We start from the raw sequence: 72,089 nt of genomic DNA, 5'->3' as shown, positions 1-72,089 counted from the left end.
CATAGTGAAAATTCCATGGGGATGTAATTTGTTCTCATGGCATTTCTGCGGAAATGTCCGCATTGTAGCGAGTTCCTGATAACCTGAAAAAAAGCCATTCCCAGCACTCAACAAAGCCCAACGGTATTCTTATTACTATTATTTAGAACAATTTCACGTAATGACAGGGAGATAAACTTAAACACATTTTGCAGATGCCTTTATTAAAGATGTCACGTTAAGGAATACAAAGAATGAGCCAACCGGATATAGTCCTTAACGTATTTGATATTTCTGCAGATGAAATGAATTGACAAACCGCAATGCATGTCTCTCGAATGTTTGTTTTCACTTCCGTCCTCCGTCAAGACGTAGGTTTATCATGTACCGTATTCCTGTGGGAATGAAGATTAAGCTGTAAAGAGCATAATAAACAGCTTCCGGCTGATTGATCAAACGTAGCCATTATAAAATCTTATTTTAACCAAGTGATAAGAAAATAATAGAGAACGAAATCTGGAAAATGACATCTAACGCAAACAATTTGAAGCAGGTAAATTTTGCATACACTCCATTTGATCGAGCTAAGGCAAAGTTAGTCTTTTTTTCAAAGACCCCGTTTCTTACTTGTGAAAATATTTGATATCTTATGAGGAAGCCAAGGAGGCGTTTCAGTCTGGGCTGCAATATCCACTGGCAGTTTAACTCATTATAATCATATATAGCTTACCACTTCATGAACCACTGTCATGCCGTTCAAAGTGGAGCAACTGCCATTATCCTTCCATTGTTTTTATGTTGAGGGTATTAATTGATTGGACTCTTGAATAGAGGCTAACCCCTTCCCCCTCCCAGAGCAAATTACACTCAAGCACGTGTTTTATAAGCCTCATTTCCTGTTGTCGCGCTCTGAAGAAAGCTCTACCCCCCGTGAACATTTCCCTCTTCTGCTCTTAAAAAAGCTGATGTTATCTAATCCTTTCCTGATCTTATATGTTTTCCTTACAAGTAGATTTCTCACATCCGTTTTCTTCTTCAACCTCAACCTCTCTCTCTCTCTCTCTCTCTCTGTTGCTGACTTTCTTGTATCTGTTTGTTTCATTTTGCCATCTGAGAAGATGGTTGGATTGCCCATATTCAGCTATGCTAAGCTGGCCTTCCATGGGGTCCAGTTGGATGTGAGGTGGGACCACTTCACCGGGTTAAACGCCCAGCTCTCCACGATGAATGAATGAAGCGGGATCTTTTACGCGCATGGGTTGCGACTCTCTCACACACTGGGCCTTCATTTTATGTTTTACCCAAGGAAAAGAGTGCTTTGCCTCTTACTAGAGGGGACGGTATGATTACACACAACAGTGTTCAGTTAGACTTAGGAATCAATCCGGAGGCATGACGTACTACCGACTGAGCCAAATAATAACCCCTGTGTCATATATATACTCATGAAAACAGCCAAAACTAAACAAGGCATGTCATGGTTAGCGCATGTCTCATTGATTTTGACTCCTACACCACAGACTTTCAAATAACATGGACGTATGTTGTAATCAAGAATTCATTGTTGAAGCATGGCATCTTGTATTAAATCAATGTTGATAAAATACATGGCGAGATTTTGCTAAACAGTGTTGATGAATGACTTACACCTGTGCGTTCTAATTTAGTCTGAAACACATACATTGAACTGACATAATTCAGATTCTCATAGTTGCCCGAGGATTCTTGTCGTTTTAAAGTCAGTGGCAAATACACGGACATTCTCACATGACCTTTGTTTTGCACATGCGCAAATCACAACCGTGAACTTCCTTATTGCTTACTCTGTCACTCTTTTCACCATTGTCCGTTGATAATCGGTATCAGTCGCTTATTCGTCACCACTTTCTATGATTGACCCGCAATATGAAAACGTCTATATCATGTTTAATCAAGAAAGAAAGGACGCCTTCAAGCAAACAGGGAAACAATTTCAAACCAACAACCAAGTAAATCGTGATAAGAGTTCTAAAAAGGCAGACACTACAAATTCATACACACTGACTTGGAGATAGACTACGAAACCGGTCTCTGTGTTATGGCTACGGTTCGCGTATGGATGTCAGATTAAGATCTCAAAACTGTGATTTTATGATACTACAATAAGATTTGGAAAGAAACAAATTATAAGGATTCTCTCCACGCATTAGACATTGGAAATGACATCGCAAATAACATCACCAAACATCAGCTACAGAGGTTTTGTGTGTTTGTTTGTTTTTTGTTACGTAATATACTGTACTTCCACTTACAATCGGGTATGTTTTAGTGGGGTAGAGAATATTGAGTCCTTGAAAATTTATGCAAAGAAAAGAATGCACAGGGCTGCCATTATATCGACAGTCCTCCATGAACGGCACGACTAAAGGTAAGGAAACTCTATAGTCATACTTCTAAAGTCCATTGCGGTTTGGATTTCATGATGTGATCACGTTTTTACCTGAGGCTTGGAAATAAAAGTTATTTAGGTATAAACATAAATCTATCTTCTTGACATCTTGTGTTAAAGGGGAATAAAACTTTAATAAACATTTGGATTGAGTGACTAGAGCAATATTAGCACAGCACAACAGTGAAGTTTGAGGAAAATCGACAATCCATCATAACGTTTTGAAATGTCAAATTTTCGGTGCAGCCATTGCTGAATGAGAAGAGTACTACAGTTAATGACATCACAGATTACAAAAAGTATAGAAATATACTCAGTAATTTGATTCGTATTTCTCGTAAAATGTATTATTCCGATAAGTTTGATAATCAAAAGGATAACGTAAATGGTTTATGGGAAACTATATATGAAATAACAGGTAAAAATAATAAGGAAACATCGTCCGTTTTTTATAATGACAACAAAGAACTCATAAACCCTGATGAAATATCTGATGCTTTTAACTCATACTTCGTAAATATTGGCCCCCAATTAGCTTCAAAAATAAAAAACAAACATGTTCATTCAAACTTTACTGAATTTCTTCCACCAAACTGCGACAAATCCCTTTTCTTTACCCCAACAGATGAGGAAGAAATACTGGAGATTGTTAACAGATTAAAGCCAAGTAGATCTAGTGGCCATGATGAAATAAGTGTTTATATACTGAAGAAAATCATCAAACAAATAACCACACCTTTATCTTACATTTTCAATCTTTCACTGTCTTCTGGAATATGCCCGAACTCATTAAAAATTGCGAAAGTAGTTCCAATTTTCAAAAGAAAAGACGACCCTTCTCTTTTAACAAATTATAGACCAATATCGTTACTACCTAGTATTTCTAAAATTCTGGAAAAAATTATTCATAAACGCCTGTACATTTTTCTTCATGTAAATGACCTACTTATACTTAATAAGTTTGGATTTAGAAAGGGCCATTCCACCGATTTAGCTATAATTCAATTGTTAGATAAGATTACTGAATCTTTTGCAAATAAAAAACATTTTATAGGAATTTTCATGGATTTATCAAAGGCTTTTGATACCATAGATCATGATATATTAATTTACAAATTAAAAAGATATGGTATTCGTGGTTTAGCACTTTCTTGGATTATTGATTATTTATCCAACAGAAAGCAATATGTACTATTTAAGTCATCTAAATCTCCGAATTCTAATATTGTATGTGGTGTTCCCCAGGGATCAATTCTTGGCCCCCTACTGTTCCTTGTATATATTAATGATATAATAAATACATCAAAAACTCTTAAATTTATACTTTTTGCGGATGATACTAATATTTTTTACTCCCATGAGAACCTCGAAACACTGTTTAAAACTCTGAACACGGAAATAGACAAAGTCTCCCGATGGTTTATATGTAATAAATTATCCCTTAATGTCTCTAAAACAAATTTTATACGTTTCAAACCTACTGCTTCACAGAACATTAACAGCAGTTATAATATCAATATTGATGGATTATCTTTAACTGAAGTAAGATCTACTAAATTTTTAGGAATCACAATTGACTCGAGTTTAACTTGGAACGATCATATTCATAATATCCACACGTCTGTCTCAAGAACTGTAGGAATTTTATATCGACTGAAAAACTTCATTTCTCAAAATTCCCTGACTATTCTATACAATGCATTGATCTTACCACATATCACATACTGCAATATCGTTTGGGGAAACTGTGGCCCAACTAAAATTAATCCAATTCTTACTCTCCAAAAACGTGCTGTACGTTTGATTACCAATTCCCGTTACTTATCCCCATCCAATCCCCTATTTCATCAACTAAAAACATTGAAAATTGAGGATCTTCACACCTTTCAAACTGCTGTTTTTATGTATAAATATACATTTAATTGTCTTCCAAAAATTTTTGATGGCTTCTTCACTCCAAATTTCACCGTTCATTCATATCCAACACGTCAGTCGTCCGATTACCATCTCGAAAACCCCAGAATCATTTTAGCTCAAAAATCTTTAAAGCACAATGGACCAGATATTTGGAATTCTTTACCCCCTAATTTAAAACAACGCACGTCGTTGAACATTTTTAAACGAGAACTAAAAAACGCCCTCATAATCCAGTATACTTCTGACACATAAAAATATTCATACCACCTGGTCAACAAACACCCTAAACAATGAGTTCACGGCCATAACTGAAGTAATATTCACCTCATCACACTGATACACAAAATAACACTCAACGTACAAACCAAGATTCATCCCAACACAATGCACACCGCACTGCACCGGACGCCCTTCGCACAATTACTTCCCAGTCAGTGAGTGGCAAGATTTTCTTTATGTATCTCTTCGTTGTGCCCTTTGCACAATTACCCCCACTCAGTGAGTGGCAAGATTTTCTTTATGTATCTCTTTACCTGGGGCCATCTTCCTCGTCAAGCTTAGCTTATGATGATGGTCCCCTGCATTTCATTTTTATCATTTCCTATTGCTTCCTTTCATATATGATATTCGTTCTTGAAAAAAAAAAATGTATGTAAGATCCAAACGTTACGAATATTAGCTGTGTAAATGACTATGTAAGTATTTTGTTGATTTGTGGATTTGTATTGATTTTGAAATGCAGAAATAAAAACTGAACTGAACTGAACTGAACTTATGTGCGTATATGCAACAAACACGAATGAATAGAATTCCGCAGTCATACATATATATATTTTTTTAAATGCCATATTTTCTACTCGTTACTGCCAAAATGACAAGGGTAATATCATTGGGATCATACCACGAGACCGGTACTCACGAGTAAGACGACACACGAGCTCGATATTGCAAATTTGCCTGTTGTTAGACTTACGGGCCTTGTTTGCTTAGTGTCGGACTCATGGACCTTATTTGGTAGGTGTCGAACTCGTGGGCTGTATGACTCGAGGGCTGTATGACTCGTGGGTTGTATGACTCGAGGGCTGTATGACTCGTGGGCTGTATGACTCATGGCCTATGGGTGTCGGACTCGTGACGTGTACCTATATTATTCCCCTTCCTTTATGAAAGAGGTAAGTTAAATGCCATTTCATTTGTGATAGAAAAAGGGAAAATATGGTAAATTTTCTTTATTTTTATATTGTTTTCCATATAGGCCTATGACGTCACAAGGTGTTGTAGTCTCTTCATCTAGCGATGGCTGCACCAAAATATAAATTATTGAAAGGATTATCGGTGTTTTCCTCCAATTTTGCTGATGTGCTCTGCTAATATTGCTGCATCCCTCGATTTACAAATATACATATACATATACATATTTACATACGTATATATCATACGGGTATGTACAAAGTATCTAATATTGTACTTTAAAGTACGAGTTTTTATATGTGTGTTTTGAGCTACTTGTGCAAAAAAAAAAAAGAATAACAATGAATAGGATGTTTTTACACCGAGTGACAGCTTCCTTCAGGCATAGTCGTGGTTAATACGTGCAATATCTAAACTGGCATGTGTTAAAAGGAGGGAGTTTACATCTACGTAAGATCATTTGCGCATTCGCCAACATAAGCGATAAGAATAGTTACTTGTTGCACTTTGATTTCAGCTCGTCGCGAAAAGATAATAAATCTAGACCCTCATCAAGTGGTTCGAGGCTTGGCAAACTTCTGCGATTATTTATCACATGCTAAACCAACCAACCAACCAACCAACAAAGAAACAAACACACACGGACGCACATATCCTACATGAGCACACACACACACACACACACATACACACACACACATTCACACGGAAACTACGTTTCTGCGAAGCAGAGATGACATGTGAGCATTTGATATCATCAACTTTCATCTCTCTGCTGATTATGAGCTTGTGTATTCCTCTTTTCCTCGTCTTTTTGGGTTTGATACAAAGACGAAACATCGTCTCAAAAAATGAGAATTGACAATGCATCGCCCCCAAGGAGCTAATGCTTGAAAATGAACAGTATAAAGTTCACTATACGACCAATATGATTGAAAGAAACCGGCAAGGTAGCAATGTGTCAAAGACTGAGGGAAATACGGATATTCTATTATATCATCATTCTATTTAGTTATTCCTGCGCTCGGGGCATTAAAGCTAATTACTAAGGGATTTCTTTAGTGGGTATTAATGCCTATCAAACATCTGTGGGGAGGAGCTGACAGCAGAAAGAAAAAGAAGAAAAAGAAAAAAAAAAAGAAAGAAAAATGCCTGAGTAAGAGAAATTCTTGCGAATGATTATCAAATATGGGTACAGTGTTACGAGCAACATTCGTTAGTCCAATATGACCCAGTCTCACCGTCAACTCCAAAAGAAACAAAAGGCAAAACATAGAAGATATCAAGCTCGAATTCCCGAAGGTAGGATCCAATCACGAAATGATCCACCTGATCGAGATCCCTGGTGGCATTTGATATTCCTCTTATTATAGATATCTTTCGTCTAATTAGCTCCATGTCGTTAACGGCCATTGATATCAATGGTGAACTTTACCAGAAGCGTCAGGCAGCCGAAAACAGGATGCTTGCAGAATAATATGGAAGCAATGAGATTACCTACCTCCCCCCACCCCTTTCAGTGGACTGACAAAGTTGGGTAATAAATCATGTGTGAGGGTGGGGGAGGGGAAAACGAAAGAAGTCTTTCCTCCACGATTTGCGATTTCATCTTAAAAAGAAATACATTGAAAGAGGAAGAGACAAAAAGGATGGTTAGTAGATAGATGGATAGATGTATCTAGGTCACGAGATGCATAATATATCTGGGGATTAAAATAAAGAGAAGATATATTCATAAACAAAGATAGGCATAGCCTCACTAGGGCAGATAAGATAAGCGAACAGAGAGATAAAAAAATGGAAAGTAAAGTGAGATTGGGCAAAAAGATGGAAAATCATTCAAAGAATCATTCTTTGATCAAAATAGTAAATATCAAATTGCCCTTTAAATAACTCAATTTGTCAAAAAAAAAAAAATCAAACTCTTCCCCTTCCGAAATCAGTGCTTTCAATAATGAGATTTATTATTAAATACTCTCCCTCTTCAAAAAAAGAGAAAGTGAAAAGATTCAATCACGAAAGAGTGAATTTTAGAAAGGAGTGAATTTAGAGTGGAAATAACATATTTCACTTACTTTGGAGTGACCTCAGGGATCACTCAAAAACATTGGAGTGATCACTGAGGTCACTCCAATATTAGTGAAAATAAAGATTTTCACTCAAAATTCACTCCACTTTCACTCTAAGCTCATACTTTCTTTTATTTACTCCTTCAAGAGTGAACGTTTTCACGCGGTTGTTTAAGAGAGTAAACAAAAAAATAATAAGAATTCAAATGTGAGATTGCCAAAAGACAGAATTGTAAGCAAGATTACACAAGACGTGGAAGAAAGGAGGAAGTTTGAATATTAGATTCTAAAAACGAAAGTAAGCGACATGATTTGAATGCATCGATTCCAATCAAGGTAAAGGTAGTTCGACAAGCTTTGGTAGGCCAGATAAAAGAGATAAGCAGATATATAGAAACATACATACACAGATAGATAGATGCAATGTATATCTATACGATAGATAGATAGATAGATAGATAGATAGATAGATAGATAGATAGATAGATAGGTAGATAGATAGATAGATAGATAGATAGATAGATAGATGCATACATAAAGAGAGAGAGAGGGGGGAGGGGGCGATAAAGCTTGCTAGCATAGTGATTGCAGCTAGGAGGAAGAACAGAACAGAAAACACAAAGTTTGTACCTGCCAATGCCATCTTAAATTCTTGAGTTAAAGAGAAAAGCACAAAGACTCACAGGCTGCATGGACAATCCGTACACACACACACACACACTCACACTCACACACACACACACACACACGCACACACGCACACACACACACACACACACACACACACACAATGAAAAGCAGTCCGTAGACGTATCGATAAAGTATCGTTCTCTGATCAAGTTAATCGATCACGTATATCTAAAGATAATTTAGCTTACCATATTCTCTGTATACCGGAGTTGATAAAATTTGAATTGAATTAAGTGCGAGCGGGAGTGGTTTCAGTGCATTTTAACACTAGATGTAGAAATCTATTGAAACATGTGAATTGTGACGTATGTGTCTGTCAGTTGTTGGTGATTCTTAAGGCCTATATGTAAAAAAATATTAGGTGTATGCGCGTGAATGAACTTATTGAAATTAATTCGATTTTATCGCCCACTTTTGGAAATTTCTCTTGTTTGCAGGCATACACATTACATCGGCACATACATACAATGCAAACATACACAGCTCACGTGTCACACAAATATTATGGACATGATAGACATAAAAGAAATATACAGCAATACAATAACAACATCAATAAATGTCTGAAATACTTATGCTTAACATTTTCGTTTGTTATGTAATTCAAAGAGATAATCATATTTCTTTGTCATAAGAGCGCATGTGAACAGCTATACTATGAAACAATGACAGGGACCATACAAACGATATTTTGAATTATTAGAGTAAACCGACATGAAGTATATCTTTTACCATATTTGGCATCAAATCAATTTTAATGCTTTAATCATTTCTTATAATATCACTTGTTTAAAACATTTAAACTGAAACGCTTTACATGAAGAAATTAAGTTCCATTTCCTTGTAGTTTTAAAGGAATAAATCAAGATGCCCTGATTGGAGGATAAATCCATAGACTAGCTCCACGATGTCTGACTGATTAACGTGCTAAATCATTTCAGGTTTTGTTACGTGGGAAATTTTGAGGGTTTCTCGTTGGAGTGAACTGGGTTGTTCAAAACGAATAAAAGACGTTAGGAAATGGTTGTTGCAGTATTTAAACACAAACTTTGCCACCTGCAAAGTATTCATAACAGAATGTTGTAGAGATATTGTATATAAAATCTAATAGAGACATATATTAGCACGATAAGACACTGGTTGTGAAGAAGAGTTTCACACTATTATAAGTAATAAAACAGCAATATATTGTTTTGACGAACTTATCCTGTCTTCTTTTTCTTTCAAGCAAACGAGCTGTGTTTTGATTGAGCCTTGTTATAACAGGAGAACAAAGAAATTACTCGGGAAACTTATCACGCTGTGCACCAACAGGTTATCTAAATATGTGATATACATATGAAAAACATATACACACACTGGAACATCCAGCCTTATTTCAACTGCTGAGAAGACCTTAAGATAAATAAATGCTTTTAAAAAAAGGACTGCTATTATCATCCCATCTTGCGATGCATCTGTGAGACCCCTTGGTGCGGTACGGTGAATTAAACCAGTAAATGAGGAACACTTCGAGTCTAATGGTGCAGCTAATAACAATCCACGTCCCACGAGACGATTTGGGCGTACTTCTGCAGCGAGAAGGCTACTGCTGGAAGAGCCGGTATAATAATTACCATTCTGCAATGACTGTGAGTGTAAGAAATAAGTTGTGTAAAACTCATTTATTTTACTCTCTCTCTCCTTTTGATGATCAAAAATATACTCCAGTGAGAGGAAAAATCAGAGACAAAATGAAAGGGAGTAAGCCAAGTGGACCCGATGAACTAGTTATCACAGAAATGATAAGAGCTCTGGATTACTTTGGCCTCGCAAGTATATCGTCAACGAAGTAAAAGATGACAGCGGCTCAATTCCTGGAGACCTTAGCAAATCTTTATTCATTGCTTTAGCAAAGAAGCCTGAGGCAGTGGAGTGTGAGCTTCTTCATCATACAATCAGTCCGATGAGCCCCAGCATGAAGATTATACACAGCAAGATCACCTTAGCAAGATTAAGCCCCGAGACAGGTGCAGAAGAAGTTGGCTTTGTAGAAGGAGTTGGCACACAAAATGCTATTCCCATGGCTAGGTCATAGTTTAATATGCAGGCATATACAGGATGAAGACAAAACTATTTAGGACTGTTACAGTTGTTGAAAATTGAAAGAGGGAACGCCTGCATACCTCAAATTTAGATATGCTACATAGTGAAACATTCATACAGCCGCTACCTTTTGCACTATAAAGAAAGAGCACAATCTGACATCTAAATAATTGATTCAGAATGTAGCAGGGATCCGCTTTCCGTTATGTCTACACAAAGACGACATGATAAATGGGACTCGGTTGATGCACTAGACGAGAACAAAACTCCGTCATGGAAAGAGTGTTGAAATCCGACATTTCATGGCATCGATGCAATATGGCATGATATCACCTCACTATAATGAGTGGAAATCGCCAGTCCATGAACTCTGTTTACTTACGTCATCAATAGTGGATGAATTGTCCTTTCCCACGTGCTGTGCTGTGAGGTGAGTGTGTGTAGACCTTGGCTTTCATCTAACAATATAGTTCTTTCGGACACAGGCTTTACTCATATCATGCTGACGTCATCAATAGCGGGAATTGTAGCAGTGCTAGACGTAAGCTGGCAGCCGAAAGAAATGTGGCGTTCAGAAAGACAAAACAAAGGACGGTGTCGTGCATGATGGAAAAGAGAGGGAACTACTGTAGTGTCATCAAAAGAGGGAAAAGGTATAAGATAAGAATAAGGGGGATATAATGATGAGTTTAGCTTTGATGTCGATTGTGATCATATTGTTATTATCAAAACAGTAGACAGATGATCATTTTGATTATGCTGATGATGATCATAATTGAGAGGGCAATAGTATCGATTGTGATTACTATGGTTGTAATAAATACTATTGATCACCTTCGATGACGTTGACAGGCATTATCATCTTGTTAGTGATGAAGATGGTGTCAATGAAAATGATATTAATCATAATTGGTCGGGGATTAATGGTTTCCATGTTTTGCCACATTACAAATTCATTCATTTTCACTTTCGCCTTAATTTTATAATTTTCTCTAATTTTCTTTCTTTTAGTTATCAAGCTATTTTCTTTCTGTATATGAATTGTAAAACAGCGCAATGCAAGATTTTTACCAGTGTTCTTATAACATCAATTCAGGATAGTTTATGGAAAGCTATACAACAATATAATTATGATGTTCCATTAAATATAAATACAATTCGACATTTATTATTTTCACCTTTTTTGCTTACTGAAAGAACCTTTGGACATTTGGCTGTGGGGTGGTTGTAATCCCCATAATATGTCAGTAACACGTCCAGGATATGTGTACTTTCATTTAACAAAACTAAAAGAAATGAAAGTTTCATTATATTTTCTTTATGCTGACGTACTATGATGACGTCACTGATTACCATGATTACTGTATCCTTCTTGTCTAGGGACGTGGATTTAACCAGAACTTTAAATATATTCGTAACCTTCTAACGGATTTTTCAAATATCCTCAATTTCACTGACGTGTTTAACTAATATTTCTACATTCACTTAATTGCATACATGTTTGGGGGCAGATTCCCCCTTTTATTGGAAGTATTAAACAACGCTGAGGCTAAGAAAAAGAAGATTCTCACCTCTCATAGCCATACACAAAACAACAAAACAAAATCATCAGAAATAAAGTGGTTGTGAGTGAGAACAGCAAGTGAAGTGTTTGATTGGTGCATGGCTAGTGTCGTATCAATTCGAATTACCGCTCGAAATGCCTCGGAATTTACAATTCATTTAGCCCAACCTAATGTTTGGGGCATTGCCCGGGGTGGAACCAGTGATGCGATCTTCCCTATACGTCAGCCGGCAGCGCTGCCGAGACACTGCGAGAAGTGACGTTCAGTCCTGAGAGAGGGGAGATGTTCCTTGCGTGGTCCGGGTTTTCTTGTTTCCGTTAGCTATTTTTCTCCCTCCTTCCCTCCACATTCTCCTCCCCCTCCATCTCAGTCTCCCTTCCTCTCCTTCCCCTCTCCCATTCTCTCTCTTTTACTCATTCTCTCTCGCTCTGTCTTCCCCTCTATTACCTCTTTTTATCTCTTTCTCTTTCCGTAGAGTCTGTTCAGGTAAATGCGCCTTATCGCGGAGTAGAAGATTGGGTAGCCGCGGCCAGCTTTGAAAAAGAAAAAGAAAATGACGCTCCTCTTCATCTTGTTCGTTCACCGATGTTTACGACTTCTTTTACATTTCGCCCGAGATAATACCATTAGATACAATAAAACAACAAAGCGATGTCAATCAACACCTCAATGAAATTACAAACAAGAGGGAGACCCATTTTCATCGAAATATTCGTGAATGGGACATTGGGCTGAGGCTGACTCAGGGCTTGGTACTGCACATTTGTTTTGACGTTTCGGGAAGAATGTTCTCTATATTATATTCTTCCCCGGTACAGAATCTCCCCCGTTTATCTTCCGCGCGACAAAAGACCCGGCGAAGAATTTAATCGTATCGCTTCAAAGAATTGCGTATTTAGATTTAACTTGTCACAAGTGAAAAATCACTTCCTTGAACCCGACAACGGACAAATAAACCAAAATAACTCGTCTGAGTGTATGTGTGTCTCCTACGCCTTTCTGTCGGGGGGAGGTGGGGGGGGGGGGGGGGTGAGGGATGGATTTAAAAGAGATTTACAGGAAACATCCGACTCCATAGACTATTTCTTGGCAGAGTCAAATCAATTGTGACGTTACTATCAACCTAATTGTGGTTGTTGGATGAGAACTTGTAATTAAAGGCGCCACTCGAAATGAATGGCAAAGACGTTGCAACACAAGCAGCAAATGACTTCCCCTCCCACCTCGCATCGGTTACCATGGTGACGATGTAATGCAACTTCATTCATTACCAAGCAGAGGGGGATGACCAGTATAACAATTAGAGGCGGAGCCTGTCTGCAGCGTGACAGGTAGGGCGATGGAATGTGTCAATTTCCCCCGCTGCTCTCAGCACCAAAGTTCGGGTTATAGGGGCAGGTGGTGCGCCAGGATTACACCGTCTACTCTCTGCACCATAATGGCAATTCTGCAGCGGGACTGGTTCAAAAGGCAATTAAACACCATGATCAGGTTAAACTCAAGAAACAGAGTAGAATCAAATGAGATAAACATACCAGTCTTATCGAAACCGGATATAAAGTAGGAAAGTTGTGGAAAATTAAAGTTTTATATATTTTTACAAATCTGGGGTGTTGGTCTCGACAACATATTGAAATAGGGAGAATTAGTAGTGTCGCCTCCTCTCAAGTTACCCTTTAAACTGCACAAATTTAATCTTCAACGATTTCCTCCTTTTAAACCATTGAATATAAGACGTATAGCTTGCGTCACGTTCATGTAGTATCGAATTGGTTAATTTGTAATTTGTCATTTGTTGGCAAGTGCATTGTGTTTACTTCTAAGAGTCTGCATTGATTTACACGTTGATTTTTTTTTTATTGTACCTGGAGAAAAGAAATACAGGCAGTTTGACAGGGATAACGCCAAATCAAATGAAAAAAAACACCTTTCACTAAACTGAGCAGTCTTGAAAATACACATGCGTCAAGATTATAGATATTTGCAGGAACATTATCAATAATAAAGCCCCTTCGACCCCCACCCCCCCCCCCCCAGAAAGGAGAGAAAATGGGTGATTTAAACGGAGTTGCGATTTACTGATTTTCTTTTTACGAATCTTGATTATCGCGTTATAAATTGGGTACAATCTCCTCTTTTTAAAGAGTTTTGCTGACGATTGTAAATCTTGATTATAGTAGCATTCATCTCCAAGACTCAGATGAAAACGTCGGGGCGGGGGAAGGGAGGGGCGGCACCGCCTGGCGAATGTTTACATGAGATCAATTGTAATTTTCTTTATGTTCGGTGGAAGATGTTATGCGCGTGTATATGTTTATGCGTGTGATCGTGATGCGATGAAGACATGAATTACTACGTTTGTGTGCATATACAATAGTTTTTATGCCTTTCAGTGGATGTTCATATTAGGTAAGCTACAGCACATAACTACGCATCAGCCATCTGTGAGCAATATCGCCAGACTGTCTCTGAAATCTAAAGGGATTTTAAAGGGATTCCCTTCCTTCCATTCGAAAACTTTATTTCCTTTCATTATTCACGTGCCGTATCCAAATGATACAAGATTATTACAACGTGAAAATATTGATTTGCACAGCGGAAGAAAATGCATACCATGATAACACTATGAAGAAATTACGAAAACGTTTACAAAATAAATGTCAAATAACGCACATAATCAAATTATACACGCGCGTAATACCAATATTTCGATTTTCGTGAAATCAAGGCAGGAAGAAGAAGTACTGAATTGTAATTGATATGGAAAAAAAAACTTACAAAAACGCGAAGTTTGCACAACTAGCAAGTTCCTACTAAGAGAAGAGAAAAACAAGGCGTTTACGATTTTTTTTTTCATTTGTGGAGGAAAAATATCAATAAAAGGACATGGAGTACAGACAATATATAAAGACAAAATATTCGTAAACATAATATTAATGAAAATCAATGGCAGCAGGGGGGGGGGGTCCGGCTCAAAACAGAACTTTAGAAAGTCCCTTCGTTATGCATTTTTCATTTGTGATGAGTTCTTTTTTTTTTTGCTTCCTTTTTCCATTGTCAATAACATGCTTTCTTGATTCATCATGGGAAATAGTTATAACGAGATTTCCTATCACCGTGTTTAATACGGTGATCTCTTCTACTTCTACTCCCCCTACATGGGTGCCCAAGAGATATTGATAGGGAAAAAATAGCCCAAGATAACTCAGTATATCTGTATTTAGGCAGAGATATTCATAAATGAATAAATCCCACGTAAGCCTATACCCTAACGATAAAGAGCTAATGAACACTAGGACGCCTTCAGCCATCAAAGGAGCGGACATGCAGCGCTCTCCGCTCCCGGAACTATCCCTCGGGGTAAACCGCACCACTCGCAAAAAAAAAAAGAAAAAGAAAAAGAAAAAGAAAAAGTTTCCCCACAACGTAGAAGTTTTCACCTCATTAGAAACTAGAAGCATGCCTTTCTTCCGTCGCCTGACACAAGGGAGCAAGTAACAGATGGACTGTTTTGTTTTGATGGGCAAAGTATGTCTGACTAATGATCTCAAAGATTGACTAGGATGTCTCTCAGTCTCAATACCTTAAATGTTTCAGCTCGAAAACCTATAAACATCATTTTATAGTATACAACGTGTTTAGTCCAATTTGAAAGCATTAACAATTCAAATTTGGGCGATTTGTACCTTACTTCCTTTTTGCCGCAAGTAGGGCAGTACCCCCTTCAATACGGGTTGATTTCCCCCAAACCGTATGCAGATTTTCTGTTCAGAGGCGAAGCACTATTTCCCGCGGAGAAGACGTGGAATTGAGGTCGATGTGTGGGAGGAAAGACCAACCAATGCACTCGCAACCATAAGAGCTCACGCTTCGCATCTCTGTGTAATATTGCGGTGTGCGCACACATGCGATGGGCACGCGATGGAGAATGGCCAAACAAACAAGCAAGGTAGCAAATTTAGGAAATCGGGCGAAAAGTTTGACCCATCATGAAGGACGCCAATCCGGTAACAGTCAGCAGACGACAGACGACGGGCCCGGCCTACAGCACCAAAGGAGGTATATGGGACTGATAGGAGAGAGAGGTCGAGATCTCTCTTCTACCGCAGTGCTTGTATATCAAACCAGCTACCAAGCAAGTCACTGGAGTTTAATGATAGCATGAAAATACACGTAGTACAGTATCAGTTTTAGCGTCATTATGTTTACCTAGCAGTTAAGTAAGTATGCCCAGTTTGCAGTTCTCTGATAAAAAGAGGGGGAGGGGAGATTTATTTTATTCAGGGAAATTTTCATGTATTGCAGGATTTGCAAATATATATATATATATATAATGTATATATACATGTAGCTTCAGGGAGAAAACTTAATATCAAGTATAAGGCATAAATATATATATCTATTTCTCTCTCTTTCAACACACACACACACACACACATGTATTATTATATATATATACATATACATAAAATGAAAACAAACAAAGGTACCACTGACCAGAAACAACTGATTTATTAGTGATTACTTTGAGTAAAAAGCCCATTTTCTTTGCTCAAACTTGTCACTGATAAATCTTTCGTTTCTGGTCAGTTTTCCCTTTATTTGTTTTCTTTGTATAGATACTAAATATCGTAATACTGAGTATGTGTCTCGAGGAAAAAAGATATATGCATACATAAAAGTTGAAAAGAAGAGTTTGCAATGCATAATAGCGTCCAGCAACTTTTATTCGTTGTGCCAGATTTTTCAACGTGTCACACGTCTTCTTCAGGGTTTCATAATCGATTTTATATACATATATGATATATATATATATATATATATATATATATATATATATATGTATATGTATGATTAAATTTACGTATATACATGTAGGCATATATATATTCAATGTATGTATTTGTTGTATACATGTACACACTTATATATATATATATATATATATATATATATATATATATATATATATATATATATTTCATAAACAAAGGTATAAACTATATGAATGGCGCAATGGCATAGTTAAGAGCTCTGCACTCATATTGTAGGAGGTATTCGTTATTTGGTCCTAAAATTATCTATTCAGGAGTACAGCATGATCTGTAGTGGCGGAAGAGCGACCGGACAACCTCCAATATCTTAACTAGCAGTCCAGTAATTTATATTTGTAATTCGGTGGCAATTTTCTCTTGGATTTTGTGATTATTGAGACTAATCGAAGCGAAATCATCCGGTGTTTGACTAAACCCTTAATTACACTTGGATCTCATTCATCATTGTAAAAACGTCCTGTTTTGCAAACCGTGTGACCTTATTAATACGGTCAAAAGGCCATCAAGAAGTGGAGTTGCTTAATTATTACCAGAGTAAATCGAACAACGTGGGCTGCTTCATCACATTTTGATAAGAAATCGTCAAGCTGTTGGAAGTGATTCTTATACTCCGTCAAATATAAGCTTCATTAACTTGATAATCACTTCTGCTGAGTTAGTCTGCGAGACTCGGTTGTTGTAAACGAACATCACGTCTTTTCTTCATTTCCTTTAAAGTGCTATTTAAAATTAATCATTTTTGGCAACATTGTGCTGATTCTATAGGTGCATAAACTGGTCGGGAAGGAAGGCCCCGAGCCTCGGTGAATAAGTTAGCCTCTTTCCCCCCTTGCAAACAGCGGTGTGCACCTAGAATCACCACACTCTCTATATCGTGTAATATTACTTTCGCCTAATATTATATTCTACTTTGAAATGTACAATGAATAAATAATTAGAATGATAATAATAATTGCTTTTATGGATCATAATACCCTTATGCATAATAATGCTATGTAGACGCTTTCGTTTGATTTGATTTGATTTGATTTATTTTCACATTCAATCAGATACAAATTGAATACAAATTCCAAAATCACAGAGACAAAGAATGTTGTGTTAAATGATTGATAACAATCAGCCACATTTGACCACCAGAATCTTAGACTGAAAATTCTATCTTGAATTTTTGAAGAAAAGCTGAAGTGAGGTTGTCACAAAGTAGGGTTTAATGATGTAGCAGATCCACACAATATTGTATAAAATGTAACATTTGTACGAGAGAAACAACCACCTCCCACATTGCAAAACTGGCAGTGTATGTGTCCACTGAGTATAATTTTCACGAAGCATACTATGCGTAGCTTGGCAAAGAAGGGAAAAAAAGAGATTCGTCTTGAGTTCTTGGGCTTCGAATTCAATACCGGTAGAAATAAATTGGTGACGACACACATAATCTCATGTTTGGAGTTATGATTTATTTTTTTTTTTCGCAAGATGAAATTTGAGGGCAATTAAACTCACAAGCGGCGCTTGATCTAATAATGAAATATCGGTGAACGAACCAACAATCAACTTCAGTATCATTATTGACTATCAATGAGTAAAAGGGATTATCTTCAGTCATCTCTAAATCAGATATGACATTGACCTTATTACAGAGGCTTTACTCTGTTATCACTAATCAAATATGAAATGTATCATCTTCTTTATTTGTTTGTTAGCATTTATTATACTTCTCAATTCAAAACAGAATAAAATGACTATAGGTTTAAAAATGTAACAAAACATAATCAAATTAACACGGAGGAAAAGTAAAGTAAATTCTCATGTTATAATGCAGCATAATTAGCATAATTAGCATAAAAACATTTATATTTGAATTAATCATAGAAGGCAGTACATTTCGATATAACAAGGAAACAGGAGGCCGTCTGCATTAGCTTGGCTTGACTTGGGTGACAGTCTCATGGGGAATTTAGCTCAGGTTTGCCTCTCGCAAAAGGTAGATTTTTTATATAGTATGGAAGAAAGATGTGAGGTGATGCCAAGGAAGGAGCATGTTAAATCAAGGCGGTACTAGGCGCCTAGTACCACCTTGGTTAAATGATCATCGGCGTTCGTTTGTCTGTTTGCAAAATAACTCAAAAAGTTGTGAACGGATTTAAACGAAACTTGCAGAAAAAAAAATTGATAATGACACAAGGAAGAGATGATTTAAGTTTGGTTTTGATCGGGAAATTTTCATGGATTTTTGAAGGATTTTTTATCTTTTTGCAGATAGGGGCAATAGACTTGGGAGTTCAAGCTGTGCACATTTGAGGTTTGATGCGCTCTAATACTGGCTCTAACTAAACTTAAAAGTGCATGCTCTACTCTGGTACGGAGAGGCGGTGCGTAGCTGGAAGCTGATGGCGTAAACAAAAGGCTTGCTATCTTGAAATTGGGCGATTTTCAGCAAGCTTGTATAATAATGGGTGGAAATGAGCTGCTTGGCCGAGGTCTGCGCTCCGCGACTGCTTTTCTGGTCTTTTTTGTTGGTTTAATAGCTTAAAAGGAGATTTTTGCGAGCAAAACTTTTGTCCTGCTGAGTTATGCGAAGTCATTTGAAAGAGTGATTCGTATATACGCATGCAGTTGTGCATCCACGTAAAAGTTTACCCTGCGGTGCATATATCTAGTACCATTATGGAGATGTATTTTAGTATCCTTTTAGTATATTTCTTATATTTCTGTATAATTCATGGCTGTGTGTTATTTATGTCTCTGTAAATTATCTTTTCGTAGAAAGTGATGTATATTAACGCCTTCAAGATTTATGCTGCGTACTCACAATCAAAACGGCAATCCTGTATCTTTCTTTCTCTCATCCTCGCTCTCCTTTTCAGTATATGAGTGGTCATTGTTGAAACGGTTGTTCTAAAACAGCGATGATCACTGTAACTCCATTGTTATTCCATTGTGAAATAGTTTTTTTAATACAGTGATTATCACCGTAATTCTAGAAGCTTGCACCCTTGACTTACTGCAGACGATGTTCGTGTACATTGATAGAAACATTTATTCAGTTGACTTTGATAGATCATAGAAGTATGACTTGTACAATGAGCCTTGAAACGTAAGAATCAGAGAACTGCGTAAATTTATTGCCAATGATTATACATACAAGGAGTAAAAGTAAAATACATCTGCATCTGTACGTTATCCCCCATGGACATTGATGGAAGTATATATGGAAATGACATGATATGACATGCAAGCAAGGAAGCTACTCTTAGTAGAGGCTACTATGTAATCCCGTGAGATTTTTGTGCCAAAATTGATTTTTTTTTTGTGTGTGTGTGTGTGCTAACTTTGTCAATTTGGGGTGCTGAATCCAAAAAGAAAACTTTGGTTCCATTTTTTCCGACGGCGTCTTCAGCAGCCATTTTGAATTTTAAAATGGCCGCCATAGCAAACTGTAAGTGAGCATTGTAGAAGCTTCAAATTTGGTGCAAAATACATCATTTTGATGTCAGACACTCTGATATATCTTTTCTTGATATTGTGGATTGTTTTGATAAAATTTGTTGGCTGCCTTCTTCAATGGCCGCCATAGCAAACTGCATTTTGAGCCATATCTCATAAAGTGAGCATTGTAGAAGCTTCAAATTTGGTGCAAAATGCATGGTTGTGATGTCAGACACTGTAATATATCTTTTTCGGATATTGTGGATTGCTTTGATACAATTTGTAGGCTGCCATCTTGAATTTCAAAATGGCCGCCATATAGCGTTTTTACCCATATCTCAGGTTGCAATTATTGTACAAGCATCAAATTTCTAAAAAAAATGTATATCTAAAAATATCTCTAAAAAAGAGTATAATCTAAAATTGTACCACGACTACTGCTGTAGAGCGCATTTATTCGTCATATAAGCTTTACTTGCTAATTCTAATCATAACTAATAACTTTTTTCAATAAAACAATGTAATTACCTTCATTATTAGTGGAAATTGAGCAAAGAAAATGGAATTCCATCGGGATTCGAACCCGAGACCTCCGGAGTGCAAGCCTGGTGCTCTACGACTGAGCTATAGAAAGCTCTAGTTCAGTGTTCGTCCCAGACATGCCAGAAACCGTTTAATTCTCAATGCTCGGATGGTCAGAAGCTATAGCAGTGTGTTTGTGTGTGACACACTTTTCCAGTAATAAATCATATTCATTTCTGATCAGTTTTCTTCTGTTTGTTTTTGTTACATACTCTCAGTATTGTTAACTTTTTTTTTTTTAGTAGCAAGGGTGGTGGCAGTAGTAGGAGTACTACCACTTCTGTTTCTACTACGTAATGTAGCTGTAGAAGTATAGTATCAAAAAACATACTTAAATAAAACGCATGAATGTCTGGATAAACTTACTGCAGAAAGGCAGTCTACATGACTAGGTTGGTGGTTCTGGCACATAATGATCATCTGCAAAAATTCGCTCGATTCATGTTCTAACTTAAATTTGACTCCCTTATCTTCGATATTTCGTCAATCTGCTCAATAGAGAAATATATCGTTTTAAGCTACTTTAATCCTCGAACTGTTGAACTGCAATTGTCATCAGTTGCAACTGTGGCAAGGTGGTACTCATCATGTTTGTTTCAAACTGAGACGGAATTCATTATGATATTCCTTTCTTCTCTCTTACTTCAATGCCCTTAGGGATACTGACACTTGCGTTTCTTCCGCTTAAAAGGGGGCAAAATAGAGCGTTCAATCTAAGAAATTGCAACTCTGCTCCTCAATGGTTTATGAATAATAGAATGATTACAATAGGTGTTTTTATCTTTTTTTCTCATTTTTTTTTGGATAGTTTTATCTTCTTGTTTGGTCTCATTATACTTTGCCACATCCGACATGTTTTCAGATCGCGTGAACTTACGCCCCGAGAGGCACTCAAGACTGCCTTAATTTCCGCTTGAAGGCTGGTATCAAACACTTAAGTGTGTAGCTCCTTATTCAAACCATGAAGCTATGGAGAACTATGGTGCAAAATTCAACGGGAGAAAATGCACTGAATGTCACCAATGTGAAGTTGTTGTTTCTTTAATACTTACAAACCTAGAGTAGCAAAGGTGTCAGCTTGCTCTGATGAGTTACACCTGAAGGCCGACATCAAACACACAAGTGTGTAGCTCCTTGTTCAAACCATGAAACTACGGTGAGCTATATGGTGCAAAAATATTTTGAATGTCACCAATGCGAAGTCGTATTTTTTAAACACTTTCCCTACGGAAACCTGGTGGTCTGTGTCTTAAGTCTATGGGGGTTTCAGAATTCAGTGGTGGAATGGGTTAATATTCACAAGTTCAGAGTAGCAAAAGTGTTTGTATACATTTGTATATACGTACAGGCCTATATATATATATATACATATATATATATATATATATATATATATATATATATATATATATATATATATATATATATATATATATATATATATATATATATATATATATATATATATATATATATATATATATATATATATATATAATCAAATAAAGTCTGGGGCCCGTTGCATAAAAGTTACCATTATGGTAACTTTGCCATCCAATGGTAACTACCATGGCAACAATACTCAACAGCCAATCAAAATCAAGAATTCTATGGAAGTTACCTTTGGATGGCAAAGTTACCATAATGGTAACTTTTATGCAACGGGCCCCAGGTCATTCGTGACTCCCCCTCCCCCTGCACTTGCACCATTTCACCCCCCCCCCCTTTTTTTGTTTTTGTTTTTGTTTTTTTTTGCTGCGAGTAAATCTTTGAGAAGAGTTTTAGTCGTTCTGAATATCAGGAAAGGGCTGTCATCTCGTAAACATCATATTCATAACGAATGTTATTGTGACTGCCCCTGCAACGTTGAACATGTCATGAAACTGAAAATACAACAATTTACTGCATTTTATTTCTAAAGATTAGTTATTTTCATTCAAACACTTGATTTAGAAAATGTTATTTAACCTGAATCGGTGTCATTGCATTTTCGTTTCGTACATTGTATTCCTGAAGGGGAAAAAAGTGCAAAAATATTGAAAATGAAATTGAAACTGAATTAACCTTTACTGTACTATTGGTAACACCTATATGCACTCTGGAATTGGTACATTTCCGAGGACAATGACAATTCTTTCTTGACTTCCTTGGACTTGCAAAACTACTTCCATAATAATAATAACAATAATAATAATAATAATAATAATAATAATAATAATAATAATAATAATAATAATAATAATAATGATAATAATATAATAATAATGATAGTAGCCGGGAATCTCTGGTAGAGCAGTTGCGGCACTGAAGAGTCTACCATGTGTAAATAAGTTATTAAGTAAGTTATAAGTTATTATTATTATTATTGTTATTATTATTATTATTATTATTATTATTATAGGTTTTCCCATTCATTTTCAATTTTTTTTTTCATTCAATTTCACAAATTTTTACTTCAATTTCGTCGCGGAATGTCGAGAGTAGGCCAATCTTACATTCAAATTCGTCTTTCGTCGTTCATTTTCAAATAAAGTCCATTCAATTTAGTCATTTGGCATACATTTTCGTCATTTACAGTTCAAATTCGTCAGTCTCACTCGCAGCACTCAAAACAGCAGGATCGATTTCGTCTTTTGCCAATCATTTTCGTTAATTTTTCATTCATATTCGTCTCATATCTCTACCCGGTGTGATTTTCCAGTCATTCATGTATTTTTTTTCCTGTAACCGTTCACATTTTACATTCAGGAGTTAACATACACCTAAGTGCCCCCCCCCCCACACACACAGAACCACAGATACAGACACACACACTAGCAATCCGAGTACACACTGAAACAAACATACATGTACCATGTGTATATAAATATACGTATACCGTCTCTAAACGAAAACACTGACAAACAATTTCTAGGCAAACATGATTAAAGACAAAAATTTAAGTGTAGAATTGTCGCCTGTTTAATGTCAAAGAATGGATAACATAATTATATTTGCTGCTTTCCAGGGTATAAAATTTAAACTTTGCTTCATGCATTAGGCCTATGATGCGAAAACCTGAACATTACGAGTTAAAGTCCAAAATGTGACACTGACATACTGTCCTGGGTTATGACTTTTGACTGTCGTTTATCCTTCAATATTTTCGTTGGTTGTCTTGTTTTTTTTTTTGTGTATTGTTAAAGCACATGATTAGGGAATAATGTGTAACGATACAGTTTACGAGAGAAACTAAAAATATGTCGGCTTAAAGTTGGTTCACCATCAAAATAAAAAATTGACAACATCTGACTAATTTGAATGAAAAATTCATGAAATTGTGTGAACAAAGATGAATTTGATCTTCACATTCTGCGATCCGTCAGCGGGAGGGACGAATTTGAATGACAACTGACGATTTTGAATGCTATGTCTTCGAAAATGTTTGACGAAAAAAATTACAATGACAATTGACGAAATTGAAGTTCCACCTGCTTCTCGGGACGAAATTGAATGACAAAAGTGCGAAAATGGATGGGAAAACCTATATTATCATTATCATTATTATTATTGTTATTATCATTATCATCGTTATTATTATTATTATTATTATTATCATTATTATAATAACTATTATTATTATTATTATTATTATTATTATTATTATTATTATTATTATTATTATTATTATTATTATTATTATTATTGTTACTATTATTATCATTATCATCATCATCTAAACCCACTCCAGAGTTACGGAAAAGACACATCTGTGTTTACACGTCGGCAATTGGTCTCAGAGAGTCCACGTACATCCACTCCAATGCGCGGTACGGTGACATCAGCTTACAATAGTACATTCCCGCCAGGTTGGTGACGGGAAACTTGACGTCCGTGTAAAGCGAGCTGGAAGTCACCTGTTGGGAGGAAGCGGATGATAGAGTGTACGGTGAATGGGTGCGGGAACGAATTAGAACCAAGGAGGTACCTCCTTGATAGAGGCGCAGGGGCGGATCTGGGAATTCCGTAAAAAGGGGGGGGGGGGGCTTTACAAAATTAATGGAGCACACCCCTTCATCTCTTTTTTTTTTCCATTTCTTTTGTTGTAACAAGTATTCAAGGGGCGCGAGCCGGTGTGCTACCCCCTGGATCAGCCAATGGAGACGGAGGGGGGGGGGGGGGGGGGAGGGGGGGGGGAGAGAAAGATGTAGGTAGAGGGCAGTGGAGATATTGATGAAAACTGGTACGCACTTTCGGGGAAAAAAAAAAACACCAGTTATAAAATGCTACCGTATATTTCATGTGATGGAAGAGAAATACGAATGTGACTCTTAAGATTGCAATTCAGAAGAAAAGTGTGGTACATGGAGTTCTTTCTGGATTAGTTGTGAAGTAATAACGCGGAATTAAAAGCATTGTCATACATTTTTGCCAAAAAGTGATATAGGTTAGAATCGAGTGCAGTTTATTTAAAGGTGATCATGACAAAAACTCACAACTGTGCCATTTATTTGTTTGTGCACAAAATATTACGTAAATCTGTGTTTTTGGTCCAAAATGCAGCAAATACAACTCTACCCTGTTCACCTTAATGTATGAAGAGGAGAAAGAGAGAGAGAGAGTGAGAGAGGCACAGGAAGAGGGAGAGAGACCTCAAATGACACAGAGAAAAAAAAAAGCACAACAGCATTTTAAAGGTAGGGAATCCCATTTGCATGCCTTAAATAAAGAGTTGTATAAATACAGTGGTATGTTGAAGAGAGTATCATTTTAGAAACTCCCATAAAGTATTGAAAGTGGAAGGTAACATTTAGTACATTTTTATTGACCGTTAGATTTTGAATTGAATTTTTTTCGGGGCTCACCGTAAATTCCAGTACATAACTAGGCTACCTTTACAGACCCATGCACTGCATGTGTGTCCCTCATGTATATTTTGTGAAGAAAATTCATCAAAACTTACAAACATTTCTATATACATTCTTGCCACACACTCTATATGTTATTACATCAGCTCTTATACTTTTAGATTTGTGTTTATAGATAAAAAAAATACAGAAGACTGCAACAAAAAGGCTTAAGTGTGGCTGACACACAGAACTACTGAGTAGTTGAGCTTTGTGCATTATTCAAATTGTAGATAACTGTTGACTTCCAAATTTCTCAGCAGTGGCCTAAACAAATCCCCTGAGGTTCATATTTAATGTTTTGCTGCATTTTGGGAGGTCTGTAAAAGGTATCCCCTACCTTTAATGGTTCCTGTTTATACACAATTTTTGCGCACTATCTTTCAATAGGTGCAGAGTAAACATTGAGTGCAAATGTCTATGATCGTGCCCGCCAACTATTGATAAATTCGAGAGTCAACTTCGTTTCTTTCTTTCTATTTCTTCTTTTTTTTTTTTTTTTTGGATGGGGGGAAGTGGTCCTTCAGTTTTGCAAAGGTTAATGATATCTCGTGACAACAGTGCAATTAGTAACCTTGCGTGTAATGAGAATGACAAAGGTTAATGAGACCATTGGGAATCAATAGGTTCTTGTTGGATTTTGAATAATGACGTCATGCGATTCTATGAGGAATTAACAATTTAACTATGACATAAAAAAGGCTAAATAATGACAACGACAAGGAGAGTGATTATGATGATGGAATTGTGGAATTGATAGAAATCAAATGAGAAAAGGCATTGTCAAGGATAATGAGAGTAACCATGGCAACGAAACACAAAGCAATGCTGAAGAGAATCATCAAGAGAAAGATGTGAGATAGTCCTGATGTGTTTACCAAGGTTGTGTTGTCATTCTGCGTTTTGTATTCCACGTGAGAATTCACCCAAGCAGACCCTGTTGCCGTGATGACGTCATCGCCAAAGACGATGGGACGCCCTCTCTTCTCGTAGCGAAGCTTCACGACATCCGGAGCTATTTGGTACACATAATTGTAAGCGGCCTGCGTTGACATCCGCGCAAAAGCGTGTGGATATCAAAATAAGTGATGAAATTATTTTTAAAAATTGTTAAATGTATCAGGAAATACTAATAAAAGCCAGTTAAACTTATGTCCCTGTATGCTTTTCATATGACTGTGTTATTATACAAGTTTTCTCAGCTTTCCTGAGATATCGCTTCTCATCAGCGGCAAAGAGAGTTTTGCTAGATTGGTGAATCTCGATTCGTAAGCTGTCATTGCTCTTCCCAAAGTAAAATCTGTGATCTTTTGTTCAGTCGCTGGGCCCCCTTCCAGGACCGATTACTCACATCAACCTTACACCATCAACACTTCCTGCTGGCTATCAAAATAATTGGCCAGTACAAGATTGTACGAACGATTTTGTGATGGGATCTGTGAGACGATTATACTTTTCGCGAGTACTTTCCTCATTATTCCCAATAATTTCTCCACAGGAAAACAAACAATCGAACGGAGAAAAAAAACAAAACAAAACACGGAACACACATTCAAACTTCAATCTGTAGCCAAATACAACCTTTCATCACTGAAAAAAGCTAAAGCATGCATGGACTCATGATAAGACGTTTCTACACGAGAATAATGCTCTCCTCAATAAACACATAATAACAGCATACATTGTCGTGCTACTTTTAAAACAGTCAATACCTTTTGCAAATTTAATAACCCGGAACGCATCGAACAGTTAGTTATGTCGACCATAACGAACTCTAACACTCGTCCGAACTGTCTTTCCTCAAGACTAACATTGATGACGGAATTTTGAAAGGTTTCCCGTTCTCTAATGGAACCAAGGAGGGGTGGGAGACGACACGGCGCATGCGCAGTGCATTCCATTTGATCTCATCACCTCCGTAACGCTTTATATGGAAAATCTGACAAGATAAAAGCTTTGACTGTTCAAGCAAATGTGAAAACAGCAGGCAGACGACAGAATCGGCAACACACATCTAGTCCCTTATTGCTAAAAACTGTTCAATAGTATGAAGAGTCTGATTTGCTTACAAAACTTTTCGAAGAATGGTATCAATAATGGTCATCATTTTTTTTTACTTACACCGAGCGATGATATTTCATTTCTGTCTTTAATTGAATATACACGACACTCTAAAGACCTTACATTTCTTCTATATGTGCAATTAAAGTCTTTCCTCTTTTGCAAATACCTGATTAATTTCTTTACAGGTAGCCGAGTTGCTGTAAGTGTCCCCTGGTACAAATTTCTGAATGGCCACCTGGTTCTTCATCTTGGCTGCTATCTCGTCCGCCGAATCCATAATGTTCGATATATCGACCGGGTTACACGGAAACTCAACCTTTGACCTCGTGGTTATGATGGCGACCCCGTCGGAGCCTTTGACCACGCTCGGCTTTGACCTTTCGAACTCGCCCTGGTTTGTGTAGCCCACGTTGTAAACAGTGACTGGAGTTTCGTTGTCTTCGGGAAAGGCGGCTACTTGCATCTGTCAATTTCAATTTCAATTTCAATTTTTTTTTCAATTTCAAATCAAATTGTATTTCCAATATCACATTTTTAATGCACAAAAATTACCCGCAAAAAATGTAATTACTAATACCAAAAACAAAATACAAAGATATAAAGATATAGGTGAAATGTGTAACCTGTATCAAACGATTTATAACAAAATTATCGTGTTATTTGAAAAAAGGGGTCAACGTAGAAGACGAGCTTGTAGAGATATGGCTCATTCAAATAATTGGAAAAAAGAATGGTATGATAATGAGAGCACACGGAGTTCTCTTTCACACACACACACACACACACACACACACACACACACACACACACACACAAGCACAAACACACACACACACAAACAAACAAATAATATCATACAAACGATTGACGAAGCAGAGTCGGGGACTGCTGGACGAAACAACAGGAGACATTGGGAAAGGTCAGGGCGGTTAGAGTTGGAGTTCAACTCTGGTATGGAAGCCGCCATGCCACCAGGCTATGGTTACGTAATTTACATCACCATGTCACTCTTCCACTTCAAAAATATCATCAAAGGTGGCTGAATGAACAAAATACAAGCAATATGATATCTGCCTGATCTACAATCATTTCCAACTGCAATCTGAGTTGTACAAAATGTTGTCGGCATAACAGTGTCAACGGAGAATAATTATAGCACTTCATCAGCACTCAGCAGCAAATTATGTGCGTTTCATTTGAAGGCGCTTTTAGTAATCATTTCATGATTAATTCATGTCGAAATCCAGATCAACACTCTACCTTGATTAGTGTGGGGGTCACGTGGACTTACCTGAGCATCTATTACCCACGATGACATAGAGCCATCCCACTCAATATCCTTGACTGCCGTAAGGGGCGCTATCTTGGCTTTCGTCCCTGCATGCGCCCAGGCCAGACTCACAAAGGAACCGATGGTTTCCACATTGAGGTTGTATGACATGAAGTCGCTAGAAACCTGGCAAAACAAAAACAAAAACCAAAAAAAAAAAAACCCAAAAACCCAACCAACAAACAAAACAACAAAACAACAACAACAACAACAAACAAAACAAAGCAAAAAAGAACCATTTGTAAGTTCGTGAAGAGGGTAATATTCACTGGTCATTTGAAACTTCATGCAGTGCACATGGTTTCTTACACAAAAAGCTATATACGTATACTTGTACAAATATATATGTTATTTTTCTTTTTCTTCATATTTTTTCTTCTCTCGACTCAAGGGATTGGTGAATCGAGAATGACTTACATTATGACAACTATTTGTGAGACCTATAAAGTTATTAGACTCGTTTGTTGATTTGTTCGTTTGTTTGTTTGTTTGTCGTAAGGTCGTGAGTCGTATAGTGTGGGCGAGCTTAAGACAATTGAACATGTGAAGTATGAGGAATCTATTAGAAGCATTGCTTGTAGGGTGTATATAGATATCCAGATCTTGGTTATGATGACGGTCCTCTGAATTTCTATTACATAGAGAGTTGGATAATTTGTCTTTAAGAAATTGTTTAGCGACAGGTACATGTAATTCTCACTCGGATATTTAGCAAGCTGTGGTCGTTTGACGAACAGGGAATGGTTTCTGTAGATGGTCCTAGAGACCATGAAAGAAAGGACATATATCCTAGAGACACTTTAACAAACTCGCATCTTACAGAATCCTAATTTTGTTCTCTTTTGACGGAGACCATGAGGATAATAATTATGCGAATAACGACATTTAGAGGAGTGCTGATTGAGGATGCACTCGCTGAGCCGAAATCGCTAGAAACCCTAGACCTGCGGCCGTGAGCAATACCACAAGATCTCTGCACCTCAAATTGTCCGTGATGCAAACCCCAGAGGCAGTTTTGATGGTTGTTGTAGTTGTCTTGTAGATGTCATTACTTTTCTCATCAGCTATGTAAAATATCTATATCATTATCTTTAAAAAATTGTTACATGAAATTGTGATTTGTCGAATTGGTTATACCTTGTATCTTGATTTCTTTGTATTTCAAGGTCCTGAACTGTACTTTTTGATTCATGCGCGGGAGTCGCCCAAGCTTATGCACAAGTAAAATTTGTAAAGATTTTTTTTTTTTAATTTTCAATTTTTACACAGCGGTATACATAATAAGTATGCTATCCTATGCACTTTCCTTGCTAATACACTCTCCAAATGCTGATTTGCTATTTTTCGTACACAGTTTTATGATTCAGTAAAGAGCATGTATTCATGATCATATAGTATTTATATAATGTATATATATATATATATATATATATATATATATATATATATATATATATATATATATATATATAAATATATATAAACATATCTATACATATACACACCAATCTCTGTACGTGTGTGTATGCGTGTGAGAACAAGAGAAAGATGGACAGGTGGGAGAGGGAGGGAGGGAACGGGAGAGGGATTGAAGAAGGGAGTGACAAAGGGTAAGGGGGAGGTAATTAATTTATCACTAATGACATAAAGATGAATGAAGATACTCTAGTAACGCACCTTTGCCAAAAGTGACCACGCCTCTGATGCATTGACGTCAGCCGGAATATCCTCCCTGACAACGAGAGGGGGCGGGGCGCCGGAAGAAAACTGAAAATGGTTCACGCCCTCTACAGTAATGACGGGTTTTGTGGCCAGCGCAGCGAGATCATCGGCCGCGATTTCTTCTAATTCTCTGCCAGGAGAAATCGTCAAAAAGCAAAACATGAAACACACCGTGTAAATGAACAAATGAACAAATTAAAAAACAAGCAATCACAGAAACATAACAAGGCCTATGCATTTATTTCATTTAGTTGTTTTTTTTTTTCAATTTTTACTCAGGGAACTTGCTAATTGTACAAGTTCTTCTTTTTTTCTGCAAGTTTCCTCCATATTCTCCCATATTCCTAACTAGCGAGGGCTATGTTAACTCACAGTGAATTCATCATGACAACTATGTAAATCATGTGTATCTATATATGTGTTTGTAGGTGCAGCTGTACAAGTAATTTACTTTTGTAATATTATTGTTTGCATTTGTATTAGGGCTTCATGACATTTCACCTTTTCACCTGTTTGTACAAATCAATTATGTTACTTTGAAATTATTTTGCAATATTTGGATAGGGAAACAAGTAAATAAATGAAATGAAATGTTATTTAAAACATATCTGTACCAGGCCTACCTGACTTACAACCAATAAACGTATTACTGCCGGCGCAAAAGCTCAGTGCACTATGCAAAGTGATATGTAATTTAGCGCCATCGCATCTACGATGAATTTAATATATGTTACTGCCATGGTATCTTTCATTAGATTTGTACATACTCATTCATATATGCACGAACATACACAATCATGTATGTATATGTATGTATGTATATATATATATATATATATATATTGGATGCCACCTTAGAGATACGATACATGGTTGTAATTACTGTATTGAGTAGATACATTTTCTTTTTTGTCTCCTTAACGCTCTCAACTATACACTGTATTCTATTCCGTTCAATCTATGCTTCATTGCTGACAACGGTTAATATACATTTTCCTCAGGCAGATGCACCTCAACCTTTTGTATTAAGAACGTAACAAATTATAGATTTCTCCCAAGGTTCTCATGTTTTCAAGCTCTGCTTTCGTGTCAGCACCTGCAACCCGTAAAAGATTCCGCAATAGAAAATACATTTTACATCGATCATTATTACGATTAGATACGAAATCTAACACACCCCTATAGTTTCTTCGTATATTTTGTTTTTGTAAAATATTGGTTATGAAAACGTTGAAATGAAATGAATTTGAATAAATGAAATAAAACGACAGAGATATAGATCAACATGCAGAAGCTACAAGAGTCTGCTTCTCTCCCTCGGGCAAACTCCCCCGTGCTGTTTTAATTTCCGGTGAGATAGTTGCAGTTTATGATTTCTCCCTAGTTCGTTTACCTGACTATTGGATCCCACTGCATGGGGAAATAGTTTTGTCATAATGATAAAGCTAGATCCGGATGTAGAGAAACCAGCCGTCTTATAGCATTCTTACGAAACGGAAATAAATAATTATCACTGCCACGACAATGCATATAAGAAATGCGACAGTCGCTTCTTTTTTTTAAAGAATTTTCAGAGAAACGCCTAATCTGCCGTATTTTCATAAATCTTTCAATCTGCAACACAATAGAACTATGTGTCCTTTATACATCCACCCGCAAGTCATTTAATGCTGCTGTTATGACGTCACATATCTTGCAAATAATAACAAAAAATCTTTAAGTTCACAAAATGATAATACATACAGGGAATCAACATTTGAAGAAAAACTGCATTGACATCAATGCTCAAATGAATTACCCCGTTGTCCGTGCTCGAGAGAACCACGGGAAACAAGTTATACATTTTCGTTCACATAATTTGATAGTTCCTTTTATTCATTTCAATTTTGTTGATTAGCGCATTGTAAACATATATGTCCGTCTTTACATTCAGCTACGCTCGGGTATATGTTTAGACGTAGTTATTATCATTTAAAGTGCTACAATGCTTAATGTAGTAAGCATAACCAACACAAGCTCCTGGTCAATGCTTATATACTTAAAAGTGTGCCATACATATATTTTCACCTTTTCACTGAAAGCTCTTCGAAACAGATTTTCTTCAATGTCAATGGTGTTGCTATTTTATGAGAAAATATTTCGTATTTGTAACAATCCCTCCCTCCCCCCCCCCAAAAAAAAAAAAAAAATCATGGCGAAGGAGTGTAACATATACACTTTACTATTGATTATGTTTTGATTGATTTATCAAGTTTTGATTGGATTAATTAGTGGGCGATAGGGGTGCAGGAGTATAGGTGTGTGGAATAAACGTATGGTGACACATTATGTTTGTTTATTCTTTAATCTGTAATCATACAACTTTAAAATCCACACCTGAAGGTCTTGGCAATCCGTGTGATTCGCACCTGTCCGTCCAGGTCGCCGCTGAGGTGCATGACCGGGGTGGGGAAGGCTCGGAGACTCGCCGTGGACCCGGTCAGATACGAGCCCCACAGCATCATGCCCCGCGCGTCATTTGGACGATTTTTGACGTAAGTCTGTAAGAAGGTGCCTTTGATATCAAGAAACGATGGAGGAGAGGAAGAGGGGAGAGGGTGGGAGGGAGGCAAGGTGGGAGGAGGTAGGGGAGAGAATGGTGGAAAGGAGAGGGTCAGACGCAAAGAGCAGGGGGAGAAAAATAGCAGCCAGTTGATGGGCCGAATTCAATTCAATTCAATTTCAATTTTTATTTCATTTTTCGACAAAAACATATACAGCACACATCATTTTTTTTTTTGGTGGTAACAGAAAATAAAGTGCGTAAAACTATGTAAGGTGAAAAGAGTGTACAATGATATGGATTAGAACCTTACGATAATCATACATTGCCATAAAGCTGAAGTGATCAGAGGAAAGTAAACAATATGCAAAATTTGAAAAATGGAGGGACCCAATAAAATGACAAAGCTTGTAGGATGTGAGCCCCTCAGAAGAAAAAAAAAAAACATCAATTGAAAGCACGGCAACTGAAACAATTGAAATAAGCCTTTTGAAGAAAAAATAACACAAGTGCAGGAAGATGATCTTCATTATCATTATTGCTATCATGATCATCGTCATCTTTATTTTTGGAGTAAATATGATTATGATTTCATTACTTGAACTGCACAGTCTGCATAAGTGTACAGCAGAAATCATTCTAAGATTTTATTCATAGCTGCACCTTGACTGCAGGCAAAGCCGGTACCAATATCATGCTCAATAAGGATGGTCCTTCCCCTTTGTAAGTTCAATCTTTGCTGAAATCTTGCCCTTTATACTATATACCAGCGCTATTTGCGAATTCATTGATGATAACTATTATTGATAACAATGATAATACGTGTTGATTGTTCTATATATATGTATATCACTGCAGAGAATGGTCATTATGCATTTTTTGTTTGATTTGACTCCGGTACGGGCCAGTTCAAGCAACGATAACACGTTGAAAAAATAAGGAACACATCTTTCCCCCCCCCCTTTTTTTTTTAAATCTGTAAGAGCAATAAACACAAAGTCGTCAAAGTGTGTGTCTGGCAAACTGATTAAAAAAAAAATTAACCAATTCTGCCACCCCCCCCCCCCCAATTCTACTGACCATGCATGCAAGTGATAAACCTAACCAACACGCAACCTTTTATTAGTCTTATGGTGACCATGCTTTCACCACATTTATTTTCATGCATGTATTCATATGACGTACATAATAAGACTCCGGGAATATACACCACCATTATACGTTCTGAAACGGCGTGTGAATAACACGGAATAAGTACCTTGATTAATGATGAGAGTATGATTTGCCAGAACAAATAGAATTGATATGAAAATAATATTAGCAGTTTGTGAAGGATTTTTTTTTCCAGCCAGGAACTGGTGAACGACGACGCTTTAAGCAGAATCACGAGTTCGTGTTTCTAGGTATAGTGTAATTGTTTTCTCATTTCCCACGGAGTCATCAACCTGTATAAGGCTTCATAAAAAGAGCAATATCTATATATGAGGCATGTCAACCGCTTTATTCAATTTATCATTCGTTTTTGTACAATCATTGTTCAGAATCGGGATAAAAGATTGGAACTCATAACATTTCCGATCATTCTTATTACTGATAATACCTTAAAATGATATTGGTACAGAATCTGTCTATTCTTTAAAATTGATAGGAAACATGTATTTAGCAGATATACTATAGTACGCTACTAGATCACTGTAGCGATGACGGGGGAGATGTAGATTGTCATAAGTGATGAAATAGGAAACGTGAATTCACATGAAACGAATCACTTCTGATCAAAATGTTTGTATGATATGTTCGATACTGTCTCGAACGATAAATGCTCAGCATGTTATCCATACCTCCCAAGGAATGACCGGCCATGTAGATCGGTGTGTCCGCGGCCATGCCCCTGTCTTTCAGCTGTGTCGTTGCCATTCTGATGGCTCGACTTAGCTAGAGGAGAAAGGAATACAGAGTAAAAGGTAGATAAGTATACTATTAATTTATGTAGCGTTTGAATATTTGATTTGAAATTGTATTTGCAGTACATGTACATGTAATAATGCTCACTTTTTGCATATATTTAATGTGAATGATTATTGTATTTCATTTCATTTCATTTATTTCCACAGGGTAAATAAAAAGACATACAAACATTACATAAGCGCAACTTACATCATGCAAGATGCAACAAATATATAACACGTGGTGGAATCAACAATAGGCCATAATGGCCTTTCAAAGGCTGATCCCTGACAATTAAAAATGGTACAATTGTTGATAACGATCACATAACAAAACATTACAGAATACATTGGACTATACAGATGACAAAAACATTACAATAAACAAGCGATTAGGCAAGCAATATATCTAACTCATTCATGCGTGTGTCAAACGAGATTACTGAATCAAAAGAAATTGTTTATACTTTCTTTTTAAGGACGAAAGACTTATGGTACTTTAATGTTATCTGGTAGGTTATTCCACAAAAGTGGACCAGCATACCTTATAGTACGTCTAGAAGCATTGTATTTATAAAATGGGATATATAACTTATTACTTTGACGAGTACTGTATACAACTCGAGTATTGTTTTCAATGAAGCAGTTGTCTTAAAAAATTTGGCAAGATATTGTTGATATAGGAATATGTGAATGTGCAGGTAACAAATTTATCAATTTCATACACAGATAACAATTTTAGCTTTTTAAACAAGGGCCCTGTGTGGGTTTGGCGCTGTGAATGGGTAATTATTCTTATTGCACGTTTTTGTAAAATATAAATACGGTTCAAAAGAGATTTAGCACATTTACCCCTGATGATATTGCAATACATAAAGTGAGGCAAGATCATGGTATGATATAAACTTAAGAGTATGTCAGAAGGAACTATTGCACTTATTCTATTTATTGCTCCAGTTGCCCTAGATACTTTAAAACATTTATCCTCAACATGATATTTCCATGTCAAATGATCGTCAAACGTAACTCCTAAAAAATTGTACTGTTTTGTTTCGTTTGTACATTTACATCAAGTACACGCAATCCAGCCTCTTGGCTGCTATGTACTTTCCTTTTGATGAAATAAACCAATATCTATCTATCTATCCATCTATCTATCTATCTATCTATCTATCTATCTATCTATCTATCTATCTATCTATCTAGTTTAGTATAACTTCATCAACACTTAATTTTGTTAACTTTTATTTTCAAATTAATTGTGACTGCAACTTGACACTTGCCTATCTTCATAATCATTACGCCATGTACGCACCTTCTTAAAAAAAAATAATAAAGTTTTTACATGATGTCTAGCACATGGTTCTTTGGTTGAATGTTTCTTGTGCGACAATACCTGTCTGTTTTTACATGTAACAATATATATATATATATATATCTATATACATGTAATAAATGGATGTACTAGTATGTATATACATATGTTATCATTCTTATTATTGTTATTATTATTATCATCATCATCACCATCATTATCATTACTATTAAGTATTTTGTATGTAGAAAAGCAGAATGAACTGGGGTCATTCCAAGAGACTGGCACCCAAAAGTTAAACTGCCCATGAGATCGACATTGAAAACAGGTCTGAGAGTTAAATAGCCCATGAGCTCGTCACTCGGGAGACAAGGCCCACGAGTTATTTGTCACTAGGCAAAAAAGGCCCGCGATACCGACATTACATCATGAGACTTAATGTGCCCGTCCCATTGGGCCATTTTTGCTTAATCACAGTTAATAGTGTCGAGTTCATGGGTTGTATAACCCGTGGGCTATGATTCGTGGGTGTCAAACCCGTGACGTGCACCCAAATGAACTTTCATAAAGTGTTTTTATTAGAAAAACGTGAAAATTGAATTGAAATTAGTTGAGCTGAAAAATTAATCGAAGTATGTATTCAATAATAATCACGGTGTAGATAGGTCTCAGAGAACAAAATCTATAGTTACATACTACAGATTATTCAAATGCTGATCACTCAAAACTTTTAAAACGAGAGTTGTTGTTTTTTCTCTCTCTCTTTCTACAAAGAAGAAGAAGATAGACAAACAAATTATCATCCTAGAAAGCTGTCTTGATTTTTATGTGGGCGTTGTTCGAACATTGTAACAGATTCGGCAAATCATATCTAACTCGAGATGAATACATATTTGCATAAATCATGTCATCTTTGATCATAAATATCACTTGCAATGACTGACGTTGGATCGAAGGGCGAGGGACAGAAAAAAAACTTACGAAAACGTAAATGATGATAACAAATTTGCAAGACATGCAGGTAAAAAGACTCACAAAAAATAAGTGGGCCACTCTGTGCACTAGTAAAGGGCAGTGACTTGGGATTGTTCATGTTAGAATATGTCGTGCCGATAGCAAATTTGTGAGGCACGCAGGTAAAAAGACGAATATAAGTGGGTCACTCGGTGCCCTAGTAAAGGGCTTGAGATTGTTAAAATCAAGTGAGCGGCTGAGAAGAAAAGGGTGTTAGGGATCTCTGATATGTTATTTGTAGTTTATCGTTAAAAATTGATACCAAGGTTATTCCACTGATTAGACGCGTTGGGCAAAACAAGACTGGTTCTTATCAAACGGTGGGTGACACATCTTATCTCAGGGAAAAAAAAAAGAGAGAAGAAAAAACCGACAAATGTGATGACTTGTAGATTTGAGTTTAAAATCCAAAAAGTTAACAAGCAATCAAGCAAGCAAGCAACAAACAAACAAACAAACAAACAAACAAACAAAGAAACAGATAAATCTTTTACTTTTGGTTTGTAATATTGTTGAGGAATTATCATCAGAATTTGCTCGCGCGTGAATGTTAAGATCTGGCCAGAAGGAAAATTCTTCCCTATGTCATTGAGGGTTTCACCCTTTCTTACCAACCTAGCAGGATTAGAAAAAGGAAGAAGCTGTGGTGTTGGGTTTTTTTTTTTGTCACTAAGAATCTGATTTCCTATAGATGAATCTAACATAATGTCAGAAATTATTTAGAGCATAACATCAAAACAGGAAAAATATTATTGTTGATGAAATATGCAGACCGTCAAATTCAAACCTTATACTTATTTAACGGTGTTATTGACTTACAATGAACACACTCCTATGTAATAGGCACCAAGCGAATTACACATGCTTTATCATGGCAGTTTTCGTTGACGTTACATCAACGCTACTGTCAAAAGATTTCTGCGACGTAATGTTGTCTTAGTCTCTCATCTCTCCCCCCCCCCCTTATCAAGAAGCCTACTCAAATTTCTGCCGTCACAGCAATTTTGATTGATAATGTTTTTGTGAACAACTCTTTTTTCTTCGGACATCACTTTTGGCGTAATAGTATGTGATGCTTCCAGTCATTTTCACCATCTTTTTTTTTATGCTGTCGAGCCCAATTTAATCACCTGTGAGACTCCCCTTCATTCAGCTCGAGTTTCAGTGATATGCCCGAAGCTATTCAGAAGTGTAGGGAGATACTAGGATCCCATTATAGTTGGTCGATCGTTCATCTTCAAAGAGGCGCAAATTTGTATAATTATTTATATGTGAAGCGAAACAGGCGATGGCATTTAGAGTTTCATTACATGGACTGCAATTATTCCGATTTTTTTTTTTCTTCAAATGAATAGTTATTGCTATCGTTGATTTGAAAGGCAAGGAAGTATTTTTGCATAGTGATACCTGGGGATGAATTGGTAACATCCAGAAATTTATAACGAAGAATACATTTAGGCCTATAACTAAAACTATTATTGAAAATTCATTGTACGTGAAATATAACTTAATCCAAGTATGTATTTTTGATTCAATCAATAAAGACAACTTTAAATGAACTTAGTAAGTTTTTTTTTTTTTTAATCTTAAAACAGACAGGCTAACAGGAACATGCGAGTTTCGATGAAGTAAGAAACATTGTGAATTCCAAACCAAAAAGAAATATTGACAAACATCGTTTGGATGAAGAAAAAAAAAAACCCAGAGTGGCAAACATTACGGCAAACCTCGATTGGATTGGGCGTGTCTTCGAAATAATCGGTGGTGAGGGCGACCCAGAGTTTGAGCGGGGACGCTCTCTGGATGCTCTGGGCAAGTGGCAGGTAACTCTCTCCTCGAAGTTGTGCCCCAGGTATCACGATGAGGCCAGCCTCGGTCTCGGCCTCACCGTTCACGGGCTCGACGACCACGGCCGAGAGCCCGTGAACGGTAACGCCAAGGCACGCCAGTCCGATCAGGACTACCAGGATTGGTCTGCTGAACAAAGTTATCGCGTTCATCCTCGACTCGTCGTCCGCCACTCGATGCAAGGAAGGGACAGAAATAGATGCGACCTGTTCAACCTGGCTGTTTTGGTTGGGAGTTAAGATTCTTTAAAACATCGCTTCATGCAGAGAGCAATTATGCAAAACACATTATAGATTTTATTTGATAGCTTCTTATACAAGCACTGTACAGCTAATCCATTATAATGAGCTTCCCCAGTTGATCTTATTTGACTGAAGTTCAAAGTCCGTGGGCTCTTTTTCGGAGCGAGCAAGGACCTTTAAACTGAATTTTGATTCTCACCATCTGTTTTGACTAAAAGGAAAAATCTTCACTGCATGGGAATTGTGGAATGAATACAACGAAACCATCGGAAAATTATGAAATTGTATAATAAATAATATTATATTATAGATATGGTGTATAAAGATAAAGCTTGGACGTTTTGTATCGAAGTAATAATAGTCTCTAAACCTCAAAATTATTTGAAATATAAATAATGTAAAGAAATTACAAGAGACTTCTATTTTTTTTTTTTTACTAATGAAAAGGATGCATTGCTTTGACTTGTTAATGACATCAATTATATTAAGGGTAATATCGTTTTCCCGTGTTTTCTAAAAGAGGTACCTTGTAAGTCGATGGGTGGATATGTTAGAAAATGAATTCTCTTTATATTTTCTCCACATCTTTGTTCTGCAGTAATGTCACGAAATGATGCAGTCTTCTTATTCCAGCGATGGCGGCAGCGAAACCTTAAAAATTCATAATATTTGAACGGGCTGATCGATTTTTACTGAGGTATTTTACTAATGTTGCGGCATCCATATGTATATTATTTTTTCTTTGTTGAACATTCTCTTTAAGCAGATCATTTCAGATGAAACATCATTGTCACGTTTGATACGGGATCTCTTATCACATTAAAACGTTGACTGTGACGTTCAGTTCAGTAATCACAGATACTTAATGTTAAGTCAACACAAATTCTGCCATTTGTCAAACAGCAGGTATATATTTATATCAAAAGATAATGCTAATAATGGCAGTTTGCTTATGACACCGAAGTAACGCACAATTAAAGTAAACGACTCAATTAGAATCTTAAAGCCACGTAGCGAATATAAGAGTATACAGCACGTTATCTCTGTAATTAGCAGGATCTCGTGGCAGGCGTCTAATCTTAATGAGGATTTATGCGATTCCACGTTTGACATTGCGTCAGGTTAAGCACACTGTAAACACTTAGGCTTTCTTTTGACTAGTTACTGGTAAGATATTAAAACGATGTAGGCTCCTTGCTTTGTTTTCTACTCCTACTTCTACTGTTGTTATTGTTAGTGGGAACTCTACGTGAATATTAATATGTTTGATTCATCGTCAATCTTATAGTTACGTATAACAAAAAAGAAAATCGTGAATCACGTGCCGAATGCACGCGATGTTTGTTCGTTTGTTTGTTTTTATTTCTGCTCTTTCAAATCACGCATAACAAAAGAATACATACATACGTTATTGAGCATAACATTAGTCGATGTATAAAGCTTAGCATACTATGTTACAAAATAATTCAAAAGGAAATCTTAAAGATAATAATTGTAAATTAGCTACATAATGACTGAATATTCGTTCAAAATATGTTATTACGATAACCAAAATTTAGAGAAAAAAAAAACAGAGAGAAAAGGGGATCTGAGGTAATGAACTTTGAGAATTTATGTAACTGTAGTAATTGTAAGAGAAGAAGAGGGGGAGACCGCGATCATAAGCAACTGCTTGACATAATTCGAGGCCTCGCGGTAAAATCTGAAATTAAGTTTGACTTATACATAACTAAGGAAAGTGTTTACAAAATAGAATTTTGTAATTGACAACGAAATATCGTTATAACTGTTTGTAAACAAAGAGACAGGGGAAAATTAGTAACAATTGGTTTTTATTTAATTTGTTTCAAGGAACAAATGTAAGAAGCTTGAATTTTAAGTAAACAAGCTATTACTGCTATACTGTGTTGAGGTGAGTTATGTGCTGTGTTGTACAGGGCGTAGAGTGTAGTTTTGTAGATTTGACATTTGGGTTTAATAGTTGGGTTTGATTCAGTGTAGGTCCTAATAGGTATGTATGTCGCGTGTGTGTCTGTAGTATATTTCTGTTTCTGTTTGATATGATCGTCGCTATTGTGATTTGAAATAGACTCATGCAACGCAGTTACACAGCTCCCAATATACCTGTGTGAGACTATCTATTTAATAGTTAACTAACCTAAAACAATTTTCCTGTGGTATCAAAGGCTACTTTAATTCGATAGAAGGTGCAATTTTCACAAGTGTCTTGAATGGATGAAGTTCAGTGATATCCTTAATTTGCTCAGGGAGATTGTTCCATACATTTGGCAATCTGGTCCATGGTGTCTAAATGACTTTTGAGCTATCATGAGCTTGGGATTGCAAAGGTGATAGTCTTTGGTATGCAGAGTCGAGATGGGTAGGGTTGGTTGCTGCAGTTAACAGTGTGCAGGTTGTGGAACAAAGATGGGAGGATGTTCGACATGTTCGAGGTGTATTTATGCATGAATATGGCGGATCGCAATGTATGAATGTTGTTTATTTTAAAGATTTTCAATTTATGGAATGACGGTTCAGAGCTGCCCAATTCTTGTTTAATTCGAATTTGCCCATACAATATTGCAATAAGTCATTTGAATAATTTGAATAAAAAATTGGAGAACAGACATAATCAAAATCCTAATCTCTCTTTCTCTCTCTCTCTCTCTCTCTCTCTCTTTCTTGTATGCGCACACACAAATACACATCTCTATATACATGTGTAACGTTGTATAAATACACAGAAAGTATGTGGAACTTTATTTTGTCTTTCAGTTCTTCACGGAATCACACGTGTAGCTGAATGGAAACTACCTATGTGTCTGAAAGGCGTGTTTGTTTGTTTGTTTGTTTAGTATGTATGTATCTCCGTGTCATATAGGGAATTTATTCTACACAAGGCAAGCTAGTGTAATGCGTCTTTCATTTAAAATGTTTCTCGGTTTCTCAACTCCTTTTTGTCAAACGCAAACACAAACACACACAACCACACACACAACCACACACACACAAACACACACACACACACACACACACACACACACACACACACACACACACAAACATACACAAAGAAAATCTGTTGTTGCGATATTGCATTCAAGGGAAATGTTTATTGTCACTATGTATTCGAACCGACGGAATTCAAACAGGCATGCATAGAAAAAAAAACAACAACGAAGCAGATCAGAAAAAAAAAAATCTTATAGTTCATTTTATGCACCACACCGTTTGAAATAAAGCAATAATTAATAACAGGCAAATTTTTATTTGGTAATCCCCCTCCTGACATCACAAACTGCATCATTTATTAAACTTGATTAAGCTCCGTGGCAAGAACACGATTAAAGTTAACAATGGTTACAATCGCGATAATACTGTCATAATCGAATACCAGTCTCTTTTACGGATCATGACACAACGAATGAGAATGACCTTTCGTATCTTTGCAACACATTCCACGTCACATGAATTAATATTTGCAAAGCATACCGATTCAATTGAACAATTCTCATGAACACAATACTTTTTTTTTATGCTCACTGTTAAATCACAATTTTGTCTCGATAAAATCTACTGCGTTCAAAACACGTTCTACAACGGTGTGGATTATTTCGCATGAACTGGACGCAGCGAATCTACGTAGAGCCATTCCAGAGCGCGATGTGGTGAAAGCAGCTTACAGTAGGACACTCCCTCAACCTCTGAGAAATACGATGTAGACGTCACCTGTGGTGTGACGAAAAAAAACAAACAAACACAAAGACACAGTAAACGACAAAAAAAAAAAACAAAAACTTAAGGAGATTATAGAAGGAGCATTTATCTTTTGAATACACCAAGGCATTTATCCTCAGAGTGACGGAGGTCGCGTGCATTTACATAATTTTCATTAAGTCGTATTCTCACACATAATCAGTAAACGATCTGCGCATGTCTTCAATGATTCAAAGTTTTGTTTACATACGAACCTGTGCCCATTGCTCAAAACAACTTTATCAGTACGTTCAGAATCCGTTACGTTAAGAATTATTGATCATTTCAGTATCATATTACACTTTTTTTTAATAAAAAGGGTCAAAGTATTCCTCTCATCTGGAGGAGATTGAGAGGTTTCTCTAACAGACAGTCCAATTATATGACTTTAAATAGCGTCAAAAGATCCACACTTTTTCATACGGAATGGTCCTATTATAGGACTATCAATAATGCCCTGGTGTAATTGGCTTGCAAGCGGAATAGATGTCTTCGTCAACGCAAGAGGGCGGCAAAACTTCTGTCTTCTTGCATAAGATGACTACTTAGTATGTTACAGGTGGTACCGGTGAATATATCTTGATACCTGTATACGCCGAATAATTCGCGAGGTTTTTATTTTCGCGAATTTTGCGAGTCAGGTGCTATTCGCGAAATCAAAGACACGCGAAAATTTTGACTCTGATCACGCTATGAATGTGACGTACTCGTATGTATTTCTCTGTTCGGTATAGGACTCCACGATCGCGAATTTAACCACTCGCGAAATCGTCGGGAAGTTCTGATTCGCGAAAATTTAGTCCCGTTAGCAACATGATAAAATCAACAGTATATTTGGCTGTTGGTGCCCTGAGATATATGTCACTTGATTACTACGTCGCTTATGCTACGTTTTCACAAGGAGGTACAAATTGCAATAGGCAACCTCTTTGGTTTAAACCATGTTCCCGGCGGCAAAGGCAATCGCGTTTCAGGGCATTGTGGACAAAACGGGACGGGATGAGCAAACGTGACAGGCAGTGATTTGCCGTGTAATATTTTCAAACTGTCAAAAAAAAAAGAAAAAAAGAAAAGATGCCGAGGTAGTCCCGGTGCTGGTGGGAAACTTAGTAGGCCGTCATAAAACGGGGTGAACGCAACAAAATGTGGCAGTACGTAGTAGGCCGTAACAAAACTTCCTTGGCCAATTTGCCTAGTTTACCTAGGGGATAGGTAATAATTATGATATTGACTGGCCTTTCTTTCGGGGAATACCAGAAAATATTGCCTGCACTGAAATCATATTGCCCTCGTTGATTATTCTTTCAGTTTGGGCAATATTTTCTGGGTTCTCCCTCAAGGCCAGTCAATATTATATGAATGTATCATTAGTTGATGTTACGTACCTGAAGAGAACCATCAGCTAGTGATGTTAGATCGAGCTCAGTGCTTAGCCACTCATCCTCCGATGACGACTCGATGTCGGCCTGGAAGATCATGTCGTAGCCTCTTGTCATGCGCTGGAGGACGACGTCGGGTGCGATGGAGAGGGCGTAGTCGAGAGCGTTCTGGAGAACATCAAAAGATATGAAAGTCTTTTAGTCTCAATTCCTTTTTTTTTTCTCCATCCATTTAATATTCGTTCATTAATAAGGAAATATGCATCACTGAACATGGCGTAAACAGATACGCATCCTTTCTCACTTTACTTTGGGAGGTCTGCATATTACAGTATGTCACCATTTCCAGGGTATCCATATTTGTTAATATAGCTGTATATAGAAGTCAGGTCAAAATGTTCGATAGAAAATAAGATATCGATAAGCGGTAAAAAAACATATACGAAAATTTCGTCATCGAGGCTGTAATAATGGACACGATCACATCATTTCAGTGACGCACAAGGATAATGTTAAGGTCTCATCAGATGCCAACTTTATTCTTCGAGCACCATGTCTGCGATCTCTTGAAACTTCCCAACACGTGGGTTATTCACGATTGCACGAAGTTGCATATATGCACCTTCATAACAAATGGTAACGGCTAAATCATGGTATTTGTCACTTCTTGATCCGCATGTGCGTCTTCAGCGATCTTTTCCATACTTTCAGCGGAATATTATTTTTTGGAAAATTTTCAATTAATTCTTGTCTCTTGTGGTTAACTGTGTAACTTGTAAAGTGACCTTTTGAGCGTGTTCACAGACGCAAAATCAGCCAAATATGCTAAAAATGGAAAAAATGAATATTTAGCTCCAAAAGGGGGGGGGGGGGTTATCCCCATAGTGACGGGAAAATTCGTTTCATTTTCATTCATCTTTTAAGTTAGACATGGGAGTATTATTATGTGATGAGGCTTATTATGTTATTAATACGTTATTTGAAAATGTGGACCTTTCAGATTTTTTTTTTTTTGGGGGGGGGGGTGCATATGCACCAGATGCTAAACCCCCTCCCCCCCCCCCCCCGGGGGGGGGGGGGAGCTGGTGGCAACATGATTAATGAGCTGAGATACACATTATATAAGAGTGCCCACCTCGTTGATTTCCTTACAGGAGACGGCTGGAGTTTGTCCCGCCTCCGGCACCACCGCCTTCACAGCCTCCCGGCTCTTCATCTTCCCAGCGATCTCCGTGGCGGACTCCTTGATGCTGGAGAGATCCATGGCGTTGGACCGAAAGGTGACGAGTGACGCAGTGGTGATCGAATCTGCCGTCAACACAGGTGTGGACGAAGCGAACTGCCTGGAGGTGGAGCTGCCGACGTCGTTGATGTCGACGGGGTACGGTGATGAAAGATCGAAGCCGGCGATGTTTGCCTTCGGAGAGCATGAAGATTTTAAGAAGTAGAGTAGTAAATGGCGTTTTTCGAAGCCGTCTTACTAGCAACAGTTGAAGACATAGTGACAATGATTATGAGTTGAGTTCAGTTGAGTTTATTTTCATCCATAACACAGCTTAGAAGCCTGCATTCCGTTTTTCAGCAAGGCCGTGTTTTTACATTGAATAAAAAGGGATATATATAGTGAAATTGCAAACTTAAACAATGATACACAATAAACACCGCTAGGGCTTGTTTACTTATCTTTTCTCCTTTTCATATATCATTAATGAATGAAAGAAAGATTACAAAATAGATTGAAATTTCAGATTCATTATCATGATGATTCCGTCTTTCTATGGAGTCTGACACACATAAAGTCTAAATGGGCACAGCTTTTGATAATCAAAACTAAATTTCATAATAAAAATGCTATTTGAAGATAATTCTCATCTAAATCTAGGCGATAATGAACGTTTGATACCACATCTCAGGTATTGAGAGAAAGATAGTGCCATCCCCCCCCCCCCTCCCCCTTTTTCTCTTTTTTTTTTTTAACCCCGGGAAGTGGCACTAAAAAGTGTGGTTAACCTGTTGTTGTTGTTGTTGTTGTTGTTGTTGTTGTCGTCGTTTGCTGATGAAGCCCGGAAGTGGCGCCAGAAATATAAACTGCCCCTCCCCCTCCCCCCCCCCCCCTCCAAACACAAACACACACATACTTTTAAAAACGCGGCGCTGGCCCTAGCGAGTGAGTGAGTAGATCTTATACCTGAGCCACGGTAACCCACTGCGACTCGCCACTTGTCTCGTCCCATTCGAGCGTCAGGGCGGTCGTAAGGGGCGCCATTTTAGCTGCTGTCTCCTCATGGTACGTCACAAGCATGTCCCTGTAAAAGTTTCGGCTGACTCCAAGGTTATACGCAATGAAGGCCACGATTGGCTGAGTGGAATCAGAAAATCAGAAAAACATCGAAATTTCGGAAACAGCTAATTAATGCTGGTTTAAAGCAGGACAGGTCATATACATAAACAATGTTTTACCTTCCTTCTATCACTCTCCATATTTCGTTGTTGTTTATTCTTCCAGACTTTTTTTTTCCCTTCAAGGTATCCTGTAACAACAAATGATTGAGGATGAAAATGACATGGAAGTGATCCATTTTACAACATGAACTTTACTGTTATTAGAAAGGAAATATACTGTTAGGAATGAAACTAGAAGTTGGGGCACTACTTCTATTTGATTTTATTTTTATGTACTAAATGCCATAGAACCATTAACTGGCGGTTTGCTTTCAATGACTGGGTTGTCTAAGAGTGTGATATTCTAATCGTCATCACGAAGAAGGATATCGGTAAAACTACGATCAAGTCGTCGTGAATGTCCACAGAGCACCAAAGTGGACTTTTGCTAATTTGTTGTTGCTATCAAGTTCAAGCAGTAATTTCTCTGTTAATTCTACTTTTCTTTTGATAAGTAATATAACATCGCGCTAATAAAAACGATACCTCAGCCAGAAGCTCGTGAGCAACTTCAAGGTCGACGTCGGCAGGTAGGTCTTCCTGCGCCACGAACGGAGGGATCTCACCGGAGGCGAACTGAAAGTGATTAGTGCCCTCTACGATCACGACAGGTTTGGTGGCTATGAGGTCCGAGTTTCCATTGGCAAGTTGCACCAGCTCTCTACAAAGAAATAGGGTGGTGATATTTATGTCAACAGTAAAATAAATATACCTTAATGTACTACCCTGGAGCCTGAACTTTCAAAAGAATGTTATTTATCATGCATAGTTCATCAACAAGTCATGTTCTTGGAAATCTGAAATCTAGGATGTTGTATACCGTATTAGCATTAATGATAGTGAACGTTATGGCGGCACTTGCGAAAAAAAAAACAGATATCAAAGTTCAAAGTTCACAGGTCAAATTTATTTTCATTTCCATCAAATAAACAGAACAAATTATGTACAATGTATAAACAGAATATTGCAAAATTCGTAAATAAACAAAATACATATGATAATGAGTATACATAATACGATACGAATAGTTTGTTGCAATTCCCAAGACTTTTGTTTTAATCCATTTGTTTGTTTATTCGGTTGTTTACATCCCATTTTAATGTACACGAATGCAAATTGGGCACACTTTGTGTGTCCTACCTGAACGGGATGGCGTTTCTCGTAATGCGCACTTGTCCGTCGAGATCACCGCTCAGGTGCATGACGGGAGTTGGAAAGGCATTGAGGTCTTCCGTACTTCCGGTCAGATACGAACCCCACAACATCATGCCTGCGATATCGTTTGGGTTCTCGTCTACATACGCCTGGAGAAAAGTGCCTTTGAGAAAAAGAAGAGGACATTAAAAACTACCTTCACGCTTTACTATTTTTTTTTTGAAAGTTAAAAGCCCAATTCTCATCTCCACCAATACAAGACCACCCCCTTAGGTACTTTACCCATCACGCCTTTGATATGCACGTCAACAACATCGTCACTTATAACATTAGTAAGTAGCCACATGTTGGCAAGATCTCAGAGATAATGTTCATTTTCTTCTAATTCATACAAATTTTACTTTGCATGATTGTATGCAATAGGAAAAATAAGCAGAACTTACAGTCAATAATTAAAAGTTATGACAATTATTGACCTAGCATGTCCGTTCAAATCATTACTGTCATGTTCATTGTACCATCATTTTTGTTAAATATCAAGAGAAAGTTTTGCTCTGTTCATTGATATAATCATTAATTCAAAATAGAATTTCTGATTTTGAATTTCTTGTAATTGTCTATGTCAGGAGAACAAGGCACTGTGACGGCGAGTACACTATAAATATCAGACCTACCATCATTGGCATATTTTAATTTATTTGAATCAAAATGGTTTGCGTCAACTTTTGGAATATTGTAAAGAATACCTCTGCCCTGAACATTCTTATTGGAAGAAGAATATGTTCGTCTACAATCTAGAGAATATGAAATGGAAAGTGCTTACGATTTCGCCCACGTTTAATGTAAAGCATAATATACAAATTATTTGCATTATAGCAAAAATGAGGACGGTAATGATTATTTTGATGATAATAATAACACTGGCAATGATAACAATATCAATAATGATGATAGTGATAATAATGATAATATTGAAAGGAGTAGTAGTATAGTAGTAGTCCTATATGTCTAATAGCGTCATAGTCGAAAAATTGATAATGATGACAATAATAATAATAATGATAATAATAACAATGATAATAATAACAATAATAATAATAATAATAATAATAATAATAATAATAATAATAATAATAATAATAATAATAATAACAATAATAATAATAATAACAACAACAAAAACCTGAGATGTCTTCTTACCCCCAAGAGAGTGCCCAGCCATGAAAATCGGTGCATTTGATGACATTCCTCCCTCGGTGAGTTGAGCTAGAGCCATCTCGACTGCTTGTCGTAACTTAGAACAAACAAAGAAACAAGGAAACAAAATTGATAAATTTAATGACCATTTCATGTTTTGTTCAACCTATGATATTAGTCCGATTACATGCTCACCAAAGCGACTTACACAATGAACGACTGCACGAATATTCTGCTCAGTTGAAGACGTGAATCACCGCAGAGAGCCAAATATCACCACAATCTATACTTATAATCGAAACTATTACTTTTCTTGAAGCAAACTCATGAATTCACTTTGCTGCTCACTTTGACAAAAGCTTTAATCTAGTTAAGGAATTAACATTTTTCTTAGTGGTTTGGTTTCAATTCCCACAAAGACAGGGAGTTTTTAATGATCATTCAAAATGTCCAAGTCGGACATCGCATCTCCTTCCAATATTTCGATTTTGCTCTTTAAAATCTTACGAAACAAACAGAAAACATGTCATGCAAAATTAAAATGAGGATCTCTTCATACACATATTCACCTGCATAATTATATTCACATTATATAGACCCTACTCTTCATGGCGATGTGAAGTTTGTCGCTGATCTTATTAGATGCGGACAAGAACCGGCAGAATTTGTAGATTTTTAATATTTTTATTGCTATTTCGCCATCATTATCTACACTGGTAAAGATATTATGAAATGTATTGCATACAAAATTTGGTTCTGTCGTGGCCAAACTTTGATCGTCATATTTGTAATGACAATTATCAAAAGAATGAAGACTATTACGATTACTGAAAGTAAAATACCATGTATATAATGTGGATCAAGGTTTAGGGAAACATTGCGTTAGATAAGCAATCTCAGCGGTAAAGCATGAAATTGAATCGGATATAATGCATATTTGAAAAAGTTAAGGAGAGATAATTTGTCTCCATAAGGTCGTGTGTCTCCTTAATATAGTAATCAATATGAGCATTATGTCTCCCTAAAGCTGGATCCATAATTAGATGCATATGTATAATTATATAATATATGAATTTATGAGATGATGAAATGTTTTGGTAAGTCTGTTTAAGTATAGTGTTAAGTGAATCCTGATTATATATATATATATATATATATATATATATATATATATATATATATATATAAAACTTGTTAAGAATAATAATAATAGTGTATACTTCTATTGCGCAACAATCCATCAAAAAGATGTTCATGGCGCTTTTAGGCTTTATGGTTAAGAAAAGGAAGAAGAAGAAGAAGAAGAAGAAGAAGAAGAAGAAGAAGAGGAAATATATGACATTTTCCACTTTTTTTCCTACAACATATTAAACAGATATGTTTTAGAGATGTTTTAAATGATTCCACTGAGGATGACTGGAAAACAGTGACAGGGATATCATTCCAAACTTTTGGTCCAATGTAATATGATACTTATTGAAAGCCTAAGATAAATGATCAATAAATTGGTTAAGCAACTGATAAGTTCACCTATTTACAAGATAAGACAGAAATTCGCCGCTGATTTGTTGATCTATCGTTCGGTGTATGTTGAAAAAAAAAAACCAAGATAACATTCTATCTTAGGCACTTGATCCTAAGTTTCTCCGTTCCCCAATGGACTTATGCGTAAATAGCGATTTGATATCCTTTATTCTCTTCGAGAACGACAATATTTCTTTTAATCAGAACACATTACATTTATACAATGTTTCCTCATACAGCTCCCAAACAGAATTCTACAGTAATAAAATTCACGAAACGGTTATTTCATGGTATTTCGTATCGGAAAAAAAAAATACCTGCTTAAGTCAAAAGATCCCACCACACTCTGATGGAAACTAACACTTTAAATGATTAATGCCAGCGCCATGTTGCTTTGCAAAGATCAATGCAGTGTTGTTGTTGTTGTTTTTTTTTTATTTATTACTATTTATTCTATATTCTTGTTTGGTGAGATGAGAAAAAAATAAAGAAGTTAAAGAACTTATAGGCCTGCTTTCTAAAAGAAGAAGAAGAAGAAGAAGAAGAAAAAACTCACACTGATTGGATTGGGCGTGTCCGAAGGATAGTCAGTTGTCAGGGCAACCCACAGGGAGAAGGGAGCCTGGCTTTGAATTTCCAAGGCCAGTGGCTCGTACGTGTCCCCCCTGATATCGGCTCCAGGTACAACGATGAGGGCTGCCTCATCCGCGCCCAAGTTTGGCGGGACCAGGACCTTCACGGACTGGCCCAAGGTTGTATAGACATGGACAGCAAAAGTGAGAAGAATCACTCCGATAAAGTTCTCGAAAGACGCCATTCTGCTTTTTCCTCTTTCCCTTCTCCAACTGTTCTTGTTCTCGTTCAAAATGGCGTGCTGCAGCCACCAGTGTGCGAGCGGTAAATGATAAGTGATGGAACTAGGATGTCGTCTGCAACTATCATGTCCCTCCCTCGCTCCCCAGGTGCGATGGTGAAGCGCCAAATGGTGCCGGTTGAAACTCCTTGTCGCACGTGTCGCCCCATATACACATTATCTCCTCTTGGAACGTGACAGTGATAAGTTTACTTCGTGACGAGTTAATATTTAAAATGACTTGAAACATGTGATATCATGAGAGACAATTCTCACTCACTTAATGGCACGACAAGGGTGAAATCATTGTTCCTTCTTCAATAGGTATTGAAGATGATTTACTTTAAAGACATCTGGGCGTTTCCCCGACGAAATTGATCAATGAAATGATATGCAGCATTAGTTTTTCCATGCAATGTTTATTCGCACGTGGCTAACATGTATTCTTCCCCTGCCGCATTGTGCTGAATCACCGGTGTTTGTATCCAAACCTCTTTCCTCAACAGCAGCAAGAGATGATTTTCTTCCCACCACACATAATTATTTCACCTCAACTGTGATAGATAATAAAAATTCTACCTTTTGTAAGAGGCAAACCTGGGGGGGGGGGGGTGGTGCGCGCACGCTTGTGACTTTCATTTCCAATCTTCGTTTGTTTGTTTTTTCTGTACTGTCTTCACGTAAAGACCCTTAATTAAAAGCACACAGAATAGTCCAATATGATGTGAATACGACACACATCTATTATGGTGCTAAAGCAGTCAAGAACAAAAAGATTTTGCATATCCGTATTAGCTCACTATACACTCGTCATATAAAAAAATGACAATATACAAGCGATTCAATGGAGTTGTACTGTTGAATTTTCTTCAGTCTTGTAACCTAGTATGAAAATATCTGCATTGTAAACCTTACAGTCAATTAAAAACAATCTTGTACAGCATACAGAAGAAAATAAATACCATTGGTTCTGATGGGAGTGAGAAAAGATGAAAGAATAGTTAAGTACCATTAACAATTATTCAAGAAGATTTAATAATTAGTATCTTTGCCATGAAATTACATTTAAAAAAAAAAAAGGAAAATGAATAGTCAAAAGTGTTTTCATCATTTTTAATACTTTCCAGCAAAGCAAAGTTAAAGAGTCACATGACCAAAGTGGTTATTTTTGAGACACACCGCAGGATGTGCTTATTCATTTACTGACATTTCAGTGACTGTAACTTGCCTACAGAATGATTGGCTCCCATTCTAAGCTTCCCACTCGTCACACCCTTGTTTTGCTTGCAGAAGATAATATCGTTCCTGTTGCAATACACGTCCTTGTCTTGCAAAACCCTAGGACGTTGGTACGGGGATGTTCAACTTTATATTTGCTTGTATCGCCAGATGGCGTTAGTCACAGGACTCTGACTGGGGTGGGGGGGGGGGGACACCAGGGCCAGGACTTGGTTGTAAACTACCCGCAAGTAAACATTATATTAATTTTTGATATGTATGAAGTGACGCAGCATTTGTCAAGGGAATTGTAATATATGGGTTATCTTTCGATGGATACTAACCAATACCAATACTAACCAATGTTTACATTGTATTCATCTTTGATATTACCCTCTTTGAATTATGGAATTTTAGTATGGGGAAACACTCATCAAATATTATTGGATAGGGTTTTACTGCTACAAAAGAAGGCTCTTCGCATTATTTGTAACACCGTTCCATATTCTCATACAGATCCTTTGTTTTTCCATGATAACATTCTGAAAATTAAAGATTTGTTTTTGTTTCAACTCGGGCAATTTATGTATACTTATAATAATAACTGTCTTCCGTCTATCTTTAACTCCATGTTCATGCGCAACCGGACATATCATGGATATCCAACCAGACAGTCAAATGAATTTCATTTACCTTTATTAAGAACCGTGCTTGCTCAACAAACTTTTATTTATGTAGGTCCAAGATTCTGGAACTCCCTTCCCATGGACATACAAAATGCACCGTCATTGAACTCTTTTAAAAAGAGATTGAAGAGTTTTCTTTTGAAGTCTTATAATGCAACCGAATAAATATAATTCTGTAATGTGTTTTCTTTCACTATAGGCAGCATTCTCTTGAGGCATTGACCATTTTTTACCGCGTTTAGTATTTTTGTATTCCTCACGTGCCCTCACGGTTGCAGTCTGTTCCGCTGGAAAGCAGCTCAACACTGTTTCACTCTCGAAAACGCGTGGCTATTTGTCTCTGTGGGCTTCGCCCCTTGGTGTATGCATCAAAATAATTTAGGTTTTTTCTCTCTCTTTCTCTCTCTTCTCCCCATTTTCTGTTCCCTATTTTCACACTTTTGCTTTCTTTTTCTTCTTTCTTTCTTTCTTTTTTTTTTATTCCCGACTTTCCCAGTTTCCCGCAATCTTTGTAGTTGTAAGTTTTTCACCCCCTTTACTTCCCATCTTTCCCACTTTTCCCTCAGAGGTGCCCACATGTTACAAGCATAGTCTTTTGAGTGGGTACCTCCACTTTTTTTCTCACAGAGTGTATAAATAGAGTGTATATTTCTTTTTGTACCAAACATAAGGACATGAGCATGTTGTTATCCCTGTCTGACTATGTATATATGTATGTATATAATCAACGACTCGCATGCCAAATGTATCATATTGTTGTTGTTTTTTTGTACATTCTGTTGGAAAAAGAGTGAAAATAAAGTTTGAATTTGAATTTGAAATTTGAAATGAAGCTATAGTTGAGTAACAAGTCGGATGATGACAAAGAATTACACCAAGAACACAATTATGATAAGTGTCATTATGTTGCGATATATCCCTTGAATAAATCGAGAAAATGGAAGAAAAAAAGAAGAAGAAGTATTGAACCACAGAGAGACACTGAACCTTAAATCTGTCATCAATATTTGCTGAATTATGTGACATAAAGGGCATCCCACTACACTGTAGTTGAAAACTGTTTTTAACATATACATATTCTATATCTTTTTAAAGGGGACCTCCGGATAATTTTCAGACATTTACATTTGAACAACTATAAATTAGTTAAACTGAGTACGGAGTTTCAGAATTTATAGTGTTTGGGACGAGGAATGAGAATGTTTTCAAAACTTATAACAAATTGCAATGAACAAGGATGATGACATGGCAGCCTCGCCATAATGCATGAGTTGGGGCTTGAGGTAGCAGAACAGAAGAAGAAGCCATGCATAGATTCTGCCCAGGTGAACTTGTTAAGCAAGTGTAATGATATTACACTGTTACATTTCTGCAATGTGTGAGGCTCCTATGTCATCAACACTGTTCAGTGTAATTTGTTTAAGATTTTTCAGAGTATTGGTTTCTCTGCTCAAGGACTACAATAAATCCCAAATCCCACAGATCTATACATGGAGCCGTCGATTTATGTACTACATGATGTGAAATTAAGAAAATCGTCTGGAATGACCCTTTAAAAATGTGTGTCGCGTGAAGCCACACTCATGCTGTAGAAAAGGAAATTGCGCACAATTTATAGCCCAATTTCCTCCTTCAAGTTCAACCAGCACGATTTCGGATGACTAATCAAAACAACCACGACGGTGCCGTGGAAGAATACCACTTGTTGTATCTCTATATGCCCATTGCTTCTCTCGTCTCTTTCTGGTATAATGTGACACAAGGTCATAGGCTAAACAGCCCATCTGTCAAGTTAATAATGTTGGATGACGTTGATTTGTTGTGGTGGGGGGGGGGGGGCGAGACTGCAAAAGCCCCAACATCAAGAACACTGCCCTTCTCAGATTTTACCCTTGCCTTCGACTCGTAGAACAAGCACCTAATTCAAAATACGGTGTATGTACATCCATCGCCAATCTAATGTTATTGTCGCAGAGGACACAAAATTACGCAATTTCTTGTTCAGTCATTTCTTCTATCGGAAGCAGGTGTCCTTCTACTAACACAAACTATACTAGTAGCAGATATGATAAACTCATCTTTTTTTGTCGTTGTTGTTGTTGTTTCATCAGAAATGAATAGCATGATTATATCGCTGTCCTCTGACTGTCTTAGATTTACGAAGGAAGATTCCTTTCAGTATATCTTCATTCATTCATTAACATTTCAGTAATGATATTATTATAAACATCGCGTGCGGGTGAGCTTTAAAGATGTCGGGGGGGGGGGGGGAAGAAAGGACGGCATGGAGTATAATCAGGGAGGTGGAAGTGATCTTCCACCTCCCTGGTATAATACTTTATGTACTATATGAACACACTTCTATACGGGAGGGAAGACACTGCATAATCTCCGTCTTGCGGGGATTTAGGAAAGATATAACATTTTGGTGTGGCTTTCCCTTTCGTTTCAGTCGTATGTTAAGTGATGTACATCATGATTTAAGTAATGCAGATGCAAGTTGTAAGCAATATAGACATAGAAGAAGATGATAAAACATATAATGTTGAACGCGCAATACAAAAATAGAACAAAATATCAAAGCAATTGGCTATTAGGCTACATTTAGATGTATAAAGGGGCTTAGAGCAGCAAACTTGTGCAACTGCAGGCAACAGACTGACTGTTGGAATTGATGAGGAAATTTTAAGCATTGTAAAGTAATAAAATTTTTACATAGAACGCTAGTAAGATTTACAGTATATTAGATCAGCTAACAGTCAAGACACATTTTGAAAATATTCCCCTTCTCTCGTTTTGTTTCTCTGTTTGTTTGTTTGTTTTTTAGATTTGTATAGATGATGATCGGCATTAATAATTCTTTAACACTTGCATTGTCTCATGTTTTATCCTGAAGCCCGTTTCGGGAACACTCGCATAGAAAAGTAATAATCGCTCTGATTGTGGTAACCGGCCGGGAACACATAATCATTCAAAATCATTGTGATTTCACATGATTGTAAGTGTAAATCCCTGAACGAAATTAGCCCTGGTATAATTGGCATCGCAAATAATTAGTTTCGTTTGTCATAAACTCCCTCATTTACGTTTTCCGTGATAAAAGGGTCTAACTGGTGAGAGAAGGGTTTTACAAAATGAAAATGGCTATGTTACTACTCTGCATTCATTAAAAAAAAAAAATCATCATTTAGCCCTTGTCATAGGTGTAAGTTTGCATACTTCAAAGCCCAACCCTCCCCCTTCTCTATTATGTCATTAGCGGGTGACAGGTTGCTGTCACTTTTCACTGGAAAAAAAAAAAAAAACCCACCCCCCCCCCCCCAAAAAAAAAAAAGAAAAAAAAAGAAGATGGACTGGTTTGTGTGTGTGTGTGGGGGGGGGGGGGGGGAGGAGGATAATAAAGATATGTCCACGTGATTTCCAAGGTTACGTGCAAGGTTAATAAGATTTGCAGCAGTAATAACAAGGGTGCGGGCGAACGGATACCGCATTGTTTGTATAGAACGAAGCGGCGAAGTGGAGGGGATGAGTTTTTCTCCTCAATTTCCTCTAAATCGTTTTGTTTGTGCAATCTGCAGACAAGCCGATATATGAGGATATGGATAAAAAAGACGATAATAAAAATAATCATAATATGGTTGACTTCAGAGACGATCAGAACACGACTGAGTGTTCGCGTGACTGTGAAATGTGAATTTCCCGCCAAGCTGGCGTGCAGATGTTTGCGAAGCAGTGTAAAGGAAGATAGTATTATCGATAGGTGGAGCTTCACTGAGAACTTGCACGGCACTGCACTTTCCGTATTATTATTATTTTTTTTTTATGGATTGCATGCATATGCTTAATAAAGGTGAAAGTGACGTTAAAGGAAATCAAAACCCAAAGAGAAATGTGGATTGAGTGAAAGCAGCAACTGTACATTAGTAGAACACATCAGTGAAAGTTTGAGGAAAATGGGACAATCGATGCAAAAGTTATGAATATTTTAAGTTTTGGTGTTGGATTAACCGTTGGATGAGGAGACTACTAGAGGTTATGACGGCATGTGTGGACTACAATATAAAGAAAATATAAAGGGAATCATATAAAACTTAAGTTTTCGTGAATATAAAACATTCCATCAACTTAATACTGACATATTATGTTAAGGGTAGTAATTATTCCCCCTGCTTTCTGAAAGCGGTTAGTCAAGTGCTCTTTCATTATGCTAGAAAAGTGAAAGCATGTTGAATTTTCCCTATATTTTCTTTTACTCATAATTATTGTCCACACATGATGTCATAAACTCAAGTAGTCTCCTTATCCAGCCGTTTCAACACCAACACTTTAAAAATTCATAACTTTTGCATCGATTGTCCGATTTTCCTCAAACTTTTTTTTTCCAATTCAATTGATCAATTCATATCAATTCAATTCAATTCAATTTAATTCAATTCAATTCAATTCAATTCAATTCAGTTCAATTCAATTCAATTCAATTCAATTCAATTCATTAGTTTATTTATTTCCATCAAACACTAATGTGTTCTACCAAAGTTGCTGCTTTCACTCAATCCACAGTTCTCTTTGGGTTTTGGTTTAATTCCTTTAATAATTCATCGTTGAAGTCTGTATAAAAATTCTCAGTAACGGCCTTGCAATTTCAATGTTCAAAATGGCCCAAGTCATGACTTTTGGACAACTCGCAGTGAAAATTACGCACGTTATAGTAAGTAATGACGCAATGTGTGTGAAAACGCAATGAGAAAATTAAAAAATTGCACTCTCAGTTGGAAATTCTTGAGCATTTTTACGACGATGACTAGATATAAGATCACCCCATCTCGATCCTCCCATCATCGTTCCTTTGAACTGGTGTCTTGAACTTGAAAAAGCAGGTCAAAATAAGAAGCTGTTATTTGGACTAATACCCCCGGGTTCCTACAAACAACATTTGCGTTGTTTTCAGAAGGGAGGACGCCATGAGGATATTTCAACAACATTTGAAATGCCCAGCACTATCATGCTTTCATAGTTCCCCTGGCATTGCTCGCTGCTTGATGGGCCGTCAGATGGTTTAGCATTTTCTTACGGTTGTTGAAAACAGGCTAGAATTAAGCCATCAGATGTCAAGCCAGGACGTAATTGACCGGTATGCAGCGAGACATCATGCCCAGAGCGACCTGCCGTGCTCTGGCCACGGGGAACTCTAGGGCTGGGTGCATGCCCGGGGATGGCTGGCTGACCTTGGTAGCATTGACCGGAATTTGCCGAGGAATTCACAGCCGTACGTCTTAGAAGGGAACTAGGTTAGAAGAGTTCACGAGTAGGTCAGGCGTGGTGGGAGCACGCGTCTTACTTGTTGAGTTAGACTGGAGTCTTTCGAGGAACGGACCAAAAGAACGACGCATGGATACCAGAGGAGACCTGTACAAAATACAATTTCATGACGAGCATTATAGCTTATCTTTCATTCATCAAAAAGTGTTTTTAATCATCATACTCAAAGATCATTCTGTGAGTTTAAAATTAAACAAAGTAAGCCGAGACAGGTCAGACTGTGGTTAAAGGCCTACCGGCCGGTTAGACATAGTAAATGCGGATCATATATATATATATATATTACAATCATGTCGTACACGACGGTGCTCACTACTTGAACCATAATTAAGTTAATACTTATAGTGAGTAGGCCTACTATCCACAATATTTTGTCCTAAAATGATAATTCTGACACATTCACCATAGACACCTTTTTTTTTTTATTTATGTTTTTATTGATTTTCTTGATTCAAACAATTCAATAAATTTCGATTCAATTCGATTTAAATTTTATTTCAGTTTTCGAAAGGAACACAGACATTTCACTTTCCCTGGTAACAGAGAATAAGGTTGCATGAGCAAAACAATAACAAAACAGTCAAGTATAAAGTTACAACTTCGACTACAACATAAAAAACGTGAAGGAATAAAAAAAAAAGTTAATGAATAATCTACAGTAAATAAAAAAGAAGGGTGTGATGATAGACGGTAAACTGTAAAAACTCAATATAAAAGGCCTGTTAAAAAGTATACTTTTTTATATGTATATATATATGACAATATCATCATAAACAATTCCCACCTGTCTCAAAAGTCAGATTACTTTGTTTTGAATGATTCATTGATCATCGATAAAGCAAGAAAATCGAATATTACAGATAAAATATCCTGGTCCCAAAGATCTATATGTCAAACAAGAACATGAAGTTTCATCAAAATCTAGAGGCAATTATATTAGGAAGTCACTGAATTGAAATTTCACATTTTCTTGCTATACTATACAAAATCTATGAAAACAAGATGAAGGTGATGATGTCATCAATACACGACATGTGCACACAAGTCTTTTCGTGACATTTTTTTTAAAATCAATATTCAACAAGAACATCACTTTAATTACCTTTCTCCTCAATTTTTATAATGTTTTAAGCGCTTCTAGTTTGCTGAAGTTTAGACCAATAAAGATATGTAAAAATCTACATGGGGGATTTATCTATTATCTATAATGTTCAGTGATTCGTAGTCTACGTGTTTGCAAACAATATCAATAGCAGGAAAAAAATCCTTCAGAAATGTATTATATATGCTGTATACACAATCAGTTTGTTTTTGATACACAAATTTTTGGGCACCTTGCCCTTTGTCAAGTGATTTACAGACTCAGTCTGCAAATCATTTGACAAAGGGCAAGAAGGTACCCGAAAATTTGTGTATTGAAAATAAACTGTTGTTGTAAAGTATCATACATCTTATACATTACAAAAGTTATGCAAAGCTGTATCATTTGGTGTTGTATTACATAAAGACGACTTAAAAACCGAGACACTGCCTTAAAGCAAACCTCAAATACTAACAAAAAGGCAATAAAACACACGGCACAAAGAAGAATCAAGTTTGATTTTGACATGCCTGCTAACATGACACTAATGATTACAAAGTTATAGATACCCGAGCAACGTACGCATCAAAGCAAACAAATATGACAACGCGAAATGTCAATGGAAAGGAAGCGAAATGAAAGATGACATCTGCCATAGCGTCCCAAGTGAGTTTTAATGACAATGGGCGTTTCCCCGGGAGGATGACTTTTTTATTAGATAAGAAAGGAGGAGAATTTTATGAGAAGAGGGGTGACAATGATCCGGTGTTTATTCCAGAGAGGAATGCTGGTTCTTAACGCTGTGTCAGAGAGGAACGGTTCGCCAGGTTCTCAGGTGGTACCCCGCTGACCCTCACGTTCCAGTGTTTACGCCGGAATCGTGTCAATCCACTTTCGACAGACAGTGATGATAACGGGAGCGTGGCTTAAAGGAAACCAAAACCCAAGAGAGCAATGTGGATTGAGTGAAAGCAGCAACATTAGTAGAACACATCACTAAAAGTTTGAGGAAAATCGGACAATCGACGCAAACGTTATGAATTTGTAAATTTTTGTTGTTGTAATGACTGGATAAGGAGACTACTAGAGTTTATGATGTCATATGTGGACAACAATACAAAGACAATATAAAAGAATTCCACACAAATTCATTTGTTCATAAAAATTATACATTCCATCAACTTGATACTGGTATATGCTTACTGTATAGTAATTATTCCCCCTGCCGTCTGAAGGCGGTTAGTGAAGTGCTCTTTCATTACGCTAGAAAAGTGAAAGCATGTTGAATTCCTTTATATTTTCTTTATGTTGTCCACACATGACGCCATAACCTCTAGTAGTCTCCTCATTCAGCGGTTCCAACACCAAAACTTTAAAAATTCATAACTTTTGCATCGATTGTCCGATTTTCCTCAAACTTTCAGTGATGTGTGTTACTAATGTTGCGGCTTTCACTTAATCCACATTTCTCTTTGGGTTTGGGTTTCCTTTAAAGATACTGAGTGCTCCATCCGTCTCACTCTCCCAAAACTTTCACTTGTCATAAAGTTTGGCCCAAGCAAAAATACAAAACAAAACATAAGGCATTTAATTGCTATCAAAGATCGAAGCATAATATATAGTGGCTCTGGGTGTGGTAGTGATGAATGAAAAGTGCTTTGTTTTACAATGTTGTGTGAAATGGCCTACTATTATTTTATCAGGTATACGTGTTATTACTTCACATCGAATGTTTTGAGTCATGTGTGGCAGGATTGATGTTTCACACCGAGTAAGTTTTCTACATGGATGTTCTTGAGACATCCAAGCAGACAAGCTTATGATAACTACTTCCTGGAATAACGGCGAAAACATATTTTTGCATGTAATCTTTTTTTTTTTTTTTTTTTGCAAATGATAAAGGAGACAAAGACAATCAAAGGCTACAGAATAAAACAAAGACGAAATTGAACATAAAACGACAATGGGAAAAACACTATCCGTACTGTGAGAAAGTGAGAGAGTGAGTGGGGTGGGGGACGGAGAGATCGAGATCGAGATCGAGATCGGTGTACAAATGAATATGATGGTAATCAAGAAGGCAAATAATGACCAGAATGTTAAGAGGAATTAACGTTTGAAGAAGGAGTAAATACAAGACAATCTTGCTTACCTGGATTAGTACATATCCAAAAGCATGGGAGCGATCTTTCGGAGGTCCGTATCTTCGGAATATGGTCTACAGTGTCAGAAGATACACCAAGTACCCATGAGTACAACCGTGTCACAAGATTATCGTGAATGCAATGCCTCGTCGACGGATGAAATCACCGAGTATATAATCATAATTATAGGAATTGAATGTAGATTGTCTTGTAGAAGGGTCCGAAGCATTCCCCAATGCGCTCATTATCCCTACGAGAAAGAACACGGTGTCCCACAGTGTGATACATAATGCAAAACACAGTGTGAACACAGTGTGAAATCCCTTCACATTGTTGAATTCGAGTGTTTTAACATTGCGAACACATTGTGAATCATCAATTCGTAGTGTGGAGCAGAACATAACTATGTGAACACACTGTGGAAAACCACACTACGGTATTAAGTCATCTCGTACACAGAGAAATTCGAACGTTTTCACATATAGGAGACTACAATGTGGACACACTGTGTTACACATTTTAGGACACTGTGCTCTTCCAAGCAGGGATGCAGTAGAGATGGGCGGTAAACTGACGAAAAGAAAAGAGTTGAGATGAAAAGAGGAATCTTGATGTCAGTTGACATCGGTTCGTTTTATTTTGTTTTATATTGCTGTCTTGTGTATTTTCTGAGGGTCCCATATCGAACAAGTTCTGCTTCTTAGTGGGACCCTCCACTTCCATCCTCATCCTTAGTTGACTTGTATTATACGTTTTATGTATATATTAACAAAGATGTAATTGCATTTTTTTTCATCTACTTCTCATTTTCATATGTACCTTGTCAAATTACATTCTGCAAGTATTACAAATATCCTGTACATATGCAATGTATATAATTTCTTTATTTGATGGAAGTGAAAATAAAGTTGAATCTTGAATCTTGAAAAGATAAAAAGATACAACAGATACATAGGAAGACAAAATAGAAATCTACCAGGTTTGGCATTGCCATTATTGCATTTTTGCCAGTTAAGTGTTGCTTTTAGTATTTCATATACGTACCCCGGGAATGACTGAGATTTAAAAAAAAAAATAATAATAAATGATAAATCTGTATCATGTTTGAGTGTCGGGAAAAAAAAAAAGCCTCTAAAACATTACGGTATCCTTCCGGAAACCACGGAATTAAGATATAGCGTCTTTGTGATGTATTTTAAAATCTTCTCCGTGCATGTTTTCTTTTCATTTCACAAAAGTGTTACTATAATTCTTTACTTTACACAGACTGAACACATTTCACAGTAGTCTTCCCTATGATTTATCAATGATGTCGACATTGCCTATGAATAAGAAGCTTCAAAGTCAAGTATTGCTGTTTTGTATTCAAATCAATCAAAATGTAAATAATGTTTTGCAATTCATTGTGTGCCTTAGAGCAATACGCCATGGAGTGCCGGAGCATATTGGATACTGTGCGATCTTGATTGAGTCACATGTTATGCCAGACGAGATAATCCTGAGCTCTTTTATGCAATATTTTATGACTCGGTGATTCCCAAAAAGGAAAAACAAGAAGCAGAAAGAGAAGAAGAAGAAGAAGAAGAAGAAGAAGAAGAAGAAGAAGAAGAAGAAGAAGAAGAAGAAGAAGAAGAAGAAAATAAGCAACGCCGCTATAGTATGTCAGTTTGTATCTCCACGGCTAGCCAGAGAAATATAATCGGAGTTCAATCTGTAAGGCATTCGTACAAATCATCATAGCAGTCAATACGTGTTTTACGTCGCAGCTGTCTCTTTAATAGAATAGAGTTATGTTTGCGGACCTTGTCAACACAGAGTAGTCAAAGTTGAACTTGTCGCATTCGTCATAAGCAGTGAACTGTACAAATATTTACAAGAGTAGGAAGTCGCAAACCTGGAAAAGCGTGGATTATCTCGTCGAAATCGTACAGGTGCGATGCATCTATTCTCTGGCGAACGTTGTAAGAGACAGATCGCAGGCGGGGCAAAAACGCAGAACTTTGCCAAAGCTAGGAGACTAGTTTCTCATCCCTTGAAACCAAAAAACTTCGTAGTTTTCGCTGAATTTTTACTTTAAGAGCGAATGAAATTTTCCGTATACAGCGTGGCACTTTTTGTAACAGCACTGTGTAAAGGCTTAGGAAGTTTTATCATGAAGTTTTCACCCTATTATTCTCACAGCGCCCCTCGAATTGAGGAGAGTGAACTGCACCATATACGTATATCTCACTATTTTCGCAGCTACACACCCTATGTATGAATTTACGTATAGGCCGAAAGCAGTATCGGTCGCCAGCAATGTCGAGAATAGCCAAATATTGCCAGATAGTATACTAGTAGGCATAACTCATGTCATCACAAATTTTCCAGTTTCTTTCTCTCTTCTTTCTTTGTATGTTGATTTCAAATAAGCGCAGAATAGTGAGGCTATATAGTAACACGGTAACATTGACCCTGACAAGGTTAAAAATCAGCTCACATCAACATTACTGCCGTCTGAAACCATGGTAATACACAATGACATCATTATTATTCCCTCTCATGGGAATTTTATAAACTAAATATCTCAACCTTTTTGTCATTGCATGATTTTGAGTAAGAACTGCAGTAGAAACAGCGGATATTCACAAACGAGGTTAATCCATCGTCCCATAAAGCGTTAGTTGTGCTTCCTTTTCTTCCCACCAATGTCTCATTATCCTACACTTTCGATATAGTTTGATTTCATGCGTGTGTGCTTGGAGGCAAAATGGTCAGTTTTCTTTATTCCATCTTCTTAATGGGTCGAAGTCATGCAAAATGATGTTCGAGTCTTGTTTGCCCACCACACCTGCCTCATGTTACAGGGAGTACTGAATGTGGAAGAGAATTAGAATGATGAGTTGGACCAAAGGGGAATTAAGCCACACCCCCCTTGGGGACGGTGAAGATGTGTCATTTATGTGTATGTGTGCGTGTATTGTGTGTGTGTGTCGCCGTTTCTCCCTATACAGTTTACGCGCTGTTGCCAAACTGAAGCTGATCAGCCAGAGAATTTCTTGACATGAATGGAATTAAATTCTCTCTAACGAGGTATAAAATTTCAGATAGGTTTCCGAAAAAAAGAAAATAAGTTATCGATTGCATTCATAAAACTTTAAGCGATATTATTTCCATTTTAAATCAGGTTATAAATTGATTTAGAATAATGCATGAAACGTTGAGTTTTTAAATATTTTATACATTCATTTTATCACTTCCATTTAGAATAACCACGACTATTGATTATTAGTGTTGTTTCGTTTCTTTAAGCTGCGAATGTTTGCGAACGTAGCGAATCTTAATGAATTTTACATTTCGTCTGGGTACGTAAACAGTTTCAATCAAATTTGAAAATAGTTCTCATTGTCGCGAACAGTTTTTCTCTTCGCAAAGAAACTTTGAACATTTTCGAAATTCTTGGCGACAAGTTTCGACAAGGAAAAGTGTTTGTCATGGAATTGTTTACAATGGAAACTGTTTCTTAACTACAGATTGAAACTATTTACGAACCCTGATAAAGCCTAAGATCGGCTATACAATCGCAAACATTCACTGCTCAGTGAGATACCCCTTTTAGCTGTAAAATGGAACAACCATAACGCGATATGAGCTTATTTTTGCGAAGTTTCGTATATGGCCTTTAAAGTACTGCTTTCTGCTAATCGCGGAGAGAAGACCACCTACCGTGTCGACGACGAACATCATGGCATTCATCCGTCGTGACATGAAATTGCGCTTCACAGCGAGCTCAGACATTGGCTTGCGATCCACTGTGACCCGCAGGTTTGTGAATGGAATGCGTGGACCACTAGGATAAAAGGGGGGGGGGGGGGTAGACATAATGACGAAGAGACAGACTCAACGAAAAAAAAAAAATGATAGAAAATAAGAAAGACATATCACATTCTTCCGTCAAGTTCAATATCTTTCAGAGATTAACCCCGGCGTGGCAGGCGGGGAAAAAATCCAAAAATATCCCGGAATTTTCATGAGAGTGAAATAGATGTCTTCAAGGCATCAACTCATCGTAATACGATGACGCTATAAGATTTCTCATAGAAACTGTAGAAGATCACTATTCGAAGTTATCTATTAAAGATTTAATGTTTGTTCAATTCATGCCAACACCATGTAACAATATGAAGGGTACAAAACCGTGCTTTGAATGAGCTAGGCTTGGTTTATGAGCAAACTTTGAGAGAAATCATCAGTTCGACTTGAGATTTTCCATTTAAATGTTTGAATCTCTCCTTTGACAGAGAAGTCCTTTGAATTGCCAATTGTATTTTTCTACTTCATCTTCTAATGATATCAACCTCTAAATTTCTCGTCTCAACAATATTCATCTCAAATATCTCTTGCCATCTGATTAGGAAGAAGGGGATGTGTGCAATGCTCTTTCAGAACAAGGCAAGTAAGACTAGGGTTGTGAATGGATGCACACATTTCTATATAATTTTAAACGTATTTCCATATTATGCTCAAGTTGGTTTTTGATAAACAGACTAAGATAAAAACCAGTGTGATAGAGTTTTTGTCAAGAGCATTACATAAATACGTTGATAACGCAAAATGAGGAAAATACGGTTTGGGGATTTTCAAGTTTTATTACTTTTTTTTTTCATGAAACAATGCTACAAGTTGAAAGCATATATGAAAACTAAATGAAGTCATGATGTTATCTATTAAAAATTCCTCATTTCACCTTCACGTGAATTTTGACAGGAATCAAAGACAAAACAACTTATGTCCTTTGCATTACACTATCTTGTGTTGTTAAGAAAAAAAGTTTCTAGCTAGATACTTTTGATTCACTAAAACATAAAACATAGTAAAAACAGGAATGCGGAACTGTAGTATTCCACATTTTTAAAATTTTTTGTCCGATGTTGGTGAAGATTCACCAACGCCTGATTTTCCATTCTTCTGATTACACTTTATTCATTCGAGGTAATGTGGAGGTGGCATGATTTTAAAGAAGTATAACAGGATTTGTCAAATAGCCTCGCAACGTCTTCGAACACATGACATCCTTGGCTTGTTTAGGGCTTGCGGCATCAGGGTTTGCACCCCCCCCCCAAAAAAAAAAAAAAAAAAAATGACTTGAGATTCTGCAGCGTAGGGCCAAAACAAGGCCTTTGTGAGAGTGCCGCGCTAAACTTTAGTAAATTTTAACACTCTTAAAATCTGCCTCAGTTCTTATTACTTCAACTTTTCTTTTCCATTCCCTTCCACCCGTAACCGTGTCTCTGAGACAGCATCATGTTGGTTTCAGCATCTTGTGTGTCAAATTCAGATTGTAAATAGAAACAGCAGAGAATCACGGATGATATCTCTTTTCCAGAAAGTGAAATCAGGGGCAGTTGATTTAAAGACAGTTAAGTTGGATTCTCAAAGCCATTGTGTTATATGGTTTATGACCTAGAATGAACTTTTTAACATGTTAATTGTTTTTGATTCAGTTCTGCAAAGCACAATTATCCCATGCAGACAGATGAATGAAAAGAGATGGCATGAAATGACTGCTTACGCGTTAACATCATGACAAAAAGTTAAAAGGCTAGCTGCTCAACCCCCTTCCTCTTGCGAAAGACATGAAAGAAGAAAATGAGACGTTTGTTTTCATTTTTTTTTTATTGGTTTCTTGTTAGGTCCGACGGTCCTACAACAGATTAGTCAAGGTAATGTGATTGTCATGTTATCAGTAATACACCCTGCCTTCTGATCACATCACTCGCCACGGACTACCAAGTTTAGTGAAACTCCAGTTATGTCGAAAGTTCTAGCAAAATATGTGATGAGAATCTTTCGAATAGCTTAATGTATGATTCCATACGGGACGCCAACTGGTAAACAGTTAGTGACGAGTAATATTGTCAAAGACTGAGAGCGTATCCAATCAGCGAGAGGCAGAGAGAAACCACGCCCACAAGAAGGCGTTTCCCTGTCTGTATTGTTTATCGTGGCTAAGCGGGTCTGTTTCTGCAAACTTTCAGCGGTACATTGCCTTCTCTGATCTTGACAGGATCTACGGACGAAAGTTACTCCGGTGGGTTACCTTTGCGATTTTGGGCTCATTTCCCTTTGGTCTGTTCAACAATTTTTGCTGGAAATCCAACCAGAAACACAAAACTTTTACCCGGTGGCAGTGTTATGACAGATGTGGCGGGAAATGAGACGAGAACGCCTGGCGGAGAACTGTCCGAATTACCTAGACATGACCGAGCTTTTTCGCAACTGACACGCACCAGCGCGTGCGGAGATATTACAACGATTATTACCCATGGCCATTAGCGGAGGCTCTTGAAGTGCTCTGGGTTTACTACCAACTTTCTCTCAGAGACAGGCACACTTTCTGTTTGTAGGGGGAGAAACAAACTTACCATCATGCACGCTTTATCGCTGATACCCTGCCTCCTCCATCTCTGCGTGTTTGTGAGCTCGAAATCTGACCATGGTGACGTCAGTCATGGGATGGTAAGAAACAAGTGGAAGGGAACTGGAGAAAATCTCACTTTTCACCACGAAGCTTGGCACCCCATCCATTTTCCAACTGGCCGAGGCAAAGTTCGCATTTTCCACGACGAGAAGCTCGGCGTGGACGATGACATCGACGTCGAGTCGCCAACGAGGATGACAATGGCCTGTACAGGTGAATGTGCAACGCCATCCCGGGAATGGAATTACACGACAGAGGAGGTACGCAAACTGCTCGCCTTCGAGACCGCCGCAGACGACGGAGAGATATCGAGAACGGAGCTGGTACCAGACGAGAAATTTGTGAGCTACCTGAACGACTGGTTGGCGGACGAGCAGAGGATTGCGGCAAATTTGGCCGAGGAACGCGAAAAGCGTCATGAAAGGAGAAGGCGGTCGATTATTGGCACCAACACTCGATTTCCCATAGACGATCGCAAATTTCTAGCGAAAGAACCATTTTCTTCCGCCGTCAAGTTGTCGACCGGATGCTCCGGGGTGCTTATAGGAGAGAACTATGTATTGACCGCAGCGCGTTGCATACACGACGGTAAACGTTACCGCGTTCCGGTCCGGCAACTCAACGTCGGATTTCGCCGCGGTCGGAGCTTGAAACCAGAGGAAATATCTACAACTGAGTGGGAACGTGCCCTTATTTGGATTCGTGTCTCCAAGGCATTTCTACCTTACGACTGGACAAGGCTTAAGAGTACAAATAATCTACCTCTTGATAAAGACTACGCAGTTCTAGCGCTAAAGAGGGGCCCTGAGAGGCCGTACTTGAACGTCAGCGTCGGCAGTCCCGTTAACGTCGAAGAAAGCGCGCAATTGCATATGAGTGCCCTCGACTCGCCCAATGACGCTGCACTATACTATCGCTTCTGTGCGTTGCAGGGTGAAACGGCGGAGCTGTTGTACCAGCAGTGTGACGGTGATACCGACGCGGTAGGAGCCGGTGTCTACGTCAGGAGATGGGACGGCGTACACGGGCGTTTCACTCGAAAAGTGATAGGAGTCTACAGCGGGGAACAATCTTACGAATTGGACGGACAACCTGCAGTCAATAACATTGCAACGCGCATCACGCCCTTGAAATTTGCTCAGATATGTTACTGGTTAACGGGTGACTACAATGAATGTAATGGATAATATTTTTATGATCAAACAAGAAAACACTTCTTGCAAGTAATATTCATTATGATAAAGCTTTTGTGTGGTGTAAACAAACTAATACGTTTATGATATGCAATGCTTGCAAGTAACGTGTTGTAGTAATTCTTTTCCTTTCAGCAAATTCTTACCGTTTCATATTTGCAAGTACCAATGAGTTCTCTTTCCACATCAGATAGGCTGTTGATCAGCATGCTCTTATTATTAGTCAGCTTGGTAAGGATTTTATTCCCGAGGTTATAACTTTCATCGGTTTATATTGCCTGCTTCCAAGAACAGAGATCCAGGAAACATGTCACTAGTGCGAAATATCCAGATGTGCAGGAAATATAAAGGCTAACTTCTTCGGTTTTAGAGTATGGCAAATTTTATTCTGTGTGTAAGTAGATTTAATGAAACATGTAAACAAATCGATGTGTTTGTAAACAAGAGAGAATATCAATTTTCTCGCCAGCAATGATGTCGCGCTATATGCGCTCCTAATGTGCGCTATATACGAGCACGCAAAAAAAAGTGCGCGTGTTCGCGGGATCAGTCTCTCTAGCTTAGGTCCGGGCGGGAGAATCTCTGTTTTAAGAGATGTCTGTGGTTGGAGTCCCTGAATATCCACTTATGAACGGAAGCGAACTTTCCGTTTCAGTTGTAGTGTTTAATTAAATATATTTTATCTGTCCTATTGTCTCTGCATACTCTTCATTTTCAGTGACTCCTTGTTACATGTCATGTATTATCATCTTTGAAAAGTCGACATAGTTCGATTTGATTTGACGTGTAGTGAGCACAGCTCCACTGTTATTGATGCAGAGCATAAATGGAATATCAGGGGGCGGTGCCCGATAAATTTGAAGAAACAGCCTGTCAATTTCCCAATGATCTCCTCTTGCCAAATATAGACACGAATGCAGTGAACGTATAGCATCCTCGACGCGCACACACGCATACCCGTACGAACACACATGCGTACAGGGTCTTCTTTTGTACCACTCCCTATATGATGTACTTTAAGCAATGACCAACCAACCTCCTTCAATCAACCAAAGAAAAGCAGATATTAATTGACAATAGCTTGTGATGGTGGTTATGTGCATATCATTCACAGCAGGTTGCACAACCAATTAAGGGGGACGCTGGCCCGCAGGGCCTTCCTTAATGATGAGGCTCCATCCCACTGTGAGAAGGAGATGGAGTAATAACAAAACTTGTGGGTCAATTACCAGTCAGCAAGGTGTAAGGGCATGGTCAAGCGCCAGGACAGAATGAGGGTTAGGCTTTAGGAACAGACGTTTGTATCAACTATTTCAATGTGTATCTTCGTGAAATGGAAGCACGAGAAAAGACGAAGTAACTCCCCTTCCTCCTCTCTTAAAAACAAAAACAAAAACAAAAAATAAACATATTGTCAAGCCAAGTGCTGCACCGATTAAACTTGAATACCGTGCATTTCTTAAAGATATGATATCATAATAAGGTCATATACAGTATCAGAGCAGCTTGAGCGGGGGAACTATAGACAAGGCACTATCATAAATGATTGTAAACCAACAATCCCGACACGACCCCGAAGAAGTCTCGGTGGAGGTTTTTGTTTGTTTGTTTGTTTATTTGTTTGTTTGTTTGTTTTTAATGTACTGTAAAGGTCAATCAAATTTATTTTGGATTGATAATGATCATCAGTGTGTCGTTCACTTAATCCGTGACCAATTTTCAACCATCCGCCGAGAGGAGGTGAAAATGAGTGGACCGTTGTGATACTATTGTAAACTTAAAGCAAAATAACAAGTGTTCATCCTCTCTCTATCATAGGGTATTAACCATTTATCTACGCAAATACAAATTTCCAATCCATATATAGTTTTTACAGGGGGTTTATCAGGTTTCAGTTATTTAAATACTTCTGAACAGTTATGTTAGCGGTGTATGTGGGCTCGTCTTATCTATAGAGATTTGTCCTTTTTATTTATGTATTTTTTACTCTTTCCGTTTGATGA

At 37.3% G+C, this 72,089-nt stretch overlaps 3 protein-coding genes across 3 annotated transcripts; 1 reads left to right on the top strand and 2 right to left on the bottom strand.

Annotated features, from left to right (window-relative positions):
* Nucleotides 1-24,525: 24,525 nt before the first annotated feature.
* LOC140242289 (uncharacterized) lies at nt 24,526-39,589 on the bottom strand. Its single transcript, XM_072322032.1, has 8 exons — nt 39,317-39,589; nt 35,156-35,249; nt 33,149-33,326; nt 30,728-30,902; nt 29,012-29,176; nt 27,887-28,183; nt 26,535-26,699; nt 24,526-24,666 (listed from the first exon to the last, which is right to left on the bottom strand). Exons 1-8 carry the CDS (start codon nt 39,587-39,589, stop codon nt 24,526-24,528), a joined length of 1,488 nt encoding a protein of 495 aa, XP_072178133.1.
* Nucleotides 39,590-42,781: 3,192 nt separating this feature from the next.
* LOC140242823 (uncharacterized) lies at nt 42,782-51,963 on the bottom strand. Its single transcript, XM_072322575.1, has 8 exons — nt 51,689-51,963; nt 49,612-49,705; nt 48,397-48,574; nt 47,743-47,917; nt 47,003-47,173; nt 45,950-46,231; nt 44,821-44,982; nt 42,782-43,408 (listed from the first exon to the last, which is right to left on the bottom strand). Exons 1-8 carry the CDS (start codon nt 51,947-51,949, stop codon nt 43,289-43,291), a joined length of 1,443 nt encoding a protein of 480 aa, XP_072178676.1. The 5' UTR covers nt 51,950-51,963; the 3' UTR covers nt 42,782-43,288.
* A 16,519-nt stretch (nt 51,964-68,482) lies between these two features.
* LOC140242759 (serine protease 23-like) lies at nt 68,483-70,331 on the top strand. Its single transcript, XM_072322518.1, has one exon. The coding sequence runs from the start codon at nt 68,842-68,844 to the stop codon at nt 70,078-70,080; it is 1,239 nt and encodes a 412-aa protein (XP_072178619.1). The 5' UTR covers nt 68,483-68,841; the 3' UTR covers nt 70,081-70,331.
* The last annotated feature ends 1,758 nt before the right edge of the window (nt 70,332-72,089 follow it).

Source organism: Diadema setosum, chromosome 19, assembly GCF_964275005.1.
Source record: "Diadema setosum chromosome 19, eeDiaSeto1, whole genome shotgun sequence".
NCBI lineage: Eukaryota > Metazoa > Echinodermata > Echinoidea > Diadematoida > Diadematidae > Diadema > Diadema setosum.
This window is presented reverse-complemented; position numbering and strand designations above follow the sequence as displayed.

Bases quoted from the DNA above. Each gene is read 5' to 3' on its own strand.
- LOC140242823 (XM_072322575.1), bottom strand. From the start codon at position 51,949: ATGGCGTCTTTCGAGAACTTTATCGGAGTGATTCTTCTCACTTTTGCT. The intron at 47,174-47,742 runs GTATCGTTTTTA...GATTCCACTCAG, and splicing joins CTCACGAGCTTCTGGCTGAG to CCAATCGTGGCCTTCATTGC. The intron at 46,232-47,002 runs GTATAAGATCTA...TGCTCTCCGAAG, and splicing joins AGTGGGTTACCGTGGCTCAG to GCAAACATCGCCGGCTTCGA.
- LOC140242289 (XM_072322032.1), bottom strand. From the start codon at position 39,589: ATGAACGCGATAACTTTGTTCAGCAGACCAATCCTGGTAGTCCTGATC. The intron at 29,177-30,727 runs GTGCGTTACTAG...TTGTTTTGCCAG, and splicing joins CGTGGTCACTTTTGGCAAAG to GTTTCTAGCGACTTCATGTC. The intron at 28,184-29,011 runs GTAAGTCCACGT...TGAAATTGACAG, and splicing joins CGTGGGTAATAGATGCTCAG to ATGCAAGTAGCCGCCTTTCC.
- LOC140242759 (XM_072322518.1), top strand. From the start codon at position 68,842: ATGCACGCTTTATCGCTGATACCCTGCCTCCTCCATCTCTGCGTGTTT.